This window comes from Melanotaenia boesemani, chromosome 12 (assembly GCF_017639745.1).
Source record: "Melanotaenia boesemani isolate fMelBoe1 chromosome 12, fMelBoe1.pri, whole genome shotgun sequence".
Taxonomy (NCBI): Eukaryota; Metazoa; Chordata; class Actinopteri; order Atheriniformes; family Melanotaeniidae; genus Melanotaenia; species Melanotaenia boesemani.
In genome coordinates this window covers 25,960,866-26,032,954 of record NC_055693.1, presented here as the reverse complement: position 1 = coordinate 26,032,954, position 72,089 = coordinate 25,960,866, and the positions used below count along the sequence as shown (strand labels likewise).

Below are 72,089 nucleotides of genomic sequence, written 5' to 3'. Positions count from 1 at the left end.
TCTTCTGGGCAGGGCAGGGTGTGTACAACATGTTTGTGGTCATCAATGGTGGAGTAATTACATGAGTCCACCAATGCTCTTGGAATATCTTGATTTATAGTCCACAAATCAAACATAATTAAATGAGATAACCCTAACTTTAAAGCTGTAGCATACATATTGCTACAGTAAATGTTATTTCTCTAACAGCATTGGTCCTGCAGCTCTACAAGTGTTCAAACCAGTTTAGTGTTTCCTCCTTTATCTCTTACTAGCTTCCAGAAAGCAGCCTAACTGAATTAAGAGTTAACATTTCATTGACATGAGACAAGTTGCTGTTTGGATCAATAGTCTGTGTTAACATGAGAATAAAAGATTCATGAATGCAGCTGTGAAAATGTGCTATTAGTGTGTTTGTGTGTGCTACAGCATTCACTGATGTGGTTTTGGATATTTATGTGATCTCACAGCTGCTCCCCCAGACTGCCAAGCAGGCACTTTAACATGTGTTGACATGTTCATCTTCTTATCAGTGATTATCAAAGCTTTTCTTTTCAGCATCCAAAATCACTTGAGTAACTTTATAAAGCAAGTCCACACACACACACACGCACCAATCATTAGTACCACACACCTCACTAACAGTATTCCTCAATCCTCTGAGTTGTAGAAAATGCTGCTGATTTCATAAAACCCTCAGAATGACCTAAGAAAATACAGTTTCAGGGATATTTTTAACTGTATCTGAAGTTCTTTAAAATTAACCATCCACATTTGAAGTCACAAAGTTTTGATGGTAGACACAAAACTTTCTGTATTCAGATTAAATGGTGTTTATATCCACATTCAGTGACCGTTCATTGGGTTTAGGCATTAAAAGTTATTTGGTTAGGATTAGGCATGAGCATTTGAAGCGAAATACTTTTTGCTTAGAATTATCCAACTATTTCCCCAACCCTTTTCCAGTTCATCCACCACTGTTCTGTAGCTATGAAAGTCATGTGTGCAGTATTTATTCAGCAGTATGCGACTGACATTGCTTTGGACTGCAGAACGGCACTCTAAGTCAAATTAATGTAATTTATAAAGTGCTTTTCCTGCAAAAGGCAACACAAAGTACTTTACAGGGTAAAAACAATTCTTATAAACGTATCGATGCAATGGTTGCACACAACTATAGAAGCGCTGCTCATGAATCTGTGGTGAGTCTTTTCAACATTGAGTATCCAGTTCAGGTACAGTATAATCATACTTTTTCTTCAGTCTTATGCTGTGTCAGCTATTCCTGCCAGAGGTTCCACTGGACATCATTTTGTTCATTTTACTGAGTGAGGTTCTACACAGTACTTTTTTGCGATAGCCTACTTGTCTTTAGCTTTGCATGTTTCTAATATTTAACACCCCAATTAGCATCTAACCTAATAGCACCATAGACCCAGAAGTAGCTCAACCACTTAGCAGTAGTCCATCCATCCCTTTATTTGTCCCCAAGGGGGGGAATTGTTGTTCAACAGTAAAAGCAAACAGCACAATCAAATCAGATACGCTGTAGAACATATAAGCATTTTGTTTTTGTTTTTCTATCTTATGGTTGTCAAACATCATGTAAACTGACATCACCTTTGATGCATACCTACGCAATAGTTACATCAAGTGTTCAGTTTCTAACAATTATATTACTACAGAATCATTTTCAGGGAAATGGTCTTTCTTGGGTTCTTCTTCCTTTCTCTACCTAGGTGTATGAATAGGGAACTAAGCAGAGTTCTGGGCTAGATATTTTATTCTCAGAAACAGCCCACACAGGGGATTGTACATTTAAAGATGCATTACATGATTTTCCAACCTTAAAACTCTGCGTTCCGAGCTTGTTTATTGGCACAGTGACATCTATTATGTGCATTTCTGGGACAGTCACAGCCCAGCAGTGTCCCAAGGCTGAGAAACTGCACTTTCCATCTGGGACACCGCTTCACGTTGCAGCTGAGTTTTGCTCTTCATGCCGCATCATTTGCCAGCAAGCAGATATAAACACACTGGCTGTTTTGAATGTGCACTATGGCTGATTCAGATGGATGCTAAATTAGCCTTCGACAGGGTGTGCATCCCTGAGAAAATTGCAAAAGTTCTGTAGTGCGTTTTTAAGGTTAAGGCCTACAAAGCTAAAATTTCAAAGTTGAGTATTTCCAGCATTTTATTTCCATTTTTCTGTTTGTCACCTCATTTTACATCTTAGTTATGCTGCATAATTAGTTCATGTTTAAAAATTCTTGTTAAAACACACTGAAATTAATGCCCACTTCAATTAGCTGAGATGACACAGGTGTGATTCCTTAAAAAAAAAAACCCAGGCTATTGATAATCAGTTGGTTAAAAAAAAACAGGCCTTACAAAGTAAAAACTCCCTTTCTTGGCTTTTAGGAGATTAAAATAACCCTTTTAATGCTGTGTGAATCATATTTGAAACACTTATCTTCTGGGACCTTTTGCATCACTTGATGATAAAATCTTGGCTCAAAACTGTTGAACACAATGAGACTTGGCTTCTGTTTCCTGGTGGATACAACAATAATATAATAATTCACATCGATAATAATGAAATTACATGGTAATTAATGGTAAATATGCAAAAATGATTAAGAATTTTTTACATTTTGTTAACGGTCAAATACTTAAGAAATTTAAATAAATAATAATTTAAAAATTCCCTTTTTTTTCTTGGGTTAGGCTTTAAAGGAATAAATAAAACTTTAAACTTGTATGAGGTGGCACGAGGGGAGGCACAATTTGTTTAAGTTTTTTGCGTAGTATTTTCATGTTTTCCTGTAAGGCTATGCTTTGTGCAGATGCTGTATGTTTTCTCTTTTCTCCATTACAACTGTTACTAGGCAATAGTGTCTATTTGAAACTGCCCCTATAACAAAACAGTGATGATATAATCATTAGGCAGTATGCATGGAAATCAGAAGCTGCAATGGTTTCTTCCATCTTTAATTACAGCACTGCCTATTGTCTTGAAACCTAAACAGCAAAAATGAAACTTGCTCAAATGTTGCTGAGATGTTTGATCAGCTACTTTTTGCGGACTAGATTTTGAAAACTGTTATTAAAAATGTTTTAGATTTCTTTGGGTTAGCACAACACTAAAAGACAAAATAGCAGAAGCAAGAAAAAGCACACAAAACATAACACTAAGTAAAAACCTCTTACTCAGATTCTTTTTCTTATCGTCATCTTTTCTTCCTTTCAGAGCAAAGTGAGACGGTGATTCATTCACCTGGCTGAGCTGTCTGTCAACACTTATCTGATGTTCACCCAAACTACCTAGCCTGCAGACATAACCACAAAACAGACTCTTACTGAAACACACAGTCACCGTTCCTCTGACATGAATCAGAGGCTGGCTAAGTGCATATTAGTTGGATCCAGGCTGGCTAAATAAGAGCAGAACCTCCTTTTTTGCATCTTGACTGATGAGTAGCCCTGCTTTTGTTTATCAAGATAGTGAAATGTGAAGACAAGCAAGCTGGGAGCATACACAGTACAAACACAGGTATACTATCTACACAACATAAGTACATGGTGGTTATACCTTAAAATAGTTCAATCCTTTTAGTCCTGTGTTTAAGACATCATTACTATTTGTGTCCACTCGTGTGTCTCTCTCTGTGTGTGTGTGTGTGTGTGTATCACATAGAAATGAATCTCATGCAGCTGGGAGGGGTACAGTACACATCAGTCCTGGAAAACCAATAGAATTCTAATTCCATGATTCCATCTCCCGTATAACTGGTCAGATCCGACCAGTGACTTCATATTCTATGTCTGTCTAAGTTTCCAACCAAGTGCTTTTGCAGCAATGCAACAAATTAAAATACCTAATGGAAGTTCAATGAGGTAATAAAGTACAAAAAAAAATAAATACACCGATCATCATCATCTTGAACCTGCAGTTGTTGTCACATGTCACTGCCTTCTCCCAAGGCATTTAACTGTACTGGGATGAGAGGTGAGCAAAATGATTTACTGTCATTAAGATTTGGACATATGACACACACACATGGTTTTCATATAAAGAAGTTTGGTTTGGGAATATCCTTAAACAGTCAGGCATGGAAATCTTTAGCAGATATTACTTACAGGAGTAAGGTGTTTTCTGGAGACACAAAAATGTTAAAACATCAAATTAGCTGAAGTATAATTACTTTGTGTGTATGTATGTATATGTATATGTATGTGTGTGTATATATATATATATATATATATATATATATATATATATGACACTGGGATATGTATCTGCCTGACTCTGCAATCTCTACTTTCTGTGACTCACTGCCTAGACATCCACTCTAGTGAGTCTACACATACACACATAAAGCAGACATGACAAATTCTGGGCTTCCACTATTATGAGCTCATTTAAAAACAGCTGCCATAAGCTCATAGGGGTCAAATGAGGGGGAAAGCCAAGGGTGTCCCAAAGGCTGTCTGTCTCCTTATCTGACTCTTTTTCTATACTTTACCTATACACACCCTGTGTTTCTTAACACCTCCTTTCTTTTAATTACAAGAGTTGTGGTTTAGCAGTGCTTTGATCTCACTTTTGTAGCTTTAACCCTAATTTTAAGGGTACACTCAGAAAGTCTGTGAAAGGGGTGAAATCAGTGAGTCAGTGTGTGTTTCTTGACCAGGTCTCCTGTGCGGGTTATTAGAAACAGCTGACTATTTTCTATTCTGTTTTTTGTGTGCCTGTTCATTGTTCATGTAGAAAATAATAAAAGTAAAAACAACAGTTCTTAACACAATACCTGAGATTTAACAAACTGTAAACACTAACAGTTGTAGTAGTGTTATATCTGTGTTACACATCAACTGTCCTTAACAACCAACTCTTGAGAATCATAAATCCAGTTTTCCAGGTGGCTTCACCACTCTGCCAGGCTTAGTTGTGCATGGTACTGAAACCTGAGTTTGATCAGTGTCCTTAAGTTCTTTCGCTGACATTGCTGACTGTCCACTGGACTCCTGCAAAGATACCTCTTGACCTGGTGAAACATCAGCTGACTCAGTCCAAAACTCATCACTTAAAAGATGGCTGGACTGATTTGCAACTGTTTGTAGTCTTGCGAAGGTGCTGGCTGTTGGGACAAAACTCCTTTCCACCTCAGTCCACAGTAGGACCTGGGTGAGTAACATTCACAAACAACATGAGGCTGCATCCTCACTTCATCTCCCGGTGCTGGAGGAAGATAGTGTATTGTTGCTCTTTTCTTGTCAGAGTAGAACTTTAGGTAGTCTTTGGACTTATCTAGCAGGTGTTTGACCTTGGCAGGGTCATATGATTTTGGGACAAGAAGCTTTTAAACTGCAGTCACTTATTTCTCAGGTCTCCTACCCAGAAGCTGAGCAGGTGATAGTGCTACTGACTAGAGTGGAGTGGTTCAGTAGTGGTTCATGTTTGCCTGCTGCTTTGTTGTATTTTCTGTACGGCTGGCTCAGCTTCTCCATTAGAGCAAGGAGTGTGAGGTGATGAAGTGTGATGTGAGATAATCCTTACAAAAGCCTTTGAACCTTTCTGTAGTGTACTATGGACCATTATCTGTACACAGGATGGACGGGATGCCATTTCTACTAAATTGGGCTTTCAGTGTTTTAATGACAATACGACTGTGGTGATCTTTTAAGATCACTCACTTCAATTAATTTTGAGTAGTAGTCTACTAGTACAATGTAGTGTTTAGTTTCAAACTCAAAATGTCAGAGCCCACTTGCTCAACAGGGAATCCTAGAGTCTCTGTTGGTTTAAATGGAAGTCTTGGTAGTTTGTTTTGGAACTCTGCACACTTGCTCCAGTTTCTGACCATTTCTTCTATGCAGGACTCATTCCCAAATGGGTCTGATTGTATGAGCTCTAACATGTGCTTCCTCATAAAAGGTGGCACTGCTATACGGGGCCCTTTACACTGTTCCATCCCAGACAGCTAGCCGGCTCCTCCAGTCCCAGTATGGCAGAATGGCAACAAGAACATCTCTTCAGTTCTCAGGCCATCTCTTGTATATTGTGTTCTGCAATACTTGCAGTTCCTTCTCTCTGTTCTTGCAGCTCACTGTACTTCACTTATGGCAACATGTTTATTTGTTCCTTATGATTAAGTCTCTGAGCAAAGCGATACAGATAGCTAACAAAAACTCCAGCAAACCGAATTGTTAGAAATAATTTGGCTATACTGATGGTTGTTTCTGTAAAATTTAAAATTACAATACAAAGGGCATCCACATTCTGTTTACATGGGCATAAATTCCTGGTACTGAAAATAAAAATGTAAACTTTCATCCATTCAACATAACACATGGCAATAAATAAATTTTTTATAAGGCTGGCTTTGTAGTATTACTTTAAATGTATGGGTAGTAAACACAACTGAAGCTCAATGTTAATAATAATATAAGCAATACAGATTTAATCTGCAATGCATACACCGGCTAAAGGAAAACAAATTATTGCTGTTAACAGGTGGAAATCAACGAATTAATAGCTTGTGCAGCACTAACTGCAGACAGAGGTAAAAGAGCAGTTTACTTTCAGGCTAGAACGAAAGCAAAGAACTGTTTAGGCATGTCCGCTGCAGACAGACCTGTGTTCAACTGAAAGGATATGGTAAGTGAAAAATATAGATAGACGTATCGATACTCGACGAGTCAATACTTTTGATATCAGCCAGTCAAAATATCGGATTTGATACTTTTTTGAGTATCGCGATACCACTCTGCTGATACGAAACATGCCGTCTGTTTTCACTTCGGAGAGTTTTAGACAATAAAAAGCATGTACTCTAGCAACAATGTACTCCTTCTGTGTCACATGATTTATTAAGCCTATCAGATTTCACGATGATGCTGCTACTGTTAGTGATGATGAAGTTTTGTTTTGATATTTTCCTGGTTCAATGCAGGTTATTGTACATTGTGTTTTATTAAATTTACCATATTACTATTACACACATATATTGTATTTCCATTGAATAAATTGGAAAAATCTTATATTAATCCATAATTGAATCATTTTATCATTTGATGTTCTTGAGTTTATATTTCATACTGCCTTTGTAATAAAGACATTAATGCATACTGTACATACTGTGATTTTTCTTTAAGGACCAAGAAGTATCAAACAGTATTGATTAAAAAAAAAAAAAAAAGTATCAAACTAATGGTATAGTATTAACAGGAAAAATGTTGGTATTGCCCATCCCTAGGGAGAAATGAAACTTAAGGAAATAGAACACTACCTAAAATGTCCAAAAGGGGGCAGTGGCAATAATTACACATGAGTCACAACAATGTTCAAGCTACTTACTCCATGCCTTCCAACTCTGGGGTTTTGCATGTGAAGTGACCTTTTGAGTTCCATGTCCTTTCCTCTTCTGAACTAGACACTCAGATCATACCGATGCAGATGCATATATTGTATGTGCATGATGGTTGAAAGCAGTGACTTCTTGAAAAAATTCCCAAATGGTTTGTGGTAAATGAAAACTGTGACCAAAGATGTAATGATGAAACTTTGTGCAAGCACTGACAATAGACAGCCTTTTTCTTTTCTATTTGTGCACAGCGTGTTTCTGCATCTGTCAGAGACGTAGAAGAAAATACTACAGGAGACCCTGTCATGTGTAATACTTCTGGAAAGTCCTTTAACCGATGAGGTACAAACTGTAAAGGGGTACTGATGTGATCACTGCTGTTGTTCACATGACTGTCAATTGTTCTGCTGCAACAGGCTTTGAGCCTGTGGTTAGATTTACATATACATGCATATATTTACATTTTATACATTTACTTGCATAATTTGGTACATTTTGGGGGCCCTTGCAGATGTGTTTGACAGAGCAAATGGTAACAGGGGCAGTGTAGCTTATGTACGACCCAAGAACGAACAAAGAAGAAGCCACAATATATTTAATAGCTGCACACACAATGTCAAAAAGAAATTATGATCTCCTCCACCGTCGCAGTGTTTGCTGTTGTCTGAAACTGGCGTAGGGACACTGATGTAAACTCTGAAGACTGTCCTGCTCTCAACCATGCTACCATAAGGACTGTATGGAAGTATGAGGGCAGTGATGTTTTAAACTAACATAGCTATTGGCATATGTAAATGTAGCACAAATTTTAAGTTGTGGTAACTGTCCAATGTCAGCATATTACATCTTGCACCCCTATCAATCGGAACGTTATTTTATTTTATTTTATTTTATTTTGGGGGGAATAGTATATTGACTGGTCATTTATAGTCTGTTATATATTATGTTTGTGTAAATATCTGGGTCAGACAAATGTTAAAAATCATCTCTATGTTCATCCAATGTGTGCTCTTTCTTCATGTGGCAAACAGCCATCTAGTGATTAGGCTTATGACAGCATAGAGTCTTTTTTGCTGGACACTTGCATGTTTGCCGCACCTCAGACAGTTAGCTGTTAGCTTCTACTAGGTTTAGCTGCTAATGCTGCCATTGGGATAAAGCATTATCTCTGACTATTTGCGTTTGTCTTTGAGACACTTCATACTGCTGGAGAATCGCTGTGGCTATAGGCAAGTGTCGGATGCTAACCTTTTATCAAGCAGTCTTTCTTACACTCTTTTTTATCTTTTTTTTAATCTTTTTTTCCACCCTTTAGGGTGTACTTCGTAAGATTGGGACTTCAGTAGTTCTCAAAATACATAGAAAGGCATGGATCAAATATGTTAGCATGATGCACACTTTTAGCTTGTTGAAATCCCCCCAAAAAATGCATTCGGACCCATCCTGTATTGAACCAGAAAACTTTTTTCAATGCCTATATTCACGTTTCCTGTATTTTGTATCAGTGTCAAGAAAACATGGTAGATCAGCAGGTCTTTACCAATTATTTAAAATATTTCTTAAATGGGTGTTTGTATTTGTCAGTTTTTTTGTGGATTGTCTTTCCATTGTAAGCTTGTACATATGTGTGGGTGTCTGTGTGTGCATGCTTCTCTGCAGGCTTTTCAGATGGCTCAACACCCTATCTGACTCAAAAGTGATGCTCCTCCCTTCCCTTCAGGAGGAACACATTAGACTCACACAGAGGTGGACTCATCAAAAGCAAGGCTTTTCCCAATGTGGTATGGTTAAATGATAGAGCATGAGCTCAGCAGTGGTTAGGCAGGGGAATGAAGGGCAAAGAGGAAAGTAGAGTCAGCTGTTGGGCATGAGGGCAGAAAGGGAGTGATGAAACCACACCTCAAAGGCCATGAAGAGAACAAGATATGAATAGTTGTAGGTAGAAAAGAAAGAGCTCTTCTTTTCATCATATTTCCTTTTTTTTTCTTATACAAGCGCATCCTTCTCTCATGTGAAAACCTCATGACAGCTCATTTAATTGCCCCAAATTAAATTTTTCCTTCAACTGAAAGCAGTATGTTGTTTATTTTGTGCAGACTAACAGATTTCTTATTTATATCTTCATCTAGCAGAGGCAATACACTTTTGGACCCTTTTGATACCTGTTAAATCCACTTTTACCTCCTTTGTATCCTCTGTTTTCTCTTTTCTTTCTCTCCACTTTGTAAGAACTCAAGGCAATGTTTATACAAAGCTTGCATATGTGAAATCCCCCCCGTAATGACCCACAAAGGGATTCGAGTGTTTAAGGCAACACAGCAAGGGAGTCTTTGGTTTGTTATTTCTGGCTATGATTCATAAAGCCTTTAGGATCATAAATGAACCATGACAGACTCCAGACCTCTCACAAGGATCTCACATTCTCACTGACATCATGTTGGATTAAGACTAAGGGGAGACAAAGTTTACATGTGTAGTTAGAAGTGATACAAAACGACGTCACTTGGATATAGGCAGTATCTTGAAATAATATCTCATAGTGAATCATTTTGGACAAACCACTGAGTTTAAAACATGACAGCCAACTTCACAAATGCTGCTACTTTGTCTCTTCTTCTTATTCTTTGCCTTTCTTTAATTTTACAGGATTTCAATTGTTTGAGATCATGATTAACCATGTAGCATGAACCTGAAGAAAGTGTGTTTCTTTCCAGCGGAGCATCTTTTGAGTTGTGACCATAAGAGTCTAACTTACTAATCTATATAAAGCAGAATGTTTTCCTTCCATTTGGCATCTTTGGCACAGCTCTGTAGTGATCTTAATGTTACTTCTTGCACACTGTGTTTGGTGCAAGACAGAATATTTGTGAGCTAAGAAAAGTTTGAAAGCCTATCTTTGTCTGAAAGACTAATGTGGAGGAGGAGGGGGGAGGGGGAGGACAGTGATGAGATAGTGATGGGGGCAGGCAGAAGCTGAAAGTGGAGAAAATGGAGATGAAGGTTAGACCAGGGAGGAGGGAGAGGAGGTGAGAGCACAGGAAGTGACTGGGGATAAGACATGTCTGAAAAAGGAAATTGAGAGGAGGAGGAAGTAAAGCCTATTAAAAAATGGTTATGGAGGAGAAGGTGGGAGTCTTAAATACTGACTGTGGATACAAGCTTAGTCTGGCAAACTTCCAGTTTTTAGGAAAGGAGGAGGGGGGACAGGCCCTGGGTGATTGCTGCTTCTTGCTTTCATAGAAACGTTGTCAGTTTGAATTACAGAGCTGCTTTTCTTGTCTGTTTCTCACCTGGTTGGTAATCATCGTTTAATTCTGCATCCATATATTCTCAGAAAGACAAAAAGAGCAAGAGCTTCAGGATAACTTTGGATCAGATGCTTACTTTGCAAAGCAAGTAAACATTATTTGGTAAATACTAGTAACTCCTCTAAAAATTAAATATCTTCCTGTCATGTGACTGATTAACTGATTCAATTTTCCTGACCGTCCACAACAGATTTCTCTTTCATGTTAGGTTTCAGCTTGTATGATGCCTGGATTGAGGAAATAGTTTGTCTTTGTTTACAGAGAAGATGAAGCAAAAGAATCAAAAGATGAAGAAATCTGGAGCAAAGGGGAGGAGGCAAGTAAATTAAAAGGGACAGAGAAGATAAAGCATGACAAATTAGGACAGCATCTGTTTCTCTTTGAAGTTAAAATATTCTCTAAAGGGAACTTTGTTTTCTGCCTAGCAACCCCAGTAGAAAGCTAATTAAGTGCTTATCTTGTAGTGGTAATGCCCAGCTCATGAGGTGATGGTTTTCCTGTGCCAAACACTCGCACAAGCACACATATGGACCCCATGCTGTTGTTATCATGATGAATTATCTGGGTGTAACCTGCAGACTTGCAGAGATAGTTATGGTATACACACACAAAGCATACAAGCATTGAGAAACACCCAACTGTACACATACACATAAACTGCTTACATCCACAAAGAGAATCTCTTTTTATAGTGACTGTCAGGCAATTTTCATGATTAGAGGTTGAAGTATGAATAAAACACTGGAGCTGTCAGATTAACCCAAGTCATCCAGTCTGGGTGAAGAATAAAACTGATTACAGACAAGCAGGGGAAGACACAATGGACAGAAAAAAAGGGGTGGAGACAGTGGTTGAATGGAATATTGGAAAATCTAGCCAAAGTAAGAAAGATATTGGGGTTTAAAAAAGCAAAAAGAGAATTAAATGTTGACAAAAGCAGAAAGACAGAGAGAGAAAGTCACTTAATTGTAAATATGTGGATCTGCAGTTTGTAGTGGTCAGAATCCCCAAAGAGATAAAGTTTCCTATCATTCTTGATTTTTCATTCTGCAAATCTTACATATTTTTCTATCACTGACATGAACTGATTTTATGGTGGAAGGCTTTGCAAGCAAAAATGTCTGAGCAAAAGCAAAAAGACTGAATTTTCTGAAAAACCTGCATGTGAGAGACTGTGAGCATGGCCTGGGAATCTGGCCTGGAAACAACAGCAGAGTGAGAGATTTTCCCCCTGAAACAAACTGTGTGTTACATAATTAATAGCTGGTACAGCAGCTTGCATTTGTGTCTGTTCTGTACTGGTGTTTGCTGCAGGTCTGATCTTCATCAGGTCACCATCCTTGTACGGTGTGATGAGGTCATTTTCTTTTTTCCCACATCTACATAAAGAAGTGATTTTGTAAACGGTGTTGCTTTCAGTTACTTTATTTGAATTGTTTTAGTTTTGTTTTGTATAAAAGTATTTTTATAGTCTTGCTATCAAAAGAAACCATGTGAGGATTACTGGAACTATTTATACAGCTACTACAGTGCTCTTTGCCATCTATTTTAAGGTTATACAAGAACACATTGGGGGAAATAATATTTTGTTAATCCCCCCCCTGCTTGCTTGAACTACACCAAGTGACTGTATGTGTGGTTTTCTTTTTCATTGGTCAAGTCATTTTAGAACCTGTAGTTCTTGGGCAAAGTGAGTGGTTTGTTTTGAATGATTGTCATTTTACAATGAACTGGTGTTATTTTAAAAAACACAAAGTTAATGCTGCAATGTCTGGGACATGTACATACAAATAAACAGAGCAGGAGACTATATCCTTCTATGGTAGCGAAAGGGTCCCACAGTCTGGAGATTTTCTCTGTGCAGATAATGAAAATATAAATTTTTATATCTTTTTTCATCATGCGTTGGTTGCTTATCTCCAAAAGTTGTGAAATACAAACAATAAGAGAAAAAATGGTCATATCTTAGTTGTGTTAATGTAAAACACTGAGTTATTATTGCTTTTACATTTACAATTTACAGTCAAGCAACATGAGTAAAAGAAAATAAAAACATTCCCATTCCCATAGACACAGACTTAGTAACAATTACAAATGTGTAAAACTATTTTGTGCGTAACTTTAAACTCACAAATATTAAGCAATTTCAACACATGTAATAACTTTACACATGAATACATAAACTGAACAAACATTAAAATGTTAAACAGATTTTTACCATCGACCTTGCAGATGTGGTCATGTATTTTGTTTAAAACGGCTCCTGCACATACAAACCCTTAAATATATGAGCACAAACTGATTGCATTTGGGCACTGATCAACCTGAGTGTGCATGTTGGATTTTGAAACTCCTGTTACACGTCCAGGCTTCTCTTGGCTTCATAAATACATGAGTGCTGATGGAAGTCTGGGTCGTCCGGATTTTAATCACATTCAAATATTATTTTCTTCTATAGTTATTTCAAAGCAGAAAGGATGATTTCAGAATAGTTTCTCTTCTTTTTTATCATAGATGGCTAAATAAATGGAAGGACAGATTTCACAACTAAGCTTTCAAAATAAGAGCAGACTTCATGTTAAGGATCATATTTCTGAGACAATAAGGCTTATAAAACATCACACTTAAAAAAACAAAATAACAAAATAAAAAAAACAGTTGTTTTCTTTTTACACCATATTGACAACTGTGCCAACTCAGATCTAACAGGGTCTGGTTCAAAACCAGCAACACAGATGTCAGGTTGATTGAGATTAAGTATTTATACTCTGCTATGCTCTGCTATCTATCTATCTATCTATCTGTCTATCTGTCTATCTGTCTATCTGTCTATCTGTCTGTCTATCTGTCTATCTGTCTATCTGTCTATCTGTCTATCTGTCTATCTGTCTGTCTGTCTGTCTGTCTGTCTGTCTGTCTGTCTGTCAAAAGTCCTGTTAGCAAGGTTACCACCAGTGCCATCATGGCCTGGTCAACCTTTACCATGTAAATGAAAGGTTAATGGTCTGTATTTCTGACATTAAACCAAAGAGATAGCTATGCACCAATAATTGTTGCAGACCAGAAAACCCAATTTCCCAGTCCACACATTAATGTTGCCTTCAGATCAAAATAAATACCAAAATAAAACCAGCATTTATGTATGTTGGGGCCTTACTTCACAACTGATTCAATGCTGACATTACTTTAACTGGATGTACGTGAATGTCATGGTTCCGTACTCTTCCTTCCTATCTTATTTATTCATGTCAGAGGTGAAGACACAGTCCCACAAAGGCGTTTTTAATCTTGTTAAAACATGAGTCATGTAGTTCTCCAAAACTAACCAAATCCTTTTACAGTGAAAACTAGCTGGAGGTATATAACAGAAAAATGAATCATGTTTTTGTTTCATGAGAGGGGAATTTTGACAAAAAAGGTTTTTATTTAACCTATGATCTACTGACCTAACCACACTATTAATGGATTTTAGGGTGAAAAGGGAAAAAAATTATACAAAAATAACTGCAATGAGGAAACTAGTGTCAAGGCGTTTTTTTAAATTGCCACAAAAGGACTATTTATGATGTTTAACAAGCAAAAAACTCAGCGTGACTGCCAAGTAGAACAGCTGGATTGGACTCCTGTTTCAGTGTAGTTATTTAGCACATCAAGATGTCCACGTCAGCTCTGCCCATCAGTTATCGGAGAAATTAATAAAGCCCTTCAGGAGAACGGGCTGCAGGCCCTAAGTTAAACAGTTGCTCTTTTGTTCTGATAGCAGAGCAGATATTTGGGGGGCAGGTCACAGCACAACATCAAAAGACTTGATCGGATTTATATATCCTGGTTCAGTGGACAGGTAGCAAAGACAGTCTCTGCTAATAATGCTGCCACTCTAATGACATGAAATGACCCCAAAACCCTTTGTTGAGCTCTTATATACCACACACAGCAGGTTTAGATCCTTCTCTTCGGCTGAGGTCTGACCACAGAGGAATTCAGACTTAAATCTTTTTATAACACATTTAGAAAGGAGCCTGTCATATTTATCTGTATAGTCTTTATGCTGTTCTTACATAATTTAGAATTTCAATCCATCCATTACCATTTACTTCCTCTCATCTCATCTTTTCTTATTTTTAACTATCATGTTGTCATTCTTTCCTTTTCTTACCACACAAAGGTTTTATTACTGTTTATTGCAAACCCAGATGTCTGCTAATTGGTAACTAAATAACTAGTAACTAAATACTAACATTCACTGGCATTTTTGTTTAGGAATAAAAAAAACATTATATATAGATTTACATTAAAATGTTTGTATTTGATTCATCATACAATAAATTCATCCCTATTGTTACATCAGCATGAACATGCATCGTGTCTGGCTCATTGGTAATCCTGGCAAGGCAACAGATGTCTTTCCCATGCTGGCAGAGTGGCTGCACACAGCATCTGGAAACCTTTGTGTCCATATGCATTTCCCAGTCTGTTTCCAGTCTCTGGTTTCCACTCAGACCCAATGGACTCATGCAGGTTATGATGTAACACTCAAATTCAGAGACAGTAGAAAAGAAAACAGAGCTGCAGTTTCATGTTATACTAATTTCACATGAAAACCTCAAATGAAAGAGCTCATTGAACCAAAGCCAGAACAGGACTATGGGACACCAAATAAACTCAGAGCCACAGCTTTAAAAATATTAAGGATTCGGCTAACTCATGTTACACAACATAGAATCACCTATGGTTTTCACTTAGCTCTTGTGGTACTTTCCATGCATACTTTAAATGCATCACTCTCTGGGGTTTCTGTTTCCGCTCCAACAGAACAGAAGTGAATTAAATTTTTCTTTGGAGCATTCGCTGCCCAAAAAATGCTTTCAAATAAGTTCCCTCATATTCCTGGATCATCTGCAGATCACTGCAGGCACACCAGAAGGGAGACACGCACATCCAATCCAGCACTGGAATGGTGGATTAAACAATCTACGCATGAAACAGCTTCAGTATAGGATTTTATTTAGCGTTAGCATCTTTAGAATTACTTTTAAAAGATTACTATTGATTTGCAACTTGAGAATTTCAAATCTGTGTTGAATTCCAAAAAATCACAAGAAATATCTGATGGGATATTCTGAGGCTCGTGCAAAGTTGATGCATGAATAATATTTTGTCATCAAAATTTTAGTAACTGTTTTGGTTCAGTTATCCATTATGGCTTTGTAATGACGGGAAACAAAGTTTAGATCTTAGAACACAAAACACAAGTCTACGATGCAAAATTTAGCAGATTCACAAAAAGACATAAATGTTGTACAATTTGTAGATTTTCTGATTTCTTTTTGATTCTACAGCAGTTAGACACCCTACCTCTTCCCACCATGTTCTAACCTGAGGATGTCCACTTACCATGCATCAGCTGCGTTTACATGGTTAGAATCACCTGGAATGAAAGCAGAGGGGAAGGCAGCAGCGGCTAAACAGGAGCATTTGTGACACAGAACACTTTTATGCAACAGATTATAACTCAATAGTTTTGAAGTTATGAATAATTAATCTGCTTTTCTAGGTCCCTCTCTGTTGTGATTCAACATTTTTATACTGCATTCTTTGAGTGGTTAGAAGTTTCAGGTTTGTGAAGTGAAGAAAAAAAAAAGTTTTTTTTTTCCAATTAATGAATGAATGTGCTGGAACAGGGATAGGCACTCTGGTCTTCCATGGCCACTGTCCTGCAGGTTTTAGATGTTTCCTTATTTTAACACACATACAGATTAATGGGTCATTATGCAGAACATGACAACAAGCTGCTGGATCCATTTGATTTGAATCAGGTATGTTGGAGCAAGAAAATAGCTAAAACCTGCAGGCCCTTGAGGACCAAACACCAAAAGTACACGTCCAACTTAAAGAAGCTGGAGCAGTTTTGCTTTGCAGAATGGACAAAAGTCCAGACGACTAGATGTCCCAAACTCAGACATACTCTAAAAGACTTGCAGCCACACTTGCTGTAAAAGGGGTTGTTGCTGACTCTTGCTGACTCTGGTGGGGTTGAACATTTATGCCTGTTCAAGCTCTGTTTTTGCTTTGTTTTTGTTTGTTTTGTATTATTTGTGTGCTTCATAGTAACAGATATTTTACTACTTCAAGGTTTGTCCCAAATATCCATTGTAATTCCAGGTTGTAAGGCAACAAAGTACAAAAACTGGGTGGGTGGTTACTTTTGCCAGCCACTGTATAAGTAAGCTGCTGCTGCATTACACTCACACAAACACACATCATGTTCTTCCAAAACATCTCCATCTAGTTATATACCTCTGTTTAGAACATTATGAGTCAGATGCTTGAGGGAAGTCATTTCCCAGCTCTCCTGGCTTTCCATGCCATCTGTGCTTCGTAACAGTTTTCCTATGGTATTATAATGACTCAGGCAAACGCATTTAGGCAGGATGCTGTTGAAAGTTTCCCTCTTTCATTTTCGTGTCCTTTCTCTCTGTTCCTCAGATCATCCTCCCCAGCCCCCCACACACTTTTCACGTCTGTCTTCCTGTTCTGGAGACAAGTTATGACTCTGAAATTCCTCACCAGTGTTATGAAGTAACCTTGGAAACCACAGTCTGAATTCCCCTTGTGCTTCATACAAGATTTAAACTTTCATTTAGTCAGAAGAAAATGTTCAGAACCTCTTAAATTTTACTTACAATAATGGTTAATTTTAATTTATTGCAATTATTATTTAGAACCTGTGATATGTTGTTATAGAGGATATTGAAGAAATATTCAAACTATTTTCTCAAATAAAGAATAATGTCATTGATGCATTGTTCCGAAGTGCATACACATATGGAATAGGGGTTCTTATTTATGGGTCAGCCAGGGGACAGCAGAGCCAGACACATCATTGTCTGGCTCATGCATCTTTGTTAAGGAGTCCAAAGAGCACTTTGTTCATTCAACCACTGATAATGGTCATGTTTCTCAATTCACCAAGAAGTTAAAAAGCCAAACCCAGTCAATCTATTTATTTGTCTCAAGAACCAAAAGCAGCAAATCATTTGGTACTTTGTGGAAATTAGCACCTAATTTGGAAACCAACAACCACAAGTGGACCTAGGGCTGACATGTCTTCCCGGGCAGCACCCTAATTAATGCATGAGCCAAGCTTGTTAAAACAAGTACTTCTACTTTATATGGTGATGCCCCTTCAACAAAATCTTTTAAATTCATTCCATTATCTCCCTTATTTAGACTTTACCACATGGCTACAGGGAGAGCATGTAACCAAAACAAAGTGGTTCCTACTGACCAGCACATTCAAGCCACAGTCCAAAAGAAAGACAGTCATTTCCATCAAGTAGCCATTGTGGAATAGGCTTAAAGTGCAAGAGTACAGATTATTACTTTCTTTCATTGAGACCCAATCAAAAAATATCACCTTTAATAATGAATTAAGGAGTCAAATATTTTTCTCTGAGTTTTTAAGGGAGAAACTTGAGTGATATTTCTTTCAGGTATATGTGACTATATGACATGAAATTGGCCCTTTGACATTGAACTTCAACAGAAGTCTGGACTTCCTTTCTCGAGCTGCTGGTTCCTTGGCCCGATCTGGAAAAAGCAGTAAAAGATGAAAGAAGGATGAAGCAAGTTCAGCATTCAGTAAATTTAGAAAAATACACTTTACCTGGTACAGTTTAACAAGACAAGGAGGTAACTGGCATGCAAATTACTGTTGCACTCTACAGATTTCAGCTAGCACCTCACTTCCACTGGAAAACATGTAACATGTCCAAAAGTGTGGCACTGTCACAAGTGATTGTAGCCTTTTGTGACATGACGCAACCCATTCTAAACTTTATATAAATGTTAGCATGACCATTTATTTATCCCCAATCATACATTTGTTAAGATATAAAACATAACCAAGTATCTTTTATGACAAAATGCAGCTAAAAGTAAAGTGAAAAGTTGTTGGACAATGCTTTGGATTCATAATTGTTTCTTTCAAAGGAAAAGATAAAGGCATAAAACAATTTTAGAGCCAAGGAAATGCAGCAATTTTACAAAAGATCAGATTTGGTAGAGAACCTGGTTATTTTTATTCAGTGGTCCAATATAGCTGTTTCAGATTCTTATGAAAAACATTGTTTGTCACACCCTCACACTCTTGTCCAAATATCATAACTTGTGGATCCAAAAAAACCCACAGTCTTTGCAAATATGCTTCAGATATGAGTCATATTTACTTGAAATATACACTAACGCTGGCTGGCAAAAAAAAAAAAGAAAGAAATAAAAAGTCACCACCAAAAGAAAAAAGGTCACACAAATATTTCGTTGGACTGCCTTTAACTTGCCTTTAACGGCAGCATTCACTGTGGCATTGTTTCAATAAGATTCTGCAATGTCACTAGATTTATTTCCATCCAGTGTTGCATTATATCTTCTATTGATGATGAGGGAGTCTGACCACTGTGCAAAGTCTTCTCCAGCACATCCCAAAGATTCTCAATGGGTTTCAGGTCTGGACTCTGTGATGGCCAATCCATATGTGAAAATGATGTCTCATGCTCCCTGAACTACTCATTCACAATATGAGCCCATTGAATACTGGCATTGTCATCTTGGAATATCCCTGTACCATGACGGAAGAAAAAAAAATCCATTGATGGAATAACCTGCTCATTCAGTATGTTTAGATGAGCACATAATGTTGTTGAACCTAGACTTGACCAACTGCAACAACCCCAGATCATAGCACTGCCCCCACATTGTAGAGTAGGCACTATGATGACTACATCACTTCATCTGTCTCTCTTCCTAACCACATGACTCCAGAGTCCAATCTTTATGCTCCATAGCAAACTGAAGCTTATTCCCCCAGTTAACCTCACTAATATGCTGTTCAGTCCCAATTCATTGAGCTCCCTTTCCATTGTGCATGTGGAAATGCTCATACTTTCACTATTAAACATAACCCTAAGTTCTACTGTTGTTTTTCTTCAAATTGATTTCACCAAACACTTAAGGGATCATGATCATTCAGGATTTTCTTCCAACCACATTTCTTCCTTGAAGACGATGGTTCCCCTATCCTTCCAGTTTCTATAAATGCATCGGACAGTTCTTAACCCAATTTTTGTAGTTTCTACATCTCTTTAGATGCCTGTTTGATGCATGCCAGTGATTTGACTCTTCTTAAACCATGGGATGTGTCTTTTCACACATGTTTAAGAAATGAGAAGCTACACATTGCATCAGTTGGGTTTAAATGAATGAATGAAAAATACTTTATTAATCCCAAAGGGAAATTCAATATTGTAGTAGTAGTAATTTTTTAGTAAAACAATCACATTAATTAATTAAGGGCTTTGTTCTTCAGCCTGATAGCTGCTGGAAGGAAGGATCTTCTGTATCTCTCTGTCTTGCATCGGACTTGAACAAGCCTCCCACTGAACACACTCTGTTGTTTCGTCACAGCGTTGTGTAGAGGGTGTGAAGGATCTTCCATTATCTTCGTCAGCTTGTACAGAATTCTTTTTTTGATGATCAACTCCAGCGGCTCCAGAGTTACTCCAAGCACAGAACCGGCTTTCTTGATCAGTTTGTTAATTCTTTTCAAGTCTCTGGTTCTGATGCCGCTGCCCCAGCAGATTGCTGCAAAGCTGATTGCACTTCTCTCTGTATTCTTTAAGAGACCTGGTTAGCACCTGAAGTTCATCAATTTTGTTAACTAGCGATCTCACGTTTCCCATAACAACCGTTGGAAGAAACGGTTTGAATCGCCACCGTTTTTCTCTCTGCCTCGCTCCTGCCCTGCATCCTCTTCTCTTTCTTTTCAACTCCGTTGGGATTTGAAGTGTTGTTTCACTGATAATCTTAAATAATTTGTTTACAGCTGAAAGATAATCACACATGTAGTAATTATCCAATAGGAACCTTGTATCTATTTGCTTAATTAAATCCAGGTGACAACAGTTTTCTGTTTTGACCAGGCACTGTACTTGAAATGCTTGAGCTGGGCAGCTGTAGCTCACAATGAAGAATAGTCATCTACCAATCGTCTACCATCGTAGTGTCATTGGATTGACTCCTGGCTTCCCCAGACTATATTCCAAAGTGTCCTTGGGAAAGACACTGAACCCCATGTTGCCCCCTAATGTCTCTATCAGGATATGAATGCATGTGATAAGTAAAAAGCACTTAGTTTGATAATAATAGAAGTGCTGTATGAGTGTGTGTGTGATTAGGTGATTATGACATGTGGTATAAAAGCACTTTGAGAGGTCAACGTATGACTAGAGAAGCACTATTTAAGTACAGTCCATTTATCATACATATAATCCCATTTTTTCACTGTTATGCTGAATTTCAGCACGTTGTTTTGGCCATGTCTACATGACTAAATGCACTGAGTTGCTGCCATATGTATTGACAAGCAATTGAACAGGTGTACCTAATAAAACATGTTTGGTAACTGCTACTTTTATATGGTGCTGTTAGAACAGAGTATCATTCACATCTGTCTGTGAGATCTGCTGGCTTAAACACACACCTCCACCCACACACAGACCAAAATCCCCCCTGTGACTCTAACTTCCTTCCAACCAGCGTGGCTCCCTGTGGGGGTAGACAGCCACTGCATTATGGTCTATCACCATGAGATAAACCAAATGCTGCAGTGATGGCATCATCAGTCTGTTTGCTTGTTAGGGGGGTTGTAGAGAAGGGTTAAAGGAAGAAGAGAAGATTAGGAAACAATGAGGAAAACTTTTTTTTTACGGAAAAATTAAGAGAAGGCTCTGAAACTTTCAGAAAATGGGACAAATGAACACAGAATTAATGAAAAAGTCTTGAATAAGCAAATTTAATCCACTTTGCTGCTTCAGTTTGTTTAGCCCAATGAATAATCAAACACCCAAAGTTTACACTTACTGACTGTTTGCTTTCAGATTACAGCTGCTTAGTCTAGGGTTCGTTTTTCACTTGAATTCTGCTGAGATCTGTGTATTATTTTTTTAAGTTAACGGATATGCCATGTTTGGATTTTTCAGAGCCAACTCATTCAGGAGGTCTGAAAATCCAGATGTGTCTAGATGTATCCCAGACATAATGAATTCTGATATTGTACATCTGTAGGAGTGATACTGCATTTGCAATACGAGTAGAAAACAAAGTAGGTAAAATTGAGAGCATCCTAGCCTCAAATTTCTAAATACATGCACATATACAGCTATGCAAAGGAAGAAAATATAACCTATTTCAATTTGAACCCAAAGTCCAAAAGCAATGTGGGAAAACCTAAATATAGCCTTAAGGCCAGCATAGCTGACACTGGTGAAATGTGCTCTGGCACTCGAGCATAGGGTGGTGTGTTGCAGTTTCTCTTCCGAATCTGAAGGTGGCAGTAGGGCTGGTATCGGCTGGTAAACTCCACGGGGTGAAGTTCTTTCAGTTCCAGCAGACATTTCCTGTTTTAGAAAACAACGGCAGCCAACATTGTGCAGTGTCTTCACAAGCTTGTGGAAGCAAATGAAGAAATCTTCTGTTATAAATTTTACAACGCAAACTAATGAGAAGTTAGTTCTTTTGAAAAGTGGCAGTTACTGCACAAATTCACTGAGAAGATTCATTAATCCGGAAACACGTAATCACAAACACATAACCATGCTGCATGGCAAGGGTGCACGTCAGGTCTGGTAGAGGTGCGTGTTGAGCCTTTGCAGACCTACATTTCTTTCTTGCATTTTATCTATTTTATTTTAGCATCTTCTGTTTTTAATTTTATCAACTGCATTTCTTTTAATCTTTGTTTTTTTAATGCATTTGTATTGCTTTCTGCACCCTGCTGAAATGTTTTATGTAAAGCACTTTGAATTGTCTTGTACATGAAATGTGCTATACAAATAAATTTGCCTTGCCTTGCCTTACATTGAGCATACAGCAGTGATGCCATAACCATCACATTGAGAAAGGTTATTCACAAGTGGTAAACATCCAAGAGACATTAGTTGTCAATTTTACAAGGAGGAGCAAGTTCAATCTAAGGGCAAACTGTACAATGCTCAGATAAAATTCATAACAACTCACAAGCTACATCTAAGAGTCTATATGCTCTATTTAGCTTGGAAATGTTCGTTTTTGGCAGTTTAATAAATAAAAGGTATGATTCCTTCAGCCTCTTTGGAAAGATTGCCAAGAAACTTGTTCTATTTTCCAAAAAGAACATGGCAGGACAACTTAGGTTTGCAAAGTTGCATCTGAACAAACAACAAGACTTATGGAACTTCATCCACTGGACATTGAGAATGTAGATATATTGCTCAGCACCAGGTGTAGAGGAAAGTCAAACATACCATATCACCACAAACACCTCATACCAACATTGTCAAGCACGGTGGTGGAGGGCTGATAATTAGGGTTTGTTTTGTAGCCACAGCACCAGAACATCTTGCAGTCATTGAGTCAAACATGAAATCATCTATATACCAAAGTACTTTAGAGTCAAATGTGAGGACATCTGTCTGACAGCTGAAGCCTGGCTGTAACTGCGGTCACACAACAAGACAATCCAAAGCAGTAGTAAATCAACATAATGATCAGAAAAAAATCAATCGTTGCAGATAAAAATCAATGTGTTGCAATGGCTCAAAGTCTTTACCTCACCGAAAGTGAAATCTGGTAGAAATATCATGGTGGGCCATTAATAGAGCTACATATGGCAGAAGTCTGAAAATTTGATCAGATGCAGCTTTGCAAACCTAAGCTGAGCCTAGCTTCAAAATTTTTCATGCCACACTGAAGCTTTTTTTTGTTGTTTCTAATTTCCTGGCAACCTTTCTAAACATGTTAATCATTGACGTATGTTATTTTAATGAATAACATCAACATCACACATTCCCAGTGGTTAAATAAAAAAAAAGAAAAAAAAAAAAGCTTTTTTCCCATGATAATAACAGTGGAATGGGTCCATGAGGTTTATGTGACACATTTAGAAGTTTCCTGCTTACCAAACCTCTGTACCAACTCACCAGTTAGAGATCTTATTTACTCATATCTGTAGCTGGCTGTAGTTAATGGTTGTGGAGGTGGTGGAGGCCACGTTGCTCTCACGCTCGCTTGGGCTGTCATTCAAGTTTCCAGCACGTATCCAAAGCAAATGCCTTTGACAAACATCACAGAGTATAGGCAGACGAAATAAAATTGAGAGGGACACAACTCACACAAACATTTGCATTAATCAGATTTGAAATTTGTTTGCTTAAACAAAAGTAAGTGTAAGAACATCTATGAGATCAGATTTTCTCCACACGGCAAGATGCCGACGTGTACAGAAGCTGCCTCTGGCTACTGATTCAGCTGAGGATTACAGAGCAACTACTTTACTCATTCAGATGACTTACTTATGCTACATTTCAAGTTGTGAGATCTAGAAGATATTTAGAACTAATCAACCTAGGGAAAGTGTTGAGTCTGAGCCTCTAATCACTTCAGCTTTCTTCAGACTGTGACCTCATCTCTTTGGAGGGTTGACAAAGGGGGAGAAAGAGCCAAAGCTCAGGGAGATGGGGAAAAATGAAAGATGTTTACAGAGATTGGAAGTGTATAGTTTTCCCCTTTTGTAAAGTTGATTTTTAAAGACAGGAAAACCTTATTAAGCTTTACAGTGAGTGTAGATGATGAAGACTTGACAGTATAATCAGACTCAATGACGTAATGACGAAATAACTAAAGGAAAATGCAAGGGTAAATGTAATTGCAAACAGCTCTAACTTCCATGCATTCAATATCCAACTATTACATGGATTCATACAAAGTTCTCTAGCTCTAACAAACAAGTTTCTCTCCCATTGAGGTCAGTTTAGTTTAAAATAAAGTAAAATAGTTGAACAAATTTGTGATAAGTCTTGCCATAAGACTTTTTATTAGTTGATGGAGAAATTATTTCCTGTGACGAATGATCTTCATAACATTTGGGTCATAACTGAGTGAGAGAACAGCAAAAAAATAAATAAAAAATAAATACAATTTGGCAATTGTATTTGGAGAAAATTTGAGGACTCAGAAGGAGAAGAGTAGGCCAACAAACCCCTTCGAGACACAAGGAATAACTGAGTGGAGACGTAGTAGCTGTAATCCCCTAACATTTGTCCTTTTTCTCAAAATCATCTCATGTGATGACATGTCTAATTTACAGTATGATTTCCACACGTCAGCATTAAACTGTGTATGCTCTGCAAGAATTTCTCAAGTCTTCATTTACATGCATTATCTTCCTTTTCTTTCTTACTTCACACCCAATAGCTTATTATTTATACCTCCCCCAGCAATGTTCCCCTTTCTCTTTTCTTCAGAACAAAAACTGACCTTTCACAACCTGTAACCTTTTAACTCATTCAGATGTTTTACATGAAAATGCTTAAATTACTAAATGAAATCATACATTTTCATGTTGCACAAGCTTAAGACTGTATACCACATGTTATTGCCAGGTTGCACAATGGAAGTCACTGTTGCAATTTTCATTTTGATCATCCTGTGTGATTTGCATCTAATGGAAAATTCCCAGTTAAAACCAGTCAATCTGGCCATAAGAATGTGCTTATTTATATGTGAAGCCACATCAGGCAGTTTGGTTGCACAATAATGCTAGTTTCCAGCTTCATTATCGCTCATCACAGCTATGCAGTAGCAGACACAGTTTATAGATAGTAACCACGAAAATGGATTTAGTCTGTGCCGCTAAAGTGATGGGGTCTTGAAGATAAATTGCTGTTGATGTTACTAAAAGATGTTATTTTGTTTATGTACAAACTTGTAATGAAATGGTGTAAAGGAAAAAAAAAACTAAAAGACTCCCCACATAATGGAAATATTTAATATGGTGGTTGACAGTGGTTAGACTCATTTTACTGGATAATTGCATTTTAATACAGAACATAACTGTCTCATTACATCGTATTGATAATTATTCATTATTATAAGACGATCCAGTGATACATGTTTTTTATCCCTTCTGCCACACAATTAAGAAGCAGGTTTTTCCTGTCACACAATGTTAGATTAACCAGTGAATCTGCATCTGGAACAGGGCTAGTCAATGCGGTCTTATGAGGGCTGGAGTCCTGCAGGTTTTCCATATATCCCTGCTCCAACACACCTGACTCAAATTAATGAGTCATTGTACAGAACTTCATGGACTGTTGGATCAATTTGAGCTACCTACTTGGAGGTTTTACATGTTTCCCTGCTTCAACACATCTGATTCAAATCATTGGGTAATCAACAGGCTTGAGCAGAACTTTTTATTAAGTGGGGTGTGCTGTAGTTGGGAAACATGTAAAACCTTCAGGGCAGCAGCCCTTCAAGATCAGAGTTGGAGATTCCTGCTTTATTTGTTGATTTAAAATTACTTTTCAATCAATCGCTTATATATCTAACTGCAGAACAGTTTAATCTCAGTCCTGCTGTGTTGGCTAACAACTGCAGCCCAATAAGAGGTAAAACGCTTCCCTATTTATCTCAGAGAGCTGTTATTAGAAACTGTTGTTCAGCAGAGTCTGCAGGATACAAAATAATGCCATCCCTTCATTCTGTTTTCATTACAGGCTTGTCCAGTTACAAATACATTCAGTATGTTTATATGATCCATCAATCCAGCCATTCCCTACTGTGCTCCTCTTGATGTGGAGAAACAACAGTTTTACTCGGAGTTCCTCCCAGATGACTGAGCTTCTCACACGTTCTCCAAGTGTTACGACCCCATCTAGTCTAGGGGAGTGAAGGGGAACGTAACACAACAAACCCAAACATAGGGTAAAGTAAAATGCGACTTTATTTACAATGTACTCAATTACAACATAAAGTGTCCTTATTCAGGTACCAAACAACAACCAAAACGAGGAGCTTTATAACCCAAAAGGAAAACACAAAGGAAACTTATCCGTAGTAAAGAACTAAACAAGTATTTAAAAGCTAAACAACTAAAAGAGGGGAGTTACTCCTAGTGAGAAATCCCTGTATCTAATGTAAATATAAACAAAACCCAATTCATGTAATCAACCAATACAAAATTATGCAATATAAACAGCAAAGGAAACCAACCGCTTTGTTGGACACTCGGGATTACCTCTACAAACAATACAGACGGTCCACTTAATCTTACCAACCTGGAACCCACTAGTTCCAAGTCTGCACACAACCAAAACAACTTTCTTAGAGGACCACACACAGAATGAGCCAATGCCCTAATGACATCGCTCTCGATGAACGGTAGTGCCTCCTATTTAAGCGTCTTTCAACAAAAGAGATAATCACTCCTAATCATCCTGATGAGGATCAGCTGTTGCTCCGGCACTGCCACCAATCGGTGTGTCGTAGGGGAGGACCGTTGACAGCCCTCTCTGAGTGACAGGTCCGGAAGCCAACCCGGAGGGCCCAGCGCCCACACCTCTTCTCTGTCTACTTGTCGTGCAGGCGCGTGCAGGCGGGCGAGTCCAGCAGCGAATCCATACCGGCGAGGGCCGTAACACTCCCTCCCTTAAAATCTGACATCAGAGTACCTAAACAGCCATAGGCTGCTCCACAAAACACATGTCAGTTATACCAAAAAACCAAAAAAATAAAATGCACAATACATACAAACATACTTATACACGGGATAAGGCGTCTGCAATGAGGTTGTCGACTCCTTTTTTATGCCTAATCTCTAGTGTAAATTCCTGTAGGAAGAGAGCCCAACGCATGAGTCTTTGATTATGGTTATACATGCGGTTGAGGAAGGTTAACGGATTGTGGTCCGTGAACACATGAATGGGCACAGGAGAAGATCCCACATAAGCACTGAAGTGCTGGAGAGCCAGCAGTAACGATAAGGTCTCCTTCTCGATGGTGGAATAGTGTAACTGATGCCGGCCAAACTTGCGCGAAAAGAAGCAGACGGGGTGATCAATCCCGTCTTCACCAGTTTGTAGGAGTACGGCGCCTGCTCCCACAGCACTGGCGTCAACGTCCAGTTTGAAAGGCTTGTTCATGTTTGGTGCGGCTAATACCGGTGCACTCTGTAAGAGTGACTTTACGCTGTCAAATGCGTGCTGACACTCGGAGTTCCAGATGTAGTCTTGTTTGGGACTAGTTAAGGCTGTTAAAGGTTCGACAATCGTAGAGTAATTTTTGCAGAAGTTCCTATAATATCCCGCCATTCCTAGGAAGCGACGTAACGCCTTCCTATCCTCGGGAATGGGAAAGCGGCTTATAGCCACTATCTTTTCTTCCACTGGGCGCACCACCCCTTGTCCTACCTGTCTGCCTAAATAGGTGACAGTTGCTTGACCGAACTCACATTTTGCGAGGTTTAACGTGAGGTTTGCGTTCGATAAACGAGTAAAGATCGTCTCTAATGCGTTTAAGTGGTTTTCCCACGTCTCAGTGAAAATAACCACGTCATCCAAATATGCCGAACAGAATGGAAGGTCAGAAAACAACGTGTTGACCAGCCGTTGAAACGTAGCAGGGGCATTGCACATGCCAAATGGCATTACGGTGTACTGGAGAAAGTTGTCGGGTGTGACGAACGCAGAAACTAATGAAGCACGAGATGTAAGGGGGACCTGCCAATAGCCTTTTAAAAGGTCTAATTTACTAACGAATTTGGCCGTCCCGATCCTGTCCACGCAGTCATCTACTCGTGGTAGTGGGTACGCGTCATTAACTGTTGCTGTATTTACTTTTCGATAATCTGTGATGAATCTTGGAGACCCATCAGGTTTGGCTTCAATTAGACAGGGCGAACTCCAAGGACTAAAACTGGGGATAGCGAGACCATTCTGTAATAAATAGGCTGTCTCTTGTCTCATCTGTTCCCGTTTTGCAGGGTTACAACGGTATGGATGTTGTTTTATCGGGCGTGCGTTTCCTACATCAATATCATGTTGTACGACATTGGTTTGTGAAGGAATGTCCTGAAATATTACACGAAACCTATTGACTAATTGAATGATATCTCCTTTCTGGTTGCTGGGTAAATCTCGTAGCGTAATCGGCAAAGCTTTCAAGGCTTCCGAATTTAATAAACGCGGTGTTAAGCGCGATTCGATCCGATCTAACCATGGTGCTTCCGGTTCCAATGTCTCATTCAAAGTAAGAGCAACCGGACAATTGTTAATGTTAGGGCTTACAGCTACAGACAACTTTTGGGTGTTGGAACTGCGACGCTGAACGTATGCTTTAAGCATGTTAATATGACACACTCGGGTTTGTCTTTTGCGGTCAGGAGTATGAATAACGTAATCCGTCTCACTAAGGCGATGTTTAACCTGGTAAGGACCAGAAAACTTAGCCTCTAGTGCTGCTCCACTGCCAGGGAGCAATACTAATACTTGATCTCCTGTTTCAAATTTTCGCACCGTAGTGCTCTTGTCGTAACGACGTTTCATCTTAACTTGAGTGTTCTTCATCGATTTAGCTGCAAACTCTCTAGCGTGGTGCAGTCTTTCACGGAAGGCCGAGACGTGATCTAATACATTCTTGTGTGCCGGGGGGGTGTCGTTAAGGAGTGTGTCTTTCAAAACCTTTAACGGACCGCGGAGCTTATGCCCGAAGACGAGTTCCGCGGGACTAAAACCAAGAGACTCCTGTGGAGCTTCTCTTGCTGCGAACAGAAGAAAGGGCAAACCTTCATCCCAATCTTTACTTTCCTGATGACAGTATTTCTTTAACATAGACTTTATAGTTTGATGCCACCGTTCCAACGCTCCTTGGCTTTCGGGATGGTAGGCACTGGATATAATGTGTTGGATTTTTAACTCATTAAGAGTTTTTCCAAATATCCTCGACGTAAAATTACTCCCTTGATCTGTTTGCACTTCTTTCGGAAGTCCGAAGGTAGAGAAAAACTTTAGTAAAGCTCGCAACACTGATCGAGCCGTAATCCGGCGCAAAGGAATAGCTTCCGGATATCGAGTGGACGGACACATTAACGTTAGCAGAAACATATTACCAGATTTCGTTCTTGGTAACGGCCCAACACAATCCAATATTAAGCGCTCAAAGGGTTCAGCCATTGCCGGTATCGGATGAAGCGGCGCTTTAGGTATTGGCTGATTTGGCTTACCCATAAGTTGACACACGTGACAGCTACCCACGTACGCGACTACATCCGCCTTTAATCCTGGCCAGAAGAAGTGCTTCAGTATCCGTTGATGTGTTTTGTTGACACCCATGTGTCCAGCCCATTGGTCATCATGAGCGAGACACAATATATGTTGTCTGTAGGGAGCAGGAACCACAATTTGCACCTCTACATTCCAGTCAGCATCCGCGAGAACGACCGGACACCACCGTCGCATCAATACTCCACCCTCTCTGAAGAAAACCACTCGTTCCTTACAATGGTTAGCTTGACTTACCGCCTTCTCAACATAGGAGCGCAGTGTAGGATCTTTCTCCTGCGCCTCTATCAGCGTTTCCCGGTTGATGGACAGCCAGGAGTCAGCAGGGGTGGGCAGGACCCCCTGATCTTTTACGTCAGAGGCTCCTGGACCCCTGTCTGTTCTTTCCTGCTGTTCTCCATCTGTAAGTGAGGTAAACAGAAAAGTGTCAGACAAATCGACTTCATCTGGAGTAGTGGCAGTCTTACGACGGGCTTGAGCCCGAGTTACCACACAGTCAGTAGCTATGTGTTCCACTCTAGGTCGGTCCATGACTTCTAATGCTGGCGTTACCTTCCCCCCAGCCACGTCATTACCTAGAAGCAAAGATACACTGTCAATGGGCAACTCTTCACATATGGCGACAGGAAACCTACCTGAGATCAGCTTTGTTTTCAAATACACGAAATGAACAGGACACGGGGCATATCCCTTCCCGACTCCTCGCAATATTACTTGGTACCCCGCATAACTTTTTTCCGAAAAGGGTAAAGCATTTGCGAGTACCAGGGTCTGGGATGCTCCTGTGTCACGCAGTACGACAATTTGCCGTCCTTCTTCTGATGAATCTGCTAAAGAGACGGAGCCAGTCATAGCGAATGGTTTGAAACAGGGATCTAAAGGGCGACCAACCTCATTTGCATCACCTGCTCCCCTCGTAAATCCCACACCTTTGTCTCTGGATGAGAGTTTTGAGGAAGTATTCTTCACAGCTAGCTTTGGACAGAACTTGATTAAATGTCCTGGCTGGCGGCAATAATAACATTCTCTGTCATTAGAGCCTTGGTTTTTAACGTTGACAGACATCATTTTTCCATCAGCCTTTCCCACAAATTGAAACACTGTTTTATGCGTTAAAGCATATTCATCTGCAAACACTGCAGCCTTATTCAAGTCAGTTACACGCTGTTCATTCAAATGAATCACCACTTTCTCTGGTAATTGCTTTTTAAATTCTTCCAACAATATTAGATCTCTAAGAGCTTCGAAAGTGTGTACACCACAAGAGGAACACCACTTATCGAACAAGGTGCTCTTCTCACGAGCAAATTCTACGTGGGTGCGAGATGTTTCTTTTCTGTATGCTCTAAACCTCTGCCGATAAGCTTCTGGGACAAGCTCATAGGCTTTCAAAACAGTAGCTTTTACCTTGTCGTAATCCCGGCTGTCCAACAGAGGGAGCGAGGAGACCACCTCTTGTGCTTTCCCCTTGAGCCTGCACTGAATCAGAACTGGCCAGCACTCACGCGGCCACCGTAGGGCAATAGCCATTCTTTCAAAAGCAGTGAAGTAACTATCCACCTCAGATTCACGAAAGTCTGGTATAAATGGAATAAATTTGGACATGTCTAAAGGACTAGAGGAAGACGAAGAGCTCGGAGACCCCGAAGAGTCATCCGTAACTGGTCTTACCGGAATACGGTTCTGGGCTTCCAGCTCCAGCTTGCGTATAGGTACGGCTGTTTCGGCTTCGACCTCCAGTCTCTTGACGTCTAGCCGCATTTGGCGTTCATGAGCCTTCTCCTCAGCTTCCAGTTGCATTCTGGCTAGCCGAAGCCTCAAGCGGACGTCAGTACGAGAAGGGCTGCCGCTTTCCTCAGAGAGCAGCGGCTCGAATCGAGGCAGCGTGACAGGCGGACCTGTATCAACCTGTACAGCTTCTCCTCTTTTACCTGACCCAAGCAGGTCTTTCTGCTCAGTTTCGCCAGGTTCTAGTACTCCTGAAGTACCAGCAACATCCAGACTGTCCACCAGATCGCTCTCAGCCTTTTCAGCTATACGCAGCACATTACGTTCCACTAATCCAGCCACAACCAGTGCCTTCATCTCCTCCTTCCTTACCCCTTTAGGCAATGGAATGTCATAGGCATCAGCTATGACTGCCAAATCATCTTTTCTACACAGCGCGATTAGTTCTAGAGTAGGATTCTCCTGGAACCGCTCTAGACTGAATCGAGCCATCGCAGACAGTAACAACTGAACTCAGCGCAGCACAAGGGAAAAACAGTTCACAATAGGCCAATAAACTCAAACAAAACTCCCAAAATGTTAAAAAAAAACTCCCGGACGAGCCCCCATTATGTTACGACCCCATCTAGTCTAGGGGAGTGAAGGGGAACGTAACACAACAAACCCAAACATAGGGTAAAGTAAAATGCGACTTTATTTACAATGTACTCAATTACAACATAAAGTGTCCTTATTCAGGTACCAAACAACAACCAAAACGAGGAGCTTTATAACCCAAAAGGAAAACACAAAGGAAACTTATCCGTAGTAAAGAACTAAACAAGTATTTAAAAGCTAAACAACTAAAAGAGGGGAGTTACTCCTAGTGAGAAATCCCTGTATCTAATGTAAATATAAACAAAACCCAATTCATGTAATCAACCAATACAAAATTATGCAATATAAACAGCAAAGGAAACCAACCGCTTTGTTGGACACTCGGGATTACCTCTACAAACAATACAGACGGTCCACTTAATCTTACCAACCTGGAACCCACTAGTTCCAAGTCTGCACACAACCAAAACAACTTTCTTAGAGGACCACACACAGAATGAGCCAATGCCCTAATGACATCGCTCTCGATGAACGGTAGTGCCTCCTATTTAAGCGTCTTTCAACAAAAGAGATAATCACTCCTAATCATCCTGATGAGGATCAGCTGTTGCTCCGGCACTGCCACCAATCGGTGTGTCGTAGGGGAGGACCGTTGACAGCCCTCTCTGAGTGACAGGTCCGGAAGCCAACCCGGAGGGCCCAGCGCCCACACCTCTTCTCTGTCTACTTGTCGTGCAGGCGCGTGCAGGCGGGCGAGTCCAGCAGCGAATCCATACCGGCGAGGGCCGTAACACCAAGGGAGAGCCCATGCACCCTGTGAAGGAAACTCAATTCAGCCACATGTATTAGCAATCGTGTTTGTTTGGTCACTACCTACAGCTTGTGACCATAGATGAGGGTAGGAACTCCGATCAACCAGTATATCGACAGCTTTGCCCTTTGATTCAGCACTTTCTTCAACCATGACAGTCCAAAGCAGAGTCTGTATCACAGCTGACGCTGCACAGAAATCACATAAATCAATAAATCACTTCTCCTGTGTTTTACATATTGGGATAATTAAAAATAGTCTATGTAAATGCAACTTGACTTCCTCAGGAAGCTGTGGCAAGCCCACCTTGACCATATCTGCTGGCCAGATGTAAAAACAAAACAAAACAAAACGCACACACACACAAAAGGAAAGAAATTAAAGCATAAAGACACTCCTTTTGGTTCCTTCATAGTGCATTTCCATTGACTGGTATATGATATGGGGCAGCTTGCTTTACTTGGGTTTCTGTTGTATAGTACCATGAAACCAACCCTATCCTATACCTTTTTGGTACTACCTCAGCCAAGGCAGCAAAGCATTGGCTAGTTGGAGAAAATCATCACCTACGGGTGTAAACAAGTCTCTACAGCTGCACACATGACACACTTTCTTTTCCCACAAAGTCATTTGAAAATCCGACACATAATTTACAACATAACAGGTTGCATACTTTGAGCATGAGCAATGAATGCACAAGCACCTTTACTATGTGTTTGGATTTACAGATTTATTTTTGTTCTTCTGCTGAGGAAGCTGAGCTCTGCAACATGAAGACGTGATCACTGCCAGGAGATGTTCAAACTCTTCTGAACTAAGAACCTGTTGTTCTGATACTCCTTAATGCCCCTCATTCAGAATAGAATAGAAATACTTTAATAATCCCTTCAGAGAGCCCTCAGGGAAATATTATATCATTTAACATTGCTTTGGATAAAAGCAGCTGCTGAATCAATGCAATGTTCATGCATGCAGTGAAACTGAGTTGTCCACATTGCCGCCACATTATGAATTCATTAACAGGCCTACAGAGACAGGATATTGTATGTAATGGAAAACTAAGCACAGGGAAGCCTAGTTGCAATGTACCGCATGCCTCCATACATGGTATAGCACCAATAGAATATTGTCTCTCTCAGCAGCAGATTCAGCAGGATATGTTGCAGGGCAGCAAGAGTACACATCACAGCTGAGCTGATGGAGGTGAGAAGACAAGTTGCATCTTCACAGAACAATGCTAACTAGTTGTGAGATAACTTGGTTGTGAAGTAAAAAACTACAAACCCCCAAAAAACTTAAATTCTAATTATAAATTATACCAGAGGACATGTTAATCTGGATTTTTCATTCCACAAAAAAATGATATATGTCAGGCTAAAGTAAAGTTACTATCAGTATATCAGTGGATCTTCTGACATTTGGTATTGTTTTACATCCATGAAATAAAACCAAAATTCACAAATTGTTAGGGTCAGTTGTACAAATGAGTGCAACACTTCAGTTAGGGTGCCTATTAAATGCAACTTGGTAAATATAATATCCCTCTTCCCACAGCGATAACACCATGAACCTGGAAAGGAATAAAAAAGCCAATGTTTTTCAGTGCATGCATCAAAAAGTAACAAATGGGACCTCACACCAACTAATCATGGTTTCTTGTTGTGGAGCAAATGTTCAATAAAATAATGTCAGACAACTGTCACGATAAGCCTGTATTTAATCTCTCTAACACTTCTAAAATATGTCTACACGTCATAATTTCCTGACACATAACACAGCAGTTAGTCTTCTCCCATATTTCCCAACTCTTTGATTTACCAACTGACTGAAGATTAATCTGTTTTACTGCATCAACAGTTGAGCTCATGACACCACAGAGGAAATTTTGACACCCAATAAGATGTTTTTCATTTTTTACAGGGCTGTATTGCTCAGTAAATTGGTTCTGAGTGTGCACTGTACATTAAGCCTCAGATTTTCATTTTAAAGAAAGAAACTCAACTGGGGAGTATTTTACTCATAAAGCTTATACTGAGTTTCAAATTGTTCTGGGAAACACATCCGATTGCCTTAAAGACTTTACTATAGGAAGTTAAATATTTTAGAATGACGTTCTCCACTTTGTAACAAATAGCACTTTTGTACCAAATAGTTCTGAGGGCTTGCTGAGGTTATGGCGGTACAACATACCTCCAAGGTTTTTTTTTCTCTTATGATTACAATACTGTCAATAGGACCCAGGTGGCATAAAGTAGACCAACTCAATCATGTCTGTGCTTCCTTGGTGATCCATTCCTTTTTGTATTGTTTAATTTTTCAAACATCAATGTTAAGAACATTTAACGGATGCTTATTTTTTTTGTAGTGACAGTTCTAGAGCTGCTTTCCACAGATAAGACTATGGACTCTTGTACTTGTAGACCCCATACCTATTGACTGGTCCACCCAATGTGACAAGTGGTTCCCCTCATGCCAAGAAAGCTATAAAACTGAGTCTGCAGCAAAAATAAACTATTTTAATCAAGTTCTATGCACAGCAATCAGCAATTTCCAGTGCAGACACAAAAAGAGATGACTTCTAGTTACGATGAAGTCTCTGCAGTCCAAGAGCACCTAAACAATTTAAAACTACCCCCATAACAATTAAGTAAAATCGGCAACAAATCAGGAACACTGTGAATATACTAAATTATGAAGGTTAAAAACTGTTTTAAATGGATCCATCTGAGCTCAATTAAACACGCACATGCAGGGGTGAAAAATAGAAGGGGAAGGACAGGGCAAGTAGACAGCTGGACAATTAGCTTGGATCACATAGGAAATAGTTTTTTAAAAGAAAAGAAAAAGAAACTCGTGGACATATAAAACACTTAAGAGCTTGAAACTTAAAGCTACTGGAAACTTTCCAGACACTGACGCCATTTGACCCAATTCCTTTAGATCAATGTTCTGCGTGTGTAACAGACACTGCATTGCATTAAATTACTCACTTAAATCCAATAAAATTAATTAAAAAAACTCAGCACTTAGGCTCCTACTTTTGTTTTATTTATTTATTGCATTGGACCAAAGTATAGAGAGGAGGGTACACAGTAACACAACCATCAGTCACTGAAAGTTGTCAGTTTGAGCTGGTGAAACAGATATTTGGATGGTGTGACTTTAAATCATGAAAGATACATTTTAGGAGCAGCAAAGGGACCAAGCTGATTCCCATATGGCTTTCATGGAGCTGCTGGGTTTAACTGGTTTCAGAATTGGGGCCGTTGTGTTTTCAATTACGTTTCAGCTTATTAATAGACAGTTACGATAATTTCCAAATTGGCTTGAGTTTTCGTTAAATTACTACAAATAAAACTAAATAAATGTACGGAACATTTTTTATGTCGAAAGGCTGTCTGTTTGACTTACATGCTTCGTGGGTAGTCGGTCCATTGTTGGACCTCCCTCCTTCCTCCGCCTGAAAGTAAGCCATGCCCAGATAAATCACTCCCAGCACAGAGTGGTAACCTGCACTGTGGGCTGCAAGCTGGGGGGAAGAAGAGGCTGGAGAGCGGCTTTCAACACTGTTGCTCTCCGTTGATATAATTAAAAAAAATTGCACGAGGACCACCTTTGCCCACATTTAACGGCATCGGAGCTGCTCAGTTTTAACAGTATGTCCGGTCTTAGCACCATAACCAGGGTGCTGGTCGTTCTGTGTATCGGGACTGCAGTGAAATGCATGCCCAAGGGGACGCAGCGGGATCGGCGACAGGCGCAGCAGCATCGTGCTTCCTCCGTCTCTCCAGGTAAGTTAATTTCTTTTTTCTTTCTTTAATTGCTCGTCTAACAGCAGGGGTCAGCTCAATTCTTTAAGGGACTTGGGAGATATAAAAAGAGAAACACTTAGTTGAACAGATATCTTTCTGAACTTAATTTATGTGTTTTGTTAAAATGAAAAGCAGCTGGATACATATTGGGGTGCGACTCTGTTCAAGTATTTGATGTTATCAACCTAATGATGACATCAAAAACTAATGGGCCTAATCAGTCTCTGATCTTTGCTTTACAAGGTTAACCTTTAACCCCAGCTGTCCTCTTTACCTTCATCCATGTGAAAACTATAAGGTTCCAAGTTCACACAGGGAGGGGAAAAAAAGATTATTGGCATTCGTTTGAAGGTTGATAAATGAGGGGGGAAAAGATGTGCATGGCACTGAAAGTCAGGAGATGTGCACAAAGAACATGCCTGGTGGGGGAGGAAGAGAGTAAAAGTGGATAAGTAGTATTCTCCACCCAGTGCAAATGATTTATCACTTGGTATATGGGTCCTTTGAAGTCATGATAACACGGTCAGAGACAATTTCACAGACTTTGGTGGAGTCTTATCTTTCAGTGGGATGTTTATTCCAATTTAGGCTTTGCTAATTTGGCACTGGAAGAGAAAAAAATGTATTTTTTTAAGTTTAACCAGTACTAATAGACAATGTGTGAAGCTGTGATCACTTTCCAGTAACTGCATGTGTTTCCAATGTGAACCCCTACCTTTCTCCATGCTGCCTCAGTTTGTACAAATGTTGATTTGCTGTGTTTTCCTTTCTCTGGTCAGATGGTTGCACAGAGAATGGTCACTTCTATAATGTTAATGACCAGTGGGAGCGTCTATTTTTGGGCAGCACTTTGATCTGTACTTGCCATGGAGTTGCTGGGATCAAATGTAAAAGCAAACCTGAAGGTTCGTTTCTGTTCAACATTTTTTATGTGTGTGTTTTCGGTTAGTTTTTGCATCAGTATTTTTATCAAATCTCCATTTCTGTATAAAATCCACATATATTCACCACTGTTGTCTCCCTGTAGCTGAGGAAAGGTGCTACGACAAAATCAACCAGCTGTACTACACTGTGGGAGAAACCTATGAGAGACCCAAGGATGGCATGATCTGGGACTGTACCTGTATTGGATCAGGGAGGGGCAAGATCAGTTGCACCATTGCTAGTATGTGTGCTTCGTTTTAAGTGTTTTTGCATGTAGTTCAATGTGAGCTTCCTTTGTTTTGGAGTTACCCCTCGCCATTACTGTTCTAACCTCAGACCACACATCCTGGCTTGGGTTTTTTTGTCCTGCTCTGCCAGACTGATGGCAGTAAACTTGTTAATTTCCATTTTCTCCCCAGTTGATTAACAAGTGCTGCCATGCAGCTGTTTGCAGTTAGCTGGATAGTTAGATAGTGGGGGGCAATGTCTGAGTTATTCAATTTCCTTTGGTTTTTGCTTTTTCCTTTGCTTTTTTGCTTGATTTTGTTTACACACATGCAAAGGGAAAAAAAAATCTAGAATCTTGTTTCTTCTCTCTATCAAACCAGATCGTTGTCACGAAGGTGAAGCTTCATATAAGATAGGAGACACCTGGAGGAGACCCCATGAAACAGGAGGCTACATGTTGGAGTGTGTCTGTCTGGGTAATGGCAAGGGAGAGTGGACCTGCAAACCTGTTGGTGAGTCATTCAGACAGCTGACTCACAGATGATGTCTTTTATCTGGATGGAAAATCCTCTGATTTGCTTGTCAGTTTGCCAGCAAACTTTTGACTGTGGAATCTCATGATGTATTTATTATTTCTATGTTTTGTAGTTAATGCTGTACAACATTACTTTAGGATTTTCTGAATGTAAAGTCATTGGTATTGATAAGTAAAGAATTTTGTTTATTTTTTTGTATATTACAGCTGAGCGTTGCTATGACAATTCGGCGGGAACATCCTATGTTGTTGGGGAGACGTGGGAGAGGCCATATCAGGGATGGATGGTGGTGGACTGTACCTGTCTGGGAGAGGGAAGTGGACGCATCACATGCACATCTAGAAGTAGGATACTTTTTTTGTGTGTGTGTGTGTATACTCGTTCGTGGCTCTGACATTTATACTCCTTTACACTCTTTAGATAGTCATTTGTATTCAAGAATTGTCTCTTTGTATATTGTTAACATCCGTCAAAGCTGATGGGGAAAACTGGGTCACTGAGACAAGCAGAAAAGGAAAAGGTAATCAGCTGTGGCCAAAACACAAGACACAAGAATCAGGGTGATCTCTGAGGCTTTTGTAAAGGGTGTCATCAGTAAATTCATCCGTGTGTTAAAGTTAAGAACAAAGCTGCAAGGCACAAACATAAGAACAGCTGGTGGCCAGGAGGACCCCCCCCCCCCAGTCATACAGAGTTACTGCAAAGTTTTCATCCAAAGAATTATATCCTGTTAAGTCCTCACTTTTTTTTTTCTAGATCGCTGTAACGACCAGGATATGCTGTCTTCATACCGTATTGGAGATACATGGACCAAGACAGATGCCCGTGGCCACCTGCTTCAATGTCTGTGCACAGGGAACGGTCGAGGGGAGTGGAAGTGTGAACGGCATGCCTCACTTCACACCACCAGCCTGGGTGAGAACTGATAACATCCCTGTCTCTTTCCTTGGCTCTTGCTCGTCGTGTCAAGAAGACTGTGCACACCAGAGACAGATGTTATGAGGAGGGAGTGATAAGAAGTGCCAAGTGTCCAAGTGATGAAGTGAGAAAGTTTTCTGGTAACTTATGATCATGACCTCATGAGATGGAAAGGCAGACATGGCGTGTGGGAACCAGGGGATGTTTCAGGAAGAAATGCACATGGGAATGTTGGTTAGAAAATGTGCAGTGATTGAAGTGATTATGGGGTGTGACACATGTGCTTGTTGTAATTTTAAGGTTAATAAAAAATAAAACATCTGGACAGCAGCTTTTTTGTATTAGTCTATTGTGTGGTGCATCATAATTCATGTTTAGTTGACGCTAATATGCTTTTGATATGCACATAATATACATCTTAATAGCTAATAGCTGTTTGTTTTATTTTTTTAGTGTTTAACTGTGCTGCAGTTGTGTACCTTTTAAAAGAAACCAAATAGTGCTGATTTACATATCAGTTTTTTGAGGAATCTCTTAGAGTGAGTTTACGTGCATTAATGTTTCTTAAATCCATTTTTTTTTGGTGATGTACACTACCGTTCAAAAGTTTGGGATCACTCTGCCATGGGATTCAATAGGAAAGTGACCCCAAACTTTTGAACTGTAGTGTACATTGACTCAGAACCCTTTGTCACTTTCTGTCTGGCAAGTTCTGTTTTAGCGTCTGTACCTTTTTAACATTTATGTTTTATATTTATTTATATTTAGTTTATTTTGAGGTGTCTTAATTGGCCACAGTTCAGGCTTTATTTAAAAGTTTTCATGGACATTTTTTGTCTTGATTGCCAACAAGATGTGACAGACTGTTGATGAGTAGTTCAATTTTGTACATACATGTTTGGTAACTTTCTATTTTTCCAGACTTTTCACTTATTTGAAGCTGCATTGCTCCCTTAAAGAAATGGTAAATCACAGGTACAATAGTGGGCCCCTTGAGGATCTTTTCTTTGAATTAAGCTGTTCACAGCTAATTTTCTTCTCACATTATGAAAACTGGTCACTGAACTTCTGTGTTTATTTTTTTAAATGTGATGATGCTGTACCCTTTTTGATTATTGGTATATGGCATCTGATTTGACCCACATATTAATTCTAGGCACTGGGTCTCGTGTGATCACCAACATCCAGCCTGACCTCTACAAGCCTGTCACTGTACATGAAGTTCTTAACGAGGGAACCTGTAGGACCGACACAGGACTGATATACTTTGATGGACAGCGCTGGATTAAGAACCAGGGAAATAAGCAGATGATCTGTACCTGTCTTGGCAATGGAGTAAGCTGTGACCAGTGGGGTGAGAGATGTTCTTCTTGTTCCCTTTTTTTCTTCTCCAGTGCAGAGCTCTTTTGTGTGCAGCAACCCAGAACTACAGCTATACTGTAAACGTGAATGCACCTGTTGATGTTAAATGATCAAAACAATTAAAATATTAATACCATTGTTAATTTTATGTGTAATTTGTATGTCCTCATCCAGATGGGCCAGCTCCAGTGTATGGTGGCAACTCTGGAGGTCTGCCTTGTGTGTTCCCATTTGTCTACAAAGGCAAGACCTACCACTCTTGCACCTCTGATGGACGCAGTGACGGACAGCTGTGGTGCTCCACCTCCTCCAACTACGAGACCGACCAGAAACATTCTTTCTGTACAGAGAAGAATGGTAAGCAGATGTGTTGATATTCATAAAAGCAGAAACTATGTCATTGATTTTCAGTTGAATTGGTGCTTGACTGTGGATGAAATGTAACCTTAGAAACGTTACACAGCTGTGGATGATTTGTTACCTCTGAGGTGCTTGTCTGTTTAATATAATTTTTATATAGTAGTAAATTTACTCTTATCTTCTTGATACCATGACAGATAAAGATTTAACTTGTGCTGTGGCTACTGCATTTTTGATTTTTCTGTCAATATAATGACAGCTAAGCTAATAACATTACCCTAATAACCTGTCTAATCTGCCTACCCTCTAGGGTCATACCTTCTGTTAGTTGAATTTTTCTGTCCGCATCTGGGTTTTGAAGCAGTAGCAAAATAAATTTGAAGCTAACCTCTGAAAATTGTTTAACAGAACATAAGCATCAGATTATCTGGTTTAGAGCAAATAAGCTAGGCTGCGTAGTGTCACCAAAAGATGGTGGTTTAGAGAATGCTGAGAATAAACAGTCATTAACTGGAAGCAAAGCTTCTGAGGATGTTGCCTTGTCAATATGTGAGATTTTTTTCTCATAAAATTGGCTTTTGGCATTTTTGCCCAAAGTACCATGCAATTCCAAGCCACAGTACATTCTGGAAAAATCTCTAAAAGCTATTTTTGATTATTGCTGTGTGCACAGTGGACAAAATCAAAGGATGCACTGGTGCTTAAATAAATAAGTCACCATAATTGCAAATTTCTGATTTTTGTTGACAGTGGTTGTGGTGACGCGAGGCGGAAATTCTAATGGTGCTCTGTGTCAGTTCCCCTTCCTCTACAATGGCCGAAACTATACAGACTGTACTGCAGATGGACGGAGGGATGGCATGAAGTGGTGTGGCACCACAACAAACTACGATGCAGAACAACGGTTTGGGTTCTGTCCCATGGCTGGTAAGTGTGTGTGATGGAGAAAATGTTGGCGTTTTTTGTTATGGTGTTTGTCTGTTTTTGTGTGTGCTTGTGCTTGTTTTTACTTGATGGGGGACCAAAAACCTGACAAGACTGTATACCAGCATATGTGGACTTTCTGTAAATGTGGGGACAACAAGTTTGACCCCACAGATACAAAAGGATTTTTGTTATCAGGGGGCAGGCTAGGCTTAGGATATAGTTAGGGATTGAAAGGTCAGTGTCAGGCTTTGAGTTGTTATGGTTATTGGGCTGGGTAATGCACTGTGTGAATGGAGAATCCTTATGGGCAACATAAGCATGTGCAGTGGTACAGTTAATAAGCTCAACAATTTTCAAATTGTTAGATTAGAAGCTTTATTGTTATTGTACAGCGGGGTACAGCAGAACTGTTCAGCAGCAATCTCCAACAGAAGCCATATATCAAATGTGCGTAAGTACATATATACAAATAAAACAGCCACTTGTATATAAATAAATAAATAAACACTCAAGCCGCTGTACAATAATAAAAGTAAATGTACAAGCTGAAATGTGTGTAAGATTATTGAGAGTAAGAAGAGCAGTCAGGACAGTAGTATGTAATGTGGCACAGGGTGGTTGGCTGATGGTGGTGGGGGGGGTCATGTTTCCTGTGTTAGTCTCTTCACAGCCATGGGGAAGAACCTGTGTTTGTTTGAGTCTGTTCGTGTGAGTTTTTATGACACTGAGTCTCCCAGAGGGGAGGTTGGTGAACAGAAAGTGTCCTGGGTGGGTGGGGTTGCTCCGGATCTTAGTGGCCTGTCGGAGGAGACTGCTTGAGAAGATCTCGTCCAAGTGCAGCTGAGCCGTCTTGATGACCTCCTGCTGCAGCTGCTTCCTCTCTGCTGCGGTGCAGCTGGGGCACCACACTGTGCAGCCGCAAGTCAGAACACTGTTGTGTAGCAGTAAAAGTTCTCCAGCAATGGTAAAGAGTTCAGTTTTCTTAAGAAAAGAGGCACTGCTGGACTTTTTTGATGAGGCCTGAGTGTTCTGTCCTCGCCTTCCTGAAATTAATTGATTTCTTTGGTCTTCCTGGTATTAAGGTTGAGATGGTTGTCTTTGCACCAGGTCACTATCATCTGGATGTCCTCTCTGTATGGTGCCTCATCAGTAACTGATCAGTCATACAATGGTCGTGTCATCAGCAAATTTGATAAGAGTGTTGAAACTGTTGGTGGCGATGCAGTCGTGAAGAGAATAATAGTGTAGGATGTGGAAGTGCTCATTCTAACATGCGTGGCTCGGTTTGTTAGAAAGTCTTTGATCCACAGACAAGGGGGAGATTTTCCAAGTTTCGGTGTCTGCCGTTTGCTGATCAGTCAGTTGGGGCTGATGGAGTTAAATGCCGATCTGAAGTTGTGTTGGAGCCTTCTAGATGTCTGAGGGCGGCGAGGAGGGCAATGGAGATGGTGTCGTCTTTGAACTTGCAGACAAACTGATGTTAATCCAGGCCAGGTGGGATATGGGCCTTGATTTGTTGCAGCAGTGGTAAATGGACTTGTACTTATATAGCGCTTTTCCAGTCAGTTTGACCACTCAAAGCGCTTTACACTACTTATCACATTCACCCATTCACACGCACATTCACACCCTAATAGGCACATCAGGAGGCAACATGGGGTTAAGTGTCTTGCCCAACGACACTTCGACATGTAGTTAGTGGAAGCTTGGAATCGATCCGCCTACCTTCTGGTTGAAAGACGACTGCTCTTCCTCTTGAGCTATAGCTCAAAGGAGCTTAAAGGAAGTTTATTCTTTGACTTCCTCTATTTCCACCTCAAAAAACAAGGGCTAAACAGAGCTTTGGAAAATGTTATCCCAAAAACTGTCCTGGTAGGAGATGGTACTTGATAACCTGGAACCTTCTGGATGGGGTTTGAGGTAGTTAAACTCATCTTGTTCTTGAAGAATTCTCAGCATAGTATTTTTGCTTTCAGACTCAGTTACATTCAATCATTAAATCTGTTAACGTTAAGTTTTACTTCAGGAATAAATGGGACTGTTGGTGAACCCAACATTCCAAGTCAGACATCCCATCTACAGTCAGCTTTGTTTACACACAGAGAGCACCATGAGCTGAGGTTGTGGAGCAAGCTAATGAATGAATGAATGAAGGAAGGAAGGAAGGAAGAAAGAGAGGTTCATGGAAGAGAGCAGTTAAACAGAGCAATAAACCATTATTCTGATTGTTTTATGATGGGTAGGTTCTGAGTTCTAAAAAACCCAAACATCCCATTAGTGTAAACTTTACAGACTTTTGAGTTAATCAAACTTAGGCACACTTCAATATTTCCCTGCTGTGGATGGTGGCTCCGATGTACAGCAAGAGCAGATGCTTCACACTTCCACTGGCTGTGAAGTACCTTTAACAGATTTGAATGGAAATGCAAAAGACCCAGTGCTTAAATAACCTGTTGGCTCCATGAAAAATGCTTCAGGGTGTTTAAATTCTTGTGTTTGGTCAAAATGTGCCTTAACATAATTAGCACTGCTAATTGCAGCATCCCTCACATTCTTCACGTGGAATCTCCACCCCAGGCAGGATCATCTTATAAGATGAGATTAAAAAGGAGTCGGGGCTGATGACACGGTCTCATTCACCGTTCTACCACCTTTTATTCACTACATAGCCAAACTCACACTAAAGTCACCAGTGCCTTGTGAGAATTTGATGTGTTGACTGGGGGTCAGTTCGGTCTCTGCAAGTAACAAGAGGCTAAGCCAATTAAACAACAGGGGTTCATTAAGACTGCACTAACATCTGGGAGGCAGTGATTAAATGGCAGTAATGATGCCATCATGCTTTAAAATAAAGAATACAAACTGAGGCTCCACACAAATTATTGAAATATCTGAGCTGAATCAGTCCAACAGACTGACACAAAAGTCATAAGTTGTTTTTTTGTTTTTTCATAAATTGTGGTAATTGAATAAGCCATTCCTTTTAATTTTATTTAACTTTGTCTTGAAAAAAATAAAGTCTGTTTCATCCAGAAATTTTGATCCTACACAATCAGATGTAGACATGTGAAACAACAGTAGACCAGGGTCCCTTTAAATACTTCACTCCTGGGACCACCTTTTGGCTGACACCCTGTTGTTACGTCTACCCTGTCAGGTTTAAGCAACTGTTAGCCATTGTTCGAGCTGTTTGTGTGTGGTAAACCCTGTCCAGGGGGTAAAAGGGACAGGCGGTCTTTCTAGTGACATTAATTACTTCACAGTCATTGCCTAAACAAACACCGTTGTTGAGATGTAACAGTGATGTTTAAACAAAGTCTGGAGCCCCCACTTTCTCCTCCACCAGTGGCAGTCCTCTTCAAAGGTTGTGAAGAAAGGCTAATCCACTCTGCCATGAGCCCCTGTATGGTCGAGCAGCAGTCTCCAGACGTGACTCCACATTCAGGATTCAGTTCCCTTATGCAAATTGCATCATTTACATTACTGGATCCACTGCCATAATCAAATCACTAACAAAAACAGTTCAAAATCCCTTGGAGCTATCTCTTGGTTCTAATCTTAAGTCTCTGAGTTGGTGTGATCAGCTGAGATTTATCTTCAACACAAGCAACAGAGCCAGTAACACTTTAATCCTGCTATGTATAAACTTATTTGGCAGTAAAGATTATTCTGATCTGATTAAACAAGTGATTAAATAACCCCCAAAGTATGCATAAGTTAAATATACACCTCCTGGCAAAAAAAAAGAAAAAAACTTGCCACCTGGATTTAACTAAGCAAATAAGTATGGGCCTCTTATTGGATAGCTACTGCTTGGGTGATTATCTGGTAACAAGTTGTTTAACCCCAAACTAAGGCAATGAGTAGCTTCTCATTTCTTAAACAACCATCTGAAAAGACACATCCTGCGGTTGTGGAAAAGACGTTAACCTGTTTAAGATGCTTCAAATCACTGGCATGCATCAGACAGAGAAAACATCTAAGGAGATGCAGAAACTACTAAAAGTTTGGACTTTCCAATGCATTTATAAAAACTGGAATGTTGATGGGGAACCGTTGAGAAAGAAATGAGGTCAGAAAAAATCTTTATTGAGCTTGATCTGTGATTTCTTAAATGTTTGAAAGACAAACAACAGTAGAACTCAGGGTTGTGTTCAATAGTGAAAGTAAGAGCATTTCCACACACACAATGGGAAGGGAACTCAAGGAATTGGGGCTGAACAGCTAACCAGTGAGGCTAACAGGAGAAGCTTTAATTTGTTGGGGAGCATAAAGATTGGAATCTAGAGCAATGGAAGCAGGTCATGTGGTCTGAGGAGTCCAGATTTACCTTGTTCCGGAGTGATGGGAGCATCAGGGTGAGAAGAGACACAGATGAACTGATGCAGTCACCATCCCTAGTACCTACTGTACAAGATCTGTACAGATTAAGGTGTAAAAATGTTCTTGTAACTCCAGCTACAGGAAACTGCAAAATAAAATGTTAGACACATCACCCAAAAAGTACTGATTGCAAGTCACAGTTGTGTGTTCTGAATGCAGTTATTTATTGTATTTTAAAAATGTACATAAATAAACTTATCTTACCTAAATTATTTTAAAATGACCTAAATTAAAAAAAAAACATGATTATGGCGTTGAACATTTGAACTTCACCCATGCTTTTATTATTATTGACCATACACATTTCTCATTAAAAGGTATATGCTCAGTCATGCAGAGAATGCTAAGACACTTTTTATACTAACAGAATAATATAAAATCACTTTGGTTCTGCAGCCCTCTTTACAGTTATTCAAATGTCTAATTAAGGTTGAGCCTGGAAGTGGCTTTACGGACCACTGCTGAGGTTCTTGACTGTCCCATATGATCTCCAGCCTTGATGTGCTGCCACCAAACCCAAGTCTAAAGAATTTTTATTTCCAAGAGCCAGGAAGCCTGACAAAAATCAAGCCAGGATTAAAAAAAAAAGCCCCGTCTGGACTCTAAAACGTCATTTACTTTATTTATCCTGTATTTAGCCACCAATGTCCTGTTGAAAAACAAGAAGTCTTCCTCTAAGAAGTTCTGGTCCAGAAGCAAGCATAAGTTTGTCCACATCCTCATATCATTTATTTCTGCTTTTTCACCTGCTGTAAAGCAATGAAAAAAAAAACAGGCTTTTCATCTGTGATAAGTCTGTTTCAATAATAAATGCCACAGTTTGCATCAGGACTCTTTATTTTTAGTTTTAGTCTTGATTTTTATAAGTTCTGTTCCTTCATGCCTTTGTTTAAACAGACTGCAGGTCAACACTTGGAGAAGTGGCTAAAACTTGCAATAAAATAAAGCCAGTGTGCCATGTACTATTTTTTTTTCCCATCACACCCGAGTACTTGCATAAACACAAGTCTCTTCTTGTCCCACCCACATGTGCTAACTTTCTATCTCTGATAAAAGCCACTCAGTCTTTTAATTAACCATGGGCATATGGCAAACACTCAGCCTTTCATACACACAAGAAGGCAGGACAGCTGGTTTTAACTTTTAATCAAAGTTTTCTTTCCTACGGACACAGGTGCTTTATGGTGGTTGTATCCTCTCCATCGTTCTGTGATAATTACAGGGTGAAGTCCGTGATCTTTCAGGGGAATCATTCAGCACAGCGTGTTTGTAACTATGTATGATGTAGTCATGCATGGATGCATTGTGTGCAAGTTTATAACAGCTTTGCCCCCTGGATGTGTAATCTTAAAAAACAGATCATTAAAAAAACAAAACAACGGGAGTATATTTTTTAAATTTCTTTTCTGTGTGTTCCAGCTCAAGAAGAAGCATGTACAACAACAGAAGGGGCGATGTACCGCGTAGGAGACCAGTGGGATAAACGGCACGATGTACTCGGTCACATGATGCGGTGTACCTGCGTTGGCAATGGACGAGGAGAATGGAGCTGTGTTGCTTACTCTCAGCTCAAAGGTATGCGAGTGTATAAGACAAAATATAAGACGCTGAGAGTGACAGTACACATGGCATGATAATTAGCCACTAATATTAGAATTCCTTGAGTGAGAAGGGGTGAAAGGTCATGTTTGATGTAATCACTCACCCACAGAAAGGTCAAACATGAGCATGCACACCTGCACTTTAAATGGCCTTGGCTGTATGGGCAATACATGTATTCAAAAACACACGCAAAGTTTTGAAATATGAAGATAGAGGTATTTAGACATTGGAAAAATAAAACAAAAACTTAGGCCATTGTTTTTATGTTTTATTTTTGCTTATCTGTTTGTTGCAGACCAGTGCAGTGTGGATGGACTGACCTATGAGGTTAACCAGACCTTCACCAAACAACATGATGAGGGATACATGATGAACTGCACTTGCTTTGGGCAGGGGCGCGGTCGCTGGAAGTGTGATGCCATTGGTGGGTTTATCATATTACAGATTTACATTGTCCTGGGCTGTAACATATTAATTTAAATTAATGGTCCAAATTCTCTCACTGTATTTAGACTCGCATAGGTTAATTACCACAAGCTCTACAGTTTCTTTTTTAATTTGTCTCTTGACGTATATATACATACATACATACATTTTAGGGATGTTTCACATATTTTTTGTGTAACCCTGCACTCAGACCAGTGCCAGGAGCCAGAGACGAGAGTTTTCTATCAGATCGGGGAATCTTGGGATAAAGTTCTCCATGGAATCATGTACAAATGCTATTGCTATGGCAACGGTGTTGGAGAACTCAGCTGTGAACCCCAGCAGTCCTACCCTGGTAAGGAATATATGCTTTGTAATGATACTGTTATATGGATCAGGAATTTTATGATACCATATTTTGCAGTGTATCAGGTCATGGGAGGTGAGAAGTTTTAATGTAATCAACACATCTACCACTTCAGTATTTATTTGGTCTGCCTGTCACAGTCTTGACTTTGCTTTTTCATTTTCGCATTGGTCACTCGTTTGGCCTTTACAAACTGTTTTCCAACTTTAAAAAAATATTTGTTCAAGGCGCCTCGAAAATGAGGCCCTTGACTTTGATGTGAAACAGAGAGATGGGGAGAGGGGTGTGATTTCCTCTTTTACAAGCACCCCCCCCACTTAAAGTCTTTGTTCCTGCCAGCATGTGGCACATCTCCTGTGTTGTTGCCACAGCTGCATCAGTCTCTACAGCCCATACCTTTGTATAAAACCCTACATCTGTTGCCTGCAAAAGTCACTGAACAATTTTCAGTTTAGCTTTTTTTTATTTGAATTGGAAGTAACAATAACTAGAACCAACAAAACTTCCAGTTTTCTTCTAGTTAAAACTATTTAGTTAAAGATGTTTGTTGCATTATGTTCGGGTGGTATCCCTAAATACAGTACTGTGGGTGTAATTCTGTTCCTATTGCCTAACATTTTCCCTAAATTTGAACACCCATGAATGATGAGCTTTTGTGGTACAGATTAGGTATTTTAAGGGTGGAAAACATTTAAATCTCCCACAGCATAAATAAATATGACATTGAAGTTCCAAGTTAGGCTGCAAAGTATTGCAAGTGAAAAGAGCGTCAGGATTGTCAGGCTTTTATGTAAAGGAACATTTGAATTGTTACTGGTTTGCTGAAGCAGGTTGACGGAGATAGAAAATGTGGGGCACTACTCTGCCATAAGTGGCCATAATAGCAACCATGTGTGAACTTGCTTTGTGTGTCTGTGTGTGCTTGGGCATACAACATACAGCATAGAAAGATTTAAAGGCAGCAAGAGATCCAGTCTTGAACTTAGTTGGCTTAAACAGGAAAACATCATAAAAGGTGGAAATTGAAACCAAATTTAAGGATTTTTTTTTCTTTTTTACAAGTTTTTACAAGCCTCCGACAGAGCACATGCACTGATAAGATCTTATTAAAAAAAGTTGTCCTCTTGTCTGTTATCAGTGTTTATCTCTCCTTGCATGTGCTGTAATTTTATCTTTTTGGGCATGTCTTTAAGGTTGGCTTTCATTATTACCTCCCTTTAATGTCAATCTTAACTGTGCATCTGTCCAAATGTTAGAAGTCTATGTTATGTCTATGCGTAAAGTAAGGGTGGATGTGTGCATGAATGTGCAAGATCTGTGTGCAAGGAACGATCAGAGAGAGAGACAGATAGAGAGAGTGAGTGTGTGTATAACCACTGCAAGTGTGCATCTGTTTTTCATGTCCCTCCCACGTATGATTCTACATAACCCTAACCCTTACCCTTACCCAGTGGCCTGTGGGTCTGTAATAGGCAGTAATTGGTCCCAGATTGTTTTTGAGGTTTTTCGTATCTGCTCGCAACTTCTGGTTAACCGAGCCACTTGCTCAGAAACTTTGATTACTGGTCTGCTATTTGGAAAAGTGGCTAGAAAACCTCAGTTCTTTATAGAAGCTACCAGTTTCTTTTAGTGCAGCTTTTGTCAGGAGCTTGCTCACCACATGACTTCTGTTTACATTAAATACAGCTTGATATCCTTTTTTAATTTTTTTAGATCATTACAATTAAGCATTTTTACTTCTGCTCAGATTGTGTCTCTTGTATCTGCTGAGCTGCTGTGTCAAATACTCCAAATAAAACTTGTGTTTTATTTGGAGTATTTGGAAAATCTGTATACTTCAGGCTGGGCTGCTGTGTTTTGTAATGCAGACCACAAGTCTGTCTAGAGTGCTGTCAGATGGAGTAATGACCAGCAGAACTCACACCTGGAATGTTTCCCAAGAAGTCTGCTAACATGCTCTAAGTGGATTTGGTAGCTGTTAAATGTTGTTTAGCTCCATTTAGGGTGAATTGAGAATGAAAATTAAGCAATGAAATTTATGTTTGTTAAATTACAAGACTTTTCCCAACACAATAATTTTGCAAGTGGCTTTTTAGTAATTGAATTTACCCTAGTTTTGTTTCTGTTTTGTGTTTTATTTCAGCATCATTGGCATATTGTTTGTATATATTTTAATTTATCTTTTTCTTGAAGCTTCTGCATGAATTTTCCAGATTCTCGTTTACTATGTTTGGCTGCACAAGTATTTCCAAGACATGTTATGGCTACCTTAATAGTAGGACATACAGTACTGTGCAGACAGCCTTAATTTCTTTATATATTGCTATAAAAATAAGAAACAGTGCAGCAGTTTATGCAGACATAAATAGAAACACTTGAAAATCATTATGTAATATGAACAGCTTTGTTCTTCTACACAGTCTGAACCCTCTTAGGCAAGATTTCTTGTCATTTCTTTAAGTAGTCTTTAAGGATAGCTCTCCAGGTTTCTTCAAGAATATTTCAAGGGTATTCTTTGGATGTTGGCTGCATTTTGTTCTGTAAAGATGATTCCACACTGCTGCAATAATGTTTAAGTCTTTGGTGACGATTCAGCTCTCATAAAACCTGTTGCCAGTGATTTTTAGTCCAGTTCTTGTACGTTTAGCTTGCCTCAGCATTTTCTCCCTGTTCCCTTTCCTTATGCATGGTTTCTTGACAGCTACCACTCCTTTGAGACCATTTCTGATTAGACTTTGGCCAACAGGAAATGGATCAGTTGAAGGTCCAGATGCACCTTCCATGGCTTGTGTCAGGCGTTTGCAGGATTCTTTTTTGTATTTCTTAAGGACATCACGTTCAGATACTGTTCATCTACTGTAGAAAGTTCTATTAAATGACTGGCACTTCTTCTTTTCTCCTCCACTTGTCCATTTTCTTGAAATCTTTTAAGGACACCCAGCACACCATGTTGAGACATGTCCAGTTTTTGGCTAATAACTCTTTGGAAAGAGCACAACATTTCTGTTTTATACATTTCAAATTTTGTCTTGTTTTGAGAAGATACAGATAAAAAGTTGAGAACACGTGTATTTGCACAAAACTGCAGTTAAGTACGTTAAAACAATTTAAAATTGGTACTTTTTTAAATTCTATGTTATGTGAAGATAACACTGCTTCATCTTTTTAATTAGGGACCTTTTATATGCTTGAAAGATTAAAAGAGCAGTGTTAAGTGGTTCAACATAACTGTATTTTCTACCAGCTGAATGAAACTTGTTAGATTGCTTTGATTATTTACTTTTGTGTTCCATATAGTCTGCTTGGAGGAATCTATGTGGGGTTAGATACAGAAATATAAAAAATGTCAAAAATAAATGAATGAATGAATAAATAAATTTAAAAAAAAGATGAGAATTAATAACTTACACAAAAAGTCAATTGTCACTGTGTAATCAGTCAACTTATATCTCCAGGTTACGTTCACTAATCTAAGAGGAGAGGAATGATTATGCAGCACAGGGAAGTAGAAGAAGAAAAGTAAAAGTTTTCTCCCCTCTAGCAATGGAAATCTGTGCTGGAATCTCACATGGACATGCTAGTTTTTCCCCACTTTCTGTTGTACGTTCAGGAAAAATCAGCCACTGTTAAACTGGGTTATGTAAAGCAACAGGTTTTTATTTCTCAGATTGTAAGAGAAGAAATTTGCTGACAATGTCAGATAAAAATAGATTTTGTTTTTATAAATTTATGATTGATAATGTTACTTGTTTTTGTCGGTATCCATCCCTAAAATGACATCATTAACATTGCTGTAGTGTATAAAGCGTATTGTGCTGCAGCTCCTGTGTGTTTACTCCTGTCTGTGTTCTCATTTTCTCCCAGGTGGTCATCGTCCTGTTCAGGTGATCATAACAGAATCTGGAAACCAGCCCAACTCCCATCCTATTCAGTGGAATGCTCCACCATCTGCTCACATAACCCAGTACATCCTTAAATGGAGAGTGGTAAGGTTTCTGATTACAATCTAACACATAACTCTGTCCCTAATCCATTGATTTAAATGTCTCTACCAGCTTGTCAAACATCCTTTTGTTAACTTTTAAACCCTCTCACAAATCATCACAGAAAGACTCCCGTAGTCCATGGAGGGAGGTGAATATTCCAGGCCATCTGAACTCCTACACCATCTCCGGTCTGAAACCAGGCATCACATATGAGGGTCAGCTGGTCAGTGTGCTGCGGTTTGGACACAGAGAAGCTACACGTTTTGACTTTACCACCACTTATGGAACATGTGAGTTTAACAGAACCTGATTTGAAAAACTTGGACCATTCTGATTGTTACAAAGATTTTTTCATTTCTATCTGTCTCCATTTCTGTTGTAGTGATGACTTCCCACGGCGAGACCACACCACTTCCCACTGTGGTTGACACCTCGGAATCAGTGACAGAAATTACCTCCAGCAGCTTCGTCATCTCGTGGGTTTCTGCCTCTGACACAGTTTCTGGTTTCAGGGTGGAGTATGAGCTCACCGAGCAGGGACAGGGCACTGGAGAGCCCATTGTTTTAGGTAAGTACACACACTTCACAGTTTGATTCCATACTATTATTAAAATTTGTTTTTTGTAATTTGTTGCTATACATTTGTTTAAATAATTTTTTTCTTGTTAGACCTGCCGCGTACCGCTACCTCAGTGAATATTAATGAGCTTCTGCCTGGGAGAAAGTACAATGTTAATGTCTATGAGGTTACAAATGGAGAAGACATTCTCATTCTATCTACTTCATCTAAAACTGGTGAGTGGACACTTGTACACACTCTTCTTATCTCTCATCTGGTATGATTTTCTTTCATCCTGTCACAACTAGACTTAAAAATGGCAATAAATGTTAAAAAGTGTAAGTAACCTGCACCCTGTGCCAGGGTTCTAGAGGAAGTGATAAGGTAAACATGTATTGGTTATAATTTTCCCTTTCATATTTAGCACCTGATGCTCCAAAGGAGCATGAAGTGGAGGAAGTGGGAGATACCTCCATCGTGATCAGCTGGGAAAGACCCCTGGCTCCCATCACTGGTATGTTGCAGTGATCTTGTTAGTCACAGCAAAAGTCCTGGATGGTTCACCCATACACAATGAACCATAATGTCTCTCCATGCAGGGTATCGTGTGGTCTACACACCATCAGTAGAAGGCGAAAGCACGGAGCTGATTCTGTCAAATACAACAACATCTGTCACTCTTAGTGACCTTCTTCCTGGGAAGGCGTACAACATCAGTATCTACGCAGTGGAACATAGCCTGGAGAGTGAACCTATCTTTGTCCAGATCAACACCTCTGGAGAGCCACTGCTGGGTAAATGGCCAACACTCTATATGACAACACAGAGACGTGATCTTTAAACAGGAAATTGAACTCAGTCAGCCTTTATATTTGGATCAGATTCTAGAGGAAATGTTTCTTCAAATTTGTGTTTCCTTTTCTGGATTCAAGCATTTTTTAAAATGAATGTGGGTTTTTTTTTTTATGTTTACATCAGCTTATTCAACATCATACATTCTTCTTATGGTAGAGGATGAAACTTACCAAGGAGGTTGTGCTGATCTGCTTCTCAAAGATGTAAGATGTGAAGGTCAATACACTCTTTTGGTAAAGTTGTGCCTTAATATTTTTAGCATTAGGAGCTGATTTTGATCTTTGTTGTGTCACCCTCAAATCTATATGAACATGATAAATGTGACTTATAACATTTGGCATACGGGATATTTAGTGATATATTTTTAAGAAGTGTACAATTTTCCATTTTTTCACTGGAAAGCGAAGCCATTGAGTTCACAGCTGTTGTTATACTTTTCAACTAGAGTTACATAAAACTTAACAGTCTGCCAGGTCGAACATACAGTTGAGCCAGTCCTGCAGATGTTGGAGAACTTTGTGAATGTTTGTTTGGACAGTTTTTATGATGGACTAAATATGTGTGGCCTAGTTTAGAGAGTTTTGTCATCTTTGGACAGAGATTCAAAGTCTCCGATGCCATGAAAAATACACATAATACACAACCGATGCTAAAGCACAGCTAGTACACTTGCTAATAACGATAATAAACTCTGGGAAACATATCAGGAGCATTTGATTGGATTTGCTGTGGCAGGTCAGCAGTAAAAAGTAATTTCTGTTTTCATCATGAGATTCAGTTGAAGCCATGGGCCCTTTTGCAAAAAAAAAAAATTTAAATCCTTAAAGTGAAGCTTTTTTGTAGTTAATTCACTTTGAATTTTGCATCTACGCAGGTTTGGAACGACAAAAGTGTGATCAGTCCAGACGCCCCCCCCCCCCCCCCCCTTTTATTTCTTTCTCTTTTTAACCTTCTTTTCTTTCTAAGATCCTTAAGGAGTTACATATTTGTTTTCTTTTCTTTGGTCTTTGTCCATCTCTTCTGTATTGCTGTCCATTCTTTGGCATTCATATGACATTTAGTTTGTGGAAATTACAAAACAGGAATGTTATTTACTTCTTTAGTAACTTGTAATTTTATTGTAATTGACTAGAGGGTGTAAGACTTTATAAGTTAGACAACAAAAGACTTAAAATCTATGACAAATTTTAATACATTTTATGCTCTTGCCTGAGCCTGTTACTTTTTGTATTATGATTTATGAGTAGTTCACATACTTTTCTGCATTCAGCAGTTTCTATTCCCACAGGTGCAGAAGACTCGTTCCAGCTTTTCACTCGGAGATGAGCTGTCTTTGACGTTTAAGATTTAAGTTACTGAGCTGCTTTTTTCCCTTCATCTATAAAAAGGAGAAAGGCATTAATGGACATGAATTATGTCCACATATATTTTGCTGTTCAAGAAGTTTCCTGGCTCACATAGACTGAAAGAAGGGCCAAGTTTGAACATATTTCCTCTGTTTTCACCAAACTATTGTAGTATTTTCTCTTGGCTCTACCTATTTTCTTTGATCAAACATGGCCAAATACTAAGCTTTTGTCTATTTCTTTTTCACAGATGAAGTGGCTTCTCCCTCTGACCTGCAATTCTTCGAAGTGTCTGACAAGAAAATTGTCTTGACCTGGTCTGGCCCAGCTGGTGATGTCTCAGGTTACCGGGTCACCATAGTCCCAGTTGAGGAGTCTGTTTCTACCCCGACAGAGATGACTCTGCCTGTTGGTCAAAACTCCTACATTGAAGTGACTCACCTGCAGCCCGGCACACTGTACCGCTTCAACATCTACGCCATCCACAATGGAGAGGAAAGTTTGCCACTTATTGGGGAGCAAACCACGAGTAAGTAAGAGAAATGTACTCACAATACCACTTCGGACTTGGTTAGCAGATGTAGTCATCACAAGGATCATCTCAACCTTTTTCCAGATGTTCCAATCAGACAACTAGTCACAGTCATTCTGTGGATTTAACTCTAATCCACAGTTACTTGATACCGAGATCATTGCCATGAGTGTGTCCTAACATCTGTTGTGGGGTTCTTTGTTCTTTTTGTTGCTGATTTTTTATTATGTCTTTGGCTGAAACAGGTTTTTGTAGTGGTACAGGATGAATCTGAGACTGATAAGAAGGCTAGTATTGCATGATGAATAAGAATGTAAACATCTCAAGTGTGTCAATTTTTGAAAGGCACTGTGTGTAATGGAAAACAGATGCCATTTGTATACAAGTTAAAACAGTGAAACATCAATATGTCCCACATAAAAAAAAGTTTCCCTCTTTTTAAATTAGATTGTTCTTCATCTGACAGTGTTTACTGACTTCTCCTGTTTTAGAGCCAGATGCCCCCACAGACATCCATTTTGCCAATGTGACTGAGGACAGTGCAGTCGTGCTGTGGTATGCACCCCGTGCCAAAATTACTGGCTACCGTCTCTTCCTCACTATTGAGGGCTCGAACCCCAAACAGCTGCGTCTGCCTGCCCGTCTAACTCAATACACCCTCCTCAACCTGAAGCCTGATACAGAGTACACCGTCACACTGCACTCAGAACAGGACAACACACTGAGTGTTGGAGAGAGCACTGTGTTTACCACTGGTGAGTATCTGGTGCATTAATGAAGCACTGTGGCCACTTTGCACAGAGCTAAAAGGTGTTAGATTTATTCTAATTTGTTTGATCTTTACTCTGCTGTTTCTAGGCCCACCAATGGGTAACGCTCCTCAGTTCAACACTGATGTGACTGACACTTCCATTATAATCTCTTGGACTCCAGTTCCTCGCATTGAATACAAGGTATGCTCACTGCTAATTGGAGTCGCCTTTTTTTTTTTTTTTTTTATGTCTGTATCCAACATATCGTATCGTAACGTATCCATACTTCTATTATGTCTTAATTTCTGTTTTTTTTTTTTTTTGTTTGTTTTTTGTTGTTGTAATCAGGTTCTGGATTTTGTGATTGTTCTTATATGCAAGGACTTTCTAGTTATTCTTTGTTTGGGTATCTTTAGAGTTGACCATCATGGAAATTTAAGACCTAAGAGATGCATCTTTCTGGTCAGAGCATGGTACACCAGAGATGAGAATGTTCTGACCTCTGACCTCTACCTCCGCTAGTCTGTCTGACTCTGTGCCCATCTGTCTTCCAGCTGACAGTACGGCCCAGTCAAGGAGGGGAAGCCCCAAGAGATGTGACCTCTGATTCGGGGAGTATTTACATTAACGGTCTGACTCCTGGAGTAGAGTACACTTACAGCGTCCAACCAGTCATTAACGGCCAAGAACATGGGACCCCAATCACCCGCCGTGTTGTTACACGTGAGTGTACAATTAATCTGTACAGCTCGGCTCTTTACTGTCATCTTTATTTCTGTTCTCATTCACTACCATTTTCTTCCAATCTTTCTCATTTTTTTTACTCTTCTTCTGATAAAAACCTCTTTTTTTCTTCTCCAGCTCTGTCTCCTCCCACTGATCTAAACTTGGAGTCCAACCCAGGCACTGGGGAGCTCATCGTCCAGTGGAATGGAGCTGGTACACCAGGTACGAAATCAAATACATATGTGTATGTCTGTGTGTAAGCTAATTATTAGCACACCAAACACAAAGATAATTAATCTAACAACTTTGCATACCTCTCTTACCTGGCTTTCTCCCAATCCCTGCCTTTTTAAGACATCACAGGCTACAGAGTGACATGCACACCCACCAATGGGCAACAAGGAAACAGTGTGGAGGAATTTGTGGAGGCTGGGCAGAACTCCTGCACCTTGGAGAATCTCAGTCCAGGAGTGGAGTACAATGTCAGTGTTGTCACTGTGAAGGATGATATGGAGAGCACTCCTGTGTCAACTATCATCACACCGGGTAGGTTTGAGATGCTTCTGAAAAGGCTTAGGAGGCTGAATCTATTTTTTTAAGTCCTCTAGAGAATGCAGTGTAGATTCAACCTGAGGAAGCTAGATGGGAAGTGTGTCTATACATAAATATGCTGTTCAAAGTTAAATTGTGAATTGGTCAGAAGGCCCTGTCTTTCACTCAAAAACTGTTGAAGGTTATATTTCAACATTTGATAAATACTATCTCTTATATTCTGTTTTAAATCTGAACCTTTCTAACACAAATGCTTCACTAACTGTAATATATTCAGAGCCTTCAATGAAGACATTTCATTGAATAATCTAACTGAATGGTGACGTATGAGGAGAAACTCTTCCATCAGTGTTGACTATATGATAAGTTGAATATATCAAGCTGCTGGAAGTACAGTTACCATCACTTGGCTTAACCACTACCTCCTGGGTGTCTTGTTTCCTTCTTCTTTGTGTGTCAAAACCCTTTGCTTTTTGTCCACCTTTGCCTCTTTGTTTGTTTGTTTGCTTTCTTTTCTCTTTTTTTCCCCTCCCAAATCTTCTTTCCACCTGTCCAGAGGTGCCACAGCTGACTGACCTCAGCTTTGAGGATGTGAGTGACACCACCATCAGTCTCCGCTGGTCACCGCTCAACACTACAGCCATCACTGGTTACAGGATCACAGTGGTTGCAGCTGGCGAGAGTGTCCCCATCTTTGAAGACATGGTCACGCCATCCACTGGGCATTACACAGTCTACGGGCTGGAACCTGGCATAGACTACGACATTAGCGTGGTGACTGTGACGGAGAGCGGCGATAGTGAACCCACCATTCTGACTCAGCAGACCTGTAAGGATTCTTACCAAAAAAAAAAAGAGAGAGAAAATGATCTAGAAGGAGGTTTGATGGTGTGATTTGAGTTTCATGTGAGGGGAAACACAAATGACATTGTGTGTGTCAAGATTATGTAATGTAATCTTGTTCTTAGTTGTGACGCGGCTCCTCAAACAAAAACTCTTTAGGTGCTGATGTAATTGTTTTGCACGCTGCGTTGTCAGTTTAATAAGCCTCCCTGTTACGGTGCACGCGTGGACCATCTGGTTTTAGTTGAGAGGTTTTATCATACTAAGGCTTATTTTGCCACCCAGGGCAAATGCTGCTTGTTCTTCAACTTTTAAGATCTTGTAAAATTTCAGGCTTGCACATAAAGCACAGACGCTCGCTTTTTTTTAAAGATGATAATGTTGATGTTTCTCTCTAGTTTTCTTGCTGTAAAAATCTAACTGATCTAATGTTGCCTTTTGGATAAACACTGAATCAAGCTGCTCTCTTTTTCAAATAGCCGTACCAGCACCCACTAACATGGGCTTCGGTGAAGTCAGTCCAGACTCTATGGAAGTCACCTGGGTTCCTCCTCAAGTCCCGCATACTGCTGACATCAACAGCTTCCTCATCAGGTATGAGAAGAACATAACATTGAGCTTGAAGAATGTTTCATTACTGCTCTCATTCAGTTGTTAGATGGTAATTTTAGCATCCTGACATGCTGCTGTTGTCTTTATTGATAAGGTATCATCCCATTGATGATGAAGATGAAATGACAGAAACCAGCGTAGGAGGCAGGACCAACAGTGTGGTGCTGAAGAGTGAGTGGCTGCAAGCATATATAATTCGCATAAGCATATATACATACACACAGATCACTACATTGTTGTTTCATCCTCTTTCCCATCTTCAGATTTGCTGCCTAACACAGAGTATCTTGTGAGCGTTGTGTGTGTCTATGAGCAGAGAGAGAGCTCACCCCTTGTTGGCACCATGAAAACAGGTGATTTGAGTGATAAATATAGGATCCGTTTCCAGAATAATATGATTGTTGTCGCTTTTTTTCTGACCTTTGTCCATCTGTCTCTGTCTTCAGCTCTTGATTCGCCGGTTGGTCTCCGTTTCTCTGAAATCTTTACCAACTCCTTCACCATCCACTGGCTCGCTCCCCAGAGCAGATTCACTGGTTATCGCATCCGGTACCAGATGGTGAGTGGTGGGAGGGCCAAGGATGAGAGGCTGCCCCCGTCCAGGAGCCACTTTACTCTAACGGGACTCATTCCAGACACAGAGTACTTGGTCAACATCTTTGCCGTGAGCGGGAAACAGGAGAGCCTGCCGCTCAGCGGAAAACAGAAAACAAGTAAGAATTCAGGGTTCAACACTAGATTTGTTGAATTTACTCATCACTGTAACACCAAAATGCTGTTTATGTGCTAATTTCTTCTTTTACTCTTCAGTTTCTGATGCTCCTACTGACCTAGAAGTGCTGGATTCGTCCCCCACGAGTATCACAGTCCGCTGGGCTGCCCCACCAGTCACTGTGCGCTACTACAGGATCACTCATGGAGAGTCAGGTAAGTAGAGCATAAACTGACTCTTTTTTTTTACTGAATATGTGCTTTTCAACATTCTAACAATTACTTTTTGTTTCGTGTTCTTCATTTAGTGGCCATTTGTTGTGTGTATTTTGCATTTAGAGATTAAAAACTCTGATTTTTTTGTTAAATCCTTTTTAACCGTTTCTTTTTATTTATTTATTTCATCATTAGTATGATACTTATTAAAAGGCATCATTGGGATTTACACTTTAACTCTTGTCCCAGGAGGTGACAGTAACCCCAAGGAGTTCACTGTCCCCGGCTCTCAGTCCACTGCTACGATCAGTAACTTGAAGCCCGGCACTGACTACACAATCACTGTTTACGCTGTGACCGGCAGAGGAGATAGTCCCGCATCCAGTATCCCAATCTATGTCATGCACAAAACTGGTATTCACATGCTGCACACTTTACAGAACATATTATTGTTTCTGTGATTGTGCTGGATTTAATTTCTTAAACTGTTCTGTTTTAACAAGGTGTCAGCTCTCCCTCTAAAATGGAGGTGACGGATGTTAATGATAGCAGCGTCACAGTGAGATGGAGCCCAGCTCAGGGTCCCATCGAGGGATACAGGGTGACTGCGGTCCCCAGAAATGGACTGGGACCTTCTTTCACAGAAGTGGTTGCTCCAGGTATGGTCTTCAAGTTCATAAAAGCTAGTGTTTTTGTTATTTTTTTGTTTGTTTTTCAGTATGTAGGCTTTTGAGTTCAGTTATTAACCCTTTTCATTTTCTTCTCCAGACCGGACAGAGATTACATTTTCAGGCTTGATGCCAACAGTAGAATATGCATTGAGTGTGTCTGCTGTTGGACCAGGTGGTGTAAGCTCTCCTCTGGTGGTGAATGCTGTAACAAGTAAGACTTTAACATTTCTAGAGATATATTTATTGCTAAACAAGCACAAATGGAAATATAACAACTTTCCTATTACCTCTATTGCTCTGTTATCTCTCCTCTGCTCTTTAGATGTAGACCGACCTAAGGACCTTACCTTCTCAGACATTGATTCCACCGCCTTGCGGATCACTTGGGACAGTCCTGATGGAATTGTCACATCTTACCGAGTTTTGTATTCGAGTTCAGAGGAAGGTGAAAGGGAGCTACTTCCCTCTCCCAGAGGAGACGCTGAGTCCACTATTATTTATGGTCTCCAGCCTGGCACTGAATACACCGTGAAAGTCATTGCCATGCACGATGACACTTCTAGTACACCACTGGTCGGGACACAAGCCACAGGTAAGGAAGTTTCTGTATCTGATATGTTTGTACATCATGGGGCATGAGGAAGAAGTTAAAATTAAAAGGGCTAGTGTAAAACCTGAAAACAGCCTGTCTTTTTTCAATCCCACAAGTCAAACACTAAGGAGCACACAGTCGAGTTTGATTCATGTTTCTTCACCTTTTTTTTCTTGCTTTCTTTTTCTCTTTTATTGCCTCCAGCGATCTCTCCTCCTGCTAACCTCCAGTTCTCCCAGGTTGGCCCCACGTCTTTCACTATGCACTGGACTGCACCAGGTCAGGAAAATAGAATCACTGGTCTCCCAGGCCTCTCCGGCTACCGTGTAGTTGTGAACCCAAAGAACAAGAGTGGACCCACCAAAGAGATCAACCTGGCCCCAGACACGACTGAGACACATATCTCTGGACTCATGGTGGGTGTGAACAATATCTACTCACAGTTACTTGAAATTCATAATTTAAGACACGTAACTGAGAATATCATCCCTGCTTACCTGATCATACCAGTGTAGCTTAGGTATGTCTGGCTGCAACCTGCAGCTGGATCATTCAGCTCTGCCCACACTAAATTTAACAGGACATGGCTTCTAATGTGGGCAGAGTTTGCTTTTCCACATCCTGAAGTTTACAGCAATAGGGTTCTTAAATAGCTAAGAAAGGTGTGCAGATTTAACCAATAGAAATGGCTGTGATGAATTTAATTAATCAGCTAATGGTGCAAATAATTTGAGTTTTTTATTTTGAGTTTTAAATATTTTAAGTTTCCACATTGGTGCACTTTCATGTATTTTGACTAACTCACACACACGGAAGTCTCCACACTTGTTGATCATGACTCAGACAAAAAGAGATGCTTAAACAGGTTAATACCCATGGACAAAACTTTACATTGATACGCTATAGATTTAGTCTCTGTTCTGTGGAGTGTGTAACAGCTTCTTTTTTTTTTTTTCTCCATTAGATTGCAACAACGTATGAAATCCATGTTTATGCCTTAAAGAACGCTCTAACCAGCAGGCCTGTCCAGGGAGAGGTCACCACTCTGGAGAGTGAGTCTTCAGCTCACAAATTTTGACATTCTGATTGATTATTGAATAGTTTTAATATCTAACTTCTTTCCTACTAATGCTTTATTCTGTCACTTATCTATTTAAAGATATCAGCCCCCCTCGGCGTGTACGTATCTCTGACTTGAACGATTCCTCTATCACTCTGACCTGGCGGTCCAAGACAGACACCATTTCTGGCTTCCTTATTGAAGCCACGCCCACCTCCTCCTCTTCAGGTTACATTCCCATTCAAAGGACAATCGGTCCTGAGTCACGCTCATACTCTATTACGGGTAAGCAAAAAAACAAGAAGTCAAATACATAAAACTAAAACCTGCAACTGTAAAATGAAATAAAATAATAGCAGGTAAAACAGTTCAGTCATCACAAAATGCTTGTATAAACACACGTGTCTGTCTATATGTAAGGTCTGGAGCCTGGCACCACTTACAAGATCAGTGTGTATACACTGAAGGGCAATGGACGCAGTATACCTCTCACACTGACTGCAACCACAGGTAAGAAATATACTCCTTCCTGCAGTCTAACTCAGGAAATATGTCCTATCTGTGTGTACCTCAGAAATGTTGCACCTTTACGGAGATGTTATGGAAAATCTATTTGTTTTGTTTTACTGTATAGAGCCATGACACAATTGACAACAAAGATGAATTTAATCCATGTGGGGTATTCCTGCAATATTTATTAGCAATATTACTTTTACTGGTTATGTTTGGATCTAATGAGTCTCAGATTTCACAGATACTGTACAATTGATGCTCAACCTTATTTACAAATCACATCAACTTTTAAACACAAGTGTGTCCCTCTGTACATTATGTCTAAACACTTTTTTAGTGTTACCACACGTAAAGAAATACATTAACATGATCTGTACCATACAAGTGTATCCTGGTTCCCTTCCTGTAGCAGCTCTTTTTCTATGGAGTTTAACAGATTTTTCTAAATGTTTTTTTTAACCCACTTTTGCAGTACTGCTGTCTCGCACCATACATTTTTAAAAAATGAGTGAGATCAAGATGCAATACAACCCACAGTCATATGAAGCATAAATGAATTGCTCTTCTGAATAAAAATTAACGCTTGAATAGTTTGTTTCCACACAGAAATTTAAACTAACATCTGAATACAGTGTAAGATAATTATATGGAAAAATCAAAATTTCCTATTAGTGCTGTTGGTGACATGCATGGATTTGATAGTCCGCTGCTTTGTTTTCTCTTTGGGACAAAACAAAAAAACACAATACGGCATGTTGAAATGCATCCAAGTCTGTTCACTAGTTAAATCCAGTTTGTTTTTCTAAGTAACACTTTATTTGTTTGTCTTTCAGCGCAACCACTAGTCATCCCACCCACCAATATCCGCTTCACCTCCCTAAATCCCACCAGCATTTCATTCATGTGGGATCTGTCTCGCAGTCCAAAGGTCACTAGCTATTATGTCACCTATGAGGAGGCTGGAGGTTTGCCCAGAGAAGTCATTCCTAGACCCCACGCAGGCCAAAGTTTTGCAACCATTAATGGTGAGTGTAGAAGAAGTTCAAACACCTAAATGATAAATACACATTTAAAAAAATTTTTTTTTGCAAATGCTATGAACTTTTCTTGACTTGTGTTTATTGAATCATAGGACTGAAACCAGGAACAGAATACGTCGTTAAGATCGTAGCGCTGCAGAACACTTTGAGAAGCACACCACTAGTGGGCAAGGCCAGAACCCGTAAGTACAACCAGTTAGATGTATCACTGTCCTTTTTTCTTTTACTGGTTAGTAATATATAGTGGCTTAAATTATTAAATAATTGGTTAAAGTATAACTAACCACAGACGTTGTAAAATATAAACTAAGCTAATATTAATCCTTCCCTAAAAATTCACAATGATGAGATTTAAGAAACATTAAAGACGGTTTGTTTGTTACTACTTTCATAAATTGCATCAAGACTTGGTTTACATATCTTAAATTGTCTTGTCTCTAAACTTAAAGAGAAGTTTTTGGCATCTGCATCTGATAAATCTGCATTTGTGCTTAGTTTTCATGCTTAGAAACAGAAAAATAATACACGATAAATGGCTTAATACTGGCATTTGCAGAAAAAGAAAACTTTTAAATCAATGCTGTGCCTCCCTCTACTGGCTACAAGCTTGTAAAACAGCTTCCTTTATTTATCTGAATAATTGATGTTTTATGAAACCAATGATTAAAGAAAAGCCACTATTCTGAAATTATTATTATTATTATTATTATTATTATTACCAGATATGAGATTAGAATTTCCTTTCAAGACCTGTTTTAATCTGTTTAAAAGCAAGATTGCAGTCAATAATTAACATTATTCAAGACAAAACATCTAACTTTGATTGAATCCACCCAAGTGTATAACTGGTACTGGAACAAGATACAACACTGTATGTAATTGTCTGCAGTTTGTTTTGGATTAATCAGATTTACATTTACATTTAAAGTAGTAAGATTTCATCTTAATGTATTGCATGCGTCATTTGAGATGAGGTGGTCAGTTAGTATCATGCCTTTTAAACTGGAACATAGTTGAAGCCATCTTGTGTTTTTCCTGATTTTAATTCAGCTGGTTAAAGTCTGTTTTGCCTTGCTTTCCTCTAAGCGTCTGTATACTTGTGTCTCATATGTAATTAGAACCGGCTACAGACTATCCAACTATTCCTCAACTATTGGTACCTGACCTGCCACAGCTTCCTGTTTCTAATCGACCCAACCCTGAAATCCTGGATGTTCCAGAGACCTCCAATACCAAGATGTAAATATCTGCATGGTCATGCTGAAATTATTAAATCATAGTTGCACAATATCTGTGCTGAGAGACCATGTTTTTTTAAGGCACTCAAAAACTGTTTGTTTCTCTTTTCTGTGTCTAGTTTTGATTCCAACCATGTCCACTTAGCTGGCACAAGTGGCCAGAATCATCCAGGCCAGCAGGGTCAGCACATTTATACAGAGTATCAGAACCTGGGACCCAATAATGGATTTCATGGTCCCTACAGTGGTCCCAAAGAAGGCCAGAGACCCACTCTCAGAGAGCCCCTGGTTTATATTCCTGTAGCAGGCCCTGATGGAAACAGAGTACCCCTGGTCAAGGTGTGTGAAACTGTGATTCACTTTTGTAAACCTGATACATCTCAGTGCATTTTTTTTCTTGTTGTCCTTGGTTCTTGAATAAAAGCATATGACCATAAACTGGTCATGTGATAATATATATTACAATCGTCTATTTCTAGAGATAAAGAGAGACTTATCAAGAAATTTTGAGCATGACGAGTGACCAAACAGCCAGTTTGCTAATGGATTAGCTGTTATCCTCTAAATATTTAACATAAAGTACATATTTAAAATGTTGGGATCTGCTCACTCATGTTTGACCTTGCAGGTGAGTGACAGACAGCTGCCAGGTCTTGCTTTTGGTTTCCCTGACAACGAAACAGACTTGCCCCAAGAAGCAAAAACAATCACAACCATCTCCTGGCAACCAATCCCTGAAACTGCAGAGTATGAGGTGTCCTGTACCCCCATCACACATCTGGAGGAGAGAGGCTTCCAGGTATACACACTCACACACATTGTAACCTGCATGCATGTCAAACACTAACGCAGGATCCAAGCATTGATATTTTCTCCTCCTCCATGCAGATGCGTCTTCCAGGCACTTCCAACAGTGCCACGCTGATTGGACTGACATCTGGAGCATCCTATAATGTTCTTGTAGAGGCCATGAAGGGCGGGACCAAGGAAAGGGTCCAGGAGGAAGTCGTCACTGTTGGCAATGCTGGTACAGTAGCGCTCACTAACAGGATTTTCTGTTAGAGAATGATGCAGACTTGCAAAATTTGATAGAGAAAAATGTGGTTACAAGCAAAACAAATAGCAAATTACAAAAATCAACCTAATGAGCTTGTTTTAACCCCTAATTTTGTCCTTCCCTTAGTTCCAGGTGACATTCCCATTACCACCAACCAGGATGTGTGTTATGACACATTCACACACACCTACCACGAGGTGGGCTCAGAGTGGGAACGCATGTCTGAGACGGGGTTCAAGCTGTGGTGCCGCTGCCTGGGGCTGGGCAGTGGGCATTTTAGGTGTGATTCATCCAGTGAGTGGCTTATTAACCCCTTCCCATCACGCTTTGCACACAGCCAGTAACACACACTATGGAATTACAAAGTAATTCAATAATTCTATGTGATTTACTTCAAATGGAATTTAAAAGAAGCAGCTGTAAGAATGAAAATTAGCAAATCACAAGAAGAATTGTTAAAAACATGTTTATAATAATAATAATAATAATATTATTATTATTATTATTATTATTATTATTATTATTATTATTTAGCTATAATTGAAAAGCCATAGAAATATACAATCTATGTTCTATGTGCTGCAACATAAAATAACAAAACAAACATGAAGCATGGGCAGACTTTGCATCACTTTCTCATGTCGTGCATAATCATTTATTGTTGTATTATAGATATGATTAGTATAAAACTTAATCACACAAATGACATTTTTCTAGCTGTTTTCAGTCTGCCCATGTAGATCTCTCTGCATTGTCTTTGCAGGAAGCTCAACTAACACCCAATCTCAGTTACTTGTATTGCTCATCACTGTCTATAGCTAACAAGACAACACCAGGAACTGAGATTGTCAGCCAGGTTCAAATTGAGTGTCGATGCAGTATTACTGGGATGAATTAAATTACATCACACTGGGAATCAGGAATATTCAGTCATGTTTAGTGTCTTTAAAACAATATGATCATGTGTTGTCTACTATGGTGAAGGCCTATGCTTTTTGCACCATGAAATGTGTTGATATTGTTGTATGACTGCTGTTTGAATGGTGTTTGACTGCTCCTCAAACATATTGATGATCCTCTTTCCTTTTATGCATCTACTTTCTACTCCTTCTCTATCCACTTTAAATTATTCATCCCTCCTTCAATGTGTCCTTCCTCCTCTTTACATTTCCCATCACTTTCTTTCTTATTACTCTTATTATCCTCTATGTCTGTCCTTCTGTTTCCCACTGCTCTCTTCTACAGAGTGGTGCCATGACAACAGTAATAACTACCGCATTGGAGAAAAGTGGGACCGCCGCGCTGAGAATGGTCACATGATGAGCTGCACCTGCCTGGGCAATGGAAAAGGAGAATTCAAATGTGAACCTCGTAAGTACTCAAAAGAAAACAACTGAAATCTGAGTTTAGTTTGCAATATTCTGTATTTAACATGACTTAGTTTTCATGTTTAATTCTGTCTACCATTCATGTTTTATTTTTCTTACTTTCCCATGAAATTAATTCTTTGACTTTCAGTGGTTTTTTATGTTCTGTGAAATGAATCCATGTTTGTGTCTTGTATGTAACACTTCCTGGTAACTAAAATGTTCCTCACTATATGAGTGGGATTTGTGTACTTCAGTACTATGGATTTTTAATGACTAAACACCATTGTCCAGATGAGTCGACATGTTATGACGATGGGAAAATGTACCAGGTTGGAAACCAGTGGCAGAAGGAATACTTGGGTGCTATCTGTACCTGTACCTGTTATGGAGGACAACAGGTAAGAAACCTCTCTGTTTGTCATGCCTTGCTGCTTTCAGGATGTTTAAAAGTAGTATTTAACTGATAAAAAAATAGGAATTGTTTATATTCTATCTTTCATTGATAGAGAAGACTCAGAGCTGCATTTTGGTGACTTTGTAGTCAGACTGCTTTTGGCCTTTTTGTTAATTGTGTTTGTATTTATCTTCCCCTCCCTCACCGAAGGGCTGGCGGTGTGAGAACTGTAGGAGGCCAGGAGGACAGATTGAGGTGGAAGCTGACCTCCTGCAGCCTGTTCCCTCAGATGCTTTCGACCGCTACAGAGAAAATGCTCTACGTAAACTAGTCAGTATCACAGACAACCTTTCAAATGTTAAATTTAAACACTATAATACTTACTTTGTTTTATGCCAACCATATGCTTTAGAGAGAAATAAAAAAGAGATAGGGCAATGGAGTACTGGTTTATCAGCCATTAACTAGTGGAAATGTGTGAGTTTATCTAAAGATGTCTGTATAGAAAGCTACTTACTGTATTCTCAGTATTGTCTTTCCTTGACTTCATCTTATTGTTAGTTCTTCAAAAACTGAAGATCTATTGTTTGAAACTCCTGAACCCTTAGATCTTAGGAAAGACTGGCTGACTGGGGGTGTTAAGACTCCTTAAAATTACTGTATAAATAAAATATTTTGCTGAGATATTGAAACTGTTTGTGCATTTTAAAAATGTTTAACTTATTAATTATATGAAGAAATGTTTTTGAGGATTGTATGCACCCCCAAAAATGTTCAAAATGTTTCTAATTTTCTTTCTTTTTTGGGGGTCTTTTCTCTCTTCCAGAACATCCAGTGTCCGATTGAATGTTTAAGGCCAGAGCTGCTTGCAGATGCTCACAGCCCCCTAGAGTAGAGGAGGAGCATAAGTGTGAAGAAAGGAGTATACAGGAAGTGAGGCACCTTAAAGTGTCATCACTTCAAAAAGGAAGCCTCCTTTTGCTGCATTAAAAAGACAATGTTTCCATCAGATTTGTGCCTTTTAAAGTTTTCACCTCACCAAAGTCTAGTGCCTTAACAAGATGTTCTGCTCCAAACTCTGTGCTTCATCAAAGAGCCCAACTTTCCTTCTGGGTGTTGATCAACAGAAACAGGATTTCATCATCTGATGTATTTTTCTAATCAAATCACAGCATAAATTTTTGCTGCTTCATCACCGTAAACCTGACCACAAAAATGCTTTTCTTTACACACATAAACTCACTGTTGTCTTTTTTTTTCTTTTTTTTTTTTTTTTGCTGTTATTTTAGGGTTTTTGTTCATTTCAGATCATTCCATGAGAAATTTCCTTTGACCAAAACAAAGCATTGATGAAAATCATTTAGGACATTTGCTGCAACATTAGTTTGATCATTTCTGGTCTATTTAAATAATCACAAAAGAGGGAGATTTGTTTAAAAGAAAATCACAGCCATACAGTGTTTTATTGATCCCTAAAACTACTCTATCAACTCTTGTTTCAGCTGTATTGACCCAGATAAGACACGATAGTTGGATTGAAATGAATCTGTTTTGACAGATTTATTAAAACAGATAGAATTAGCATTAATATTAAAGAAAGTTATTTTCGTCAAAGAATGCCACTTTAAGTGTGATGTCTTTGTCCCTGTAGTCAGTGTGCTGCTTATTCTGCTTTCTAAATTAGAAAAGCATTGAAAGCAGATAACTTTCCATTTAGTATATAAGCACTGTTGCCCAGCTGTTATAAGGCTTTTGGATTTATTATGCAGTTTTGGTCTATTATCTGCAGTCTGGGTTTGTTTTAGAAGTAGAAAATATAACACCTGTTGGACTGATAAAGCAAAGCTGACCTACCAAATGTTAAAATTGTTATTTCCAAGCTGAATTTTTAAAAAATACTGATGTTTTAAAACAATATCCATTTTAAATACATGTTTGTTTTTTTTTTTTTCTTCTTTTATTTATCCCTTTTTATTTAGGCATTTTGCTCAGTGCTGTTTAGGGTGTACACTTTATTTTTAATTAACTTGTTTTTGTATTGTTGGTGCCAAACTCTGAACTACTGTGGACTGAATCTTTTTAATAAACTTTAAAAAATTAAACCATAACCAGTTGGTACTTATTTTTGTACTGGAAATTTTAGGGCAGTTGTATTTGTTCCATTTTTTTCATCCTAATTCTTTATTGGACAAACATATAATGTAGTTGGCTCATAAATAGGAATACAAATTAGAAGAGTAAAGGTTGCAATACAGAACAATGAATAGCAGGGTGACACGTTTTCAATTCCCAAAGGAAGAATATTTTCATTCTGTTACTCTGAGCATTTTTAATTTATCAAAAGCTATTACAGTCTTTGACTGATCTAAGAAATTATGTTGGGTGGATTATTTCCTTGTTGTAACAACACTTCTGGCAATAAATCTTATGTGCTTGGAGAGCATGTTTATTTCTCTTTTAAATTGTCAAGAACATGTCTTTGATGGATGAGCAGCAGAGTTAAGTATGTGGGTTGCATCCATGAAAAACTCACCGTATCTTCTATAGCAATGCCAAACAGCTTCAATTCAATTTAAGTTCAAATTAATTTTATTTGTCCCCATGGGGCTTTTTAAAAGGGCATGACAAGAGCTTAAAGGATCTATAAGACAAGCCACACAATTGCACATTTTAGAAACACGTAAAAGAATTTAAAACACACAAGTTTTTTAAAAAAAATGGACAAATAAAACAAGTCATTTAAAAAAATTGCACAAACTGTCATTTGAAAACTTTAAGATGCTTGTATTAAAGTGCAGTCAGCTTTCTGTGTTTAGAATTAAGAACCTAAATTGAAGAGCTGGACAGCCCTGGGGATAAAGGTTGTCCTCCTCCCCTGTGTCCTGCCGCCGGGACAACATTTACATCCTGAGGGAAGCCACTAAAACTCAGGATACAGAATGTGGGAAGAGTCCTGTAAAATATTGCATGCTGTCTTTGATGTTTGAAGATCACGTAGGGCAGTGGGTATCTGAGGAGGCTACCTGAAGACTGGAACAAACGTTCACAATGTTCAACAGACGGTTTCTATACTGAACTGTAATGGAATGAAATCAGCATGTAAAGGAGAAGGTTATCACATTTTCAATAAAAGTGTAATAAAAACATATGAGAATGTTCTTGGACTTGAAAGGATTTCAGCTTTCTGAGAAAGTACAGTCACTGATGGCACTTCTTTAAAATCTGCTCTGTGTTGGAGGAAAACCTGAGCACACTGACAAAAATAATTCCCAAGTACTCGTACTCCTTAACAATCTCAACTGGCTTCCCCTGAATAATGGTGGTGATGGGTCTCAGTAAACTGTCTCCATTTATGTGAAAAGGTCATGATCATCTCCTTAGTTTTATCTATGTTGAGATCAAGGCAAGAGCCACAGGAGGACTGTGTCATCAGCAAATTTCACAAGATCACAGTCTGGCTGGACGGATCTGCAGTCATCTGTGTAAAGGATGTAGAGGAGTGATGAGAGGACACAGCCCTGCGGTGAGCCGGCGGGGGTGATGAGGATGTCAGACAGGATTTTGTTCGCCAGCACTCTCTGTGACCTGTTCATAAGAAAGTCTATAATCCACATGGTGAGTTGATGCTGAGCTTCTCAGCTAGGATGTGTGGCTGCATGGTGTTGAAGGCTGATGAGA

At 39.4% G+C, this 72,089-nt stretch overlaps 1 protein-coding gene across 1 annotated transcript; it reads left to right on the top strand.

Moving 5' to 3' along the window:
• Positions 1-36,219: 36,219 nt before the first annotated feature.
• On the top strand, positions 36,220-70,501 carry fn1a (fibronectin 1a). Its single transcript, XM_042001751.1, has 49 exons — positions 36,220-36,732; positions 37,533-37,658; positions 37,781-37,918; positions 38,286-38,417; positions 38,648-38,785; positions 39,198-39,356; positions 40,516-40,713; positions 40,896-41,078; positions 41,832-42,008; positions 47,811-47,966; positions 48,289-48,417; positions 48,631-48,774; positions 52,651-52,772; positions 52,894-53,062; positions 53,155-53,340; positions 53,442-53,567; positions 53,756-53,845; positions 53,931-54,125; positions 55,783-56,061; positions 56,556-56,819; positions 56,923-57,017; positions 57,371-57,539; positions 57,678-57,764; positions 57,897-58,088; positions 58,651-58,923; positions 59,417-59,531; positions 59,644-59,720; positions 59,813-59,902; positions 59,996-60,262; positions 60,360-60,476; positions 60,726-60,890; positions 60,980-61,135; positions 61,245-61,358; positions 61,470-61,739; positions 61,944-62,155; positions 62,704-62,791; positions 62,899-63,084; positions 63,220-63,309; positions 64,146-64,337; positions 64,445-64,534; positions 65,471-65,591; positions 65,710-65,929; positions 66,219-66,389; positions 66,479-66,617; positions 66,774-66,941; positions 67,893-68,018; positions 68,309-68,415; positions 68,622-68,741; positions 69,238-70,501. The coding sequence occupies exons 1-49, from the start codon at positions 36,600-36,602 to the stop codon at positions 69,304-69,306; spliced, it is 7,530 nt and encodes a 2,509-aa protein (XP_041857685.1). The 5' UTR covers positions 36,220-36,599; the 3' UTR covers positions 69,307-70,501.
• Positions 70,502-72,089: the final 1,588 nt, after the last annotated feature.

Bases quoted from the DNA above. Each gene is read 5' to 3' on its own strand.
- fn1a (XM_042001751.1), top strand. From the start codon at position 36,600: ATGTCCGGTCTTAGCACCATAACCAGGGTGCTGGTCGTTCTGTGTATC. The intron at 58,089-58,650 runs GTAGGTTTGAGA...CCACCTGTCCAG, and splicing joins GTCAACTATCATCACACCGG to AGGTGCCACAGCTGACTGAC. The intron at 62,156-62,703 runs GTGGGTGTGAAC...TTTCTCCATTAG, and splicing joins CACATATCTCTGGACTCATG to ATTGCAACAACGTATGAAAT.